Source organism: Alligator mississippiensis, chromosome 3 (genome assembly GCF_030867095.1).
Source record: "Alligator mississippiensis isolate rAllMis1 chromosome 3, rAllMis1, whole genome shotgun sequence".
In the NCBI taxonomy this organism is placed as follows: Eukaryota; Metazoa; Chordata; order Crocodylia; family Alligatoridae; genus Alligator; species Alligator mississippiensis.
The window spans coordinates 276,779,752-276,851,418 of NC_081826.1; the positions used below are offsets into that span (position 1 = coordinate 276,779,752).

The window sequence follows — 71,667 nt, forward strand, 5'->3', positions numbered from 1 at the left end:
AAGATCCTGTCAGACTGAGAAGCACCAAATGCAAGCATAAAATATTCAAATGCAAGCTTGTTCTCACTGGAGAATGACCAGAGCAGTGTTTGTGGTCATACAGGTGCCCACCCACACTGAACTCACAAACAAGCTGAGCTATGGGCAACTTCTTCCTAGCTCATACTGATGAGAACATGGTCTCATCTACAGAATACATGTGGCTGGTCTCTTCTGGATCCCCAGAAGTATCAAGATCCCTAGGGGTAGAAGAGAAGACTAAATAAAGATACAAAAGTTCTGAAAGCAAGGTAGAAACTAACTAGATACCCAAGAATATGGATAAAGCACGAATACAGCTTGACTCTTGGCTCTTTCCAGACCAAAAAGCCTGAGTTGAAGGAACCAAAGCTCTGCCATACGATCTGAAGGACCAATTGTTCCCTTATACCTGTGCACCACCCTTCCTTCCTTTATGATATGAGAAAAATAGAAAAATGACTAACTGAATACTTTAACACTTTTTTTTCATTTAGATGTAAAAGGCATAACAAGCTTCAGTTGATGCCTAGAAGTTCAACATCTAAAAAAATACTACTCTTCTAACATTTGAATTTGAATTAATCATGTAGCAAGCAAGGTGCAGGACTGAGCAAAGACTGGTAGCACTCTGTAATACTGGGGAAGTGTATAGGTGAAGTTGGCTGCTGCAGGCCACACTATAGAATAGTTAAGCATCTAGCTTAGGCTAGCAGTAGCAAATGCTGCTTGAATAGTGTCATTAAACATAGCAAACTTTTTGCTGCATTCATATGTGGGGCTTGGCTGGCAGTTGCTTTAAATTGCTGTACTGGTCTGAGACTTTGACTTGCTAGAAAAGTTCTAAAATAGTTTGGACCATGCATCTTAAACTCCTTTATCTTCCTTCAGGGTCAGAAAAAACTGATGAATTTCTCTTGGCCCGATTCAAAGGAGATGGTGTAAGATATAAAGCCAAGCTTATTGGTATTGATGATGTCTCAGAAGCAAGAGGAGACAAAATGAGCCAGGATTCAATGATGAAGCTAAAGGTAGAGGCCTGAACTGCTCTGATCTATTTCCATAACATGGGCTCTCAAAGCTAGAGGCAGGTCCAAAGGCACAAAATTAAAGACTAATGTATCTCATCCTGAACAAACAAGGCCTCAAAACTGGCCACTTATCTTTTTAACATAAATTGTCCTTGCTGTGGTCCACATGCACTTGGCTACTTCATCTTTGATTTGGATCCTCCAATACTACTTGTATTGGTAAATGGCAAACATTCTTTTGGGGCTTTTTTCTATAGAAGAGAAATCTAGAATATCTAGTCAAACTAGCTCAGTAAGCCAACTTGCTGATAAACCTGAAACTAACTTCTACTTGTAGCTAAAATCAACTTGTGCCTGACCCAGCACAAGAACAATGCTCTACAGGTTGGAGCAACGAATCCTAGGGAACATAGTCTTGGCTTCCATGCTTTGACTACTATGTGGCAACAGTACATATTTATGCATGCCAAGATGAGTAGAGAAGTAGTACAAATTTTAAGTACTCATGACTGCCTTTCCCTCTTTGGGGGAAGAAAGCATGTGCAGGAAAGTACACTCAAGCTTGTTTTAACTGCAGCTAGGTCTGAAGTGGATATAGATGTGGCTTAGTAAGGTTACTAGAGATGTTCTGGTTCTAATGTAGAAACCATTTACAAGCTCAGCTCTGCATCATGTTGAGACATGCAATACCTAGCACAAACTGCTATTTTGAAACTATTATGCTTTTGTGCAAAGCCAAGACTAAGTTGCAAGTCCATTAAAACAAACTCAAATACTTGAGCTTCAGCTTATGCAACACCTTTTTTTGTCATGCTATATTAATACACTAATACCAATGCCTCTGCCCTATTAGGGAATGGCAGTAGCAGCACGTTCCCAGGGACAACACAAACAGAGGATCTGGGTGAATATCTCCCTCTCTGGTATCAAGATAATTGATGAGAAAACTGGGGTAAGGCTTTAACAAACACTTACAATAATTTTTAATATGGTGGGTTGTAACCACTAGAACTAGCATACTTCTTCACTTTAACCTGATGGGTCTAGAGGTTTTTGGTTGGTGGTTTTTTTGTTTTTTTTTTTTTTTTTTTTCTATTTCTGTTCCTAGAATGGGGGAAGAATGGCACTCCAGTATCTGGAAGCCAGCTTACCTTCCTGTGTTACATCTTGCATAAAAACAATCTTTTGCTTTTGGGGGGGCGGGGGGAATAAAACATGGTGTTGGCCAGCCTGCCTCACCTTGTATGTCTGTCTTTTATCAGTGTTTGCTTTTGCTCCACAACTTGCTTTCAGCCTTATTTAACTACTTCTAAATGGCAGAGTACTTACTACTTTGCCCTCACCAACAGTTGTGTAGACTGAGCGCATCAAACCTGGTGTCTGAACAACACTTTCATGTTCCAGGTGATAGAACATGAGCATCCAGTCAACAAAATCTCTTTTATTGCTCGGGATGTGACTGACAATCGTGCATTTGGTTATATTTGTGGAGGAGAAGGCCAGCACCAATTCTTTGCCATAAAAACAGCACAACAGGTATGAATCCAGGTCTTAGGCACTAATACATTCTCACCACTTTGGTGAGAGATGCTTACAAGCACATGATCTTTGATACAATTCCATCAAAATGACAGCCTCATGTCAGACACAAAAGGCTATCATTTTTTTTTCCCTCTTTTGAATGGAATTGGTGACTCTAAGCTAAGCCTTTGTTTAGAGAAACATACTGTACTAACTCAATGCTCTGTAATGAAACATGTAAGTGTACTCCTCAATTTACTGCCTCCTAGGTTTTTTGCTTGTTTGGGGTTTGTTTTTTTTTTTTTTAACTTTGCAAACATCCAACATGTTCATCTAAGAACACAGATGCGTTCTAAGAAGCTTAGGTTGCCACTGACACTTCAGGGTCTGGAGGAAGTTTCCTTCTCGGAATGCAGCAGGCCTGGGGTGGTGAGGTGGATAGATCTGCCTGCAACATACCACTTTGGGATCCAACTCAACCTGCCCAAGCAAATCTTTTTTTCTTTCCTGCAACTGTAGAAAATAACAGTTCTAAAGAATAGAAATGATAGTAATGACTTCATGCCTGAGTGTTCCTATACTAGGCAAGCCTCACCCACCAGTTCTACTGTCTCAACCTTCCTTTTTCCTCACTAAAAACCATGTAGTAGAGGCACAGTAGATGTAAGAAGCACCATTCTCTACTCTGGGCACTTTAAAAGGCAGGACAAGCACCACTACATCAGAGTTGCCATAAATAGTTTTTCCTAGCAGATGGTGAAATAAGTCCTCAGTTTTAACCCTAACATGATTTCTGCTGCCACTTTGTTTTTTTTAATATATATTTTTCCTATAGTGGTCTTTTTTGTTTTCTTTTTTGTTTTTAAAGCCCTTACAGTAAACTCAAGTACTAGTTCAGTATGTCTGGCTCGAAGTGTTCAGAAAAAGTCTAACTACAGTCCCTATATAGCAAGTACAGGTCATGAACCTAAAGGCACCAGGAATCTTAATATTTTAATGCTTGCATTTATAGGAACTTATTATCTTTTCTAGGCTGAACCTCTAGTTGTGGATCTTAAGGACCTTTTCCAACTAATTTACAACATGAAGAAAAAGGAGGAGGAAGATAAGAAAAAGGCATGTAAAATATGCACTTTCAGACTAAGCTTTGGTTGTCAGATCACCTGGAAGGTGACCTAGAGTGCTTTGATCAGCTAGTACTTCTCACTCAGCAAAATTTAGCATCTAGAAACTGACACTGGATAACTACCTACCACATCAGTTGCTGTGGTGATGCCTGTGTATATCTTGATTCTAGATGCACATAACATCAGAAATACTGACATCTTGTAGCTATGACCTACAACTAGGTCCTTTTTTTCCTGTTTTTAAATGCAGGTAAAGATGAAGGCTGACACTGGCCCTAATTGGACTTCACAGCAAATAAATAGTTGCTTTCTAGTACATCACTTACTATCTCCTCAGTCTGGCTAAGGATGTTGAACAGCTGGCAGGGGGAAAACTTGAACAGTTCTCTATAAAAGGGCATATCCCTTCTAGATAACAGCTAATGCGCATATATATATTTTTTTTTTTTTCTTCAGACTGAAATCAGTAAAATACTTGAGGTAAAAGCTACTTTGCAACCAAGTAATGCATGCCCTTCCAAACAAGAAGTTAAAGTCCAGCTGTTTCTTTCCCCTATTTCACCCAGTGCTTATCTAGCAAGCATGTTCTAGAGGCTGTCTCCAAGCTTGCAACTGCTACTTTCAATCTTAATAAGGAATACTGGGGCAACGGTGGAAGGGTCTCCTACTTGTAGGAGTAAATAGTTTTCAGATAACCTGCTACTAGCTGACACAACACTGAAGAATAACTACTTTGATCTACTGACTTTTATTGTTGACCTCTGTGTATGCTTCACTTATCTAGAATGGAGATGCCTCATCTACTGATCAAGCTGATAAGAAACTGGTATGTTGCTACTCAGGCTTGTGCCCATGTTTGAGACTCAAGTATAGAAATTCAGTGTAATGTAGTAGTTACTTGATGTACATGGTCTCTACTAAACTGGGCTAGAAGTGCGGGGGGGGAATTTCTCTAACACTACTTAGCCTGGTGTTAAGCAGCAACTTTTAGTACCAAATCTAACCTCTAACACTGCGCTTTTTTTTTTTTTTTTTTTTTTTTTCTTTAAGGGTGTTGACCAGATGGACTTGTTTGGTGATATGTCTACACCTCCTGATGTGAGCAGTCCCACAGTAAGTCATATCTTGTGAGATGATGAAACAAACCAAGATAAGGCTTTTAGCTTGTGGAACTGAGACCTCCCCATTCTATATACTCAAATGGTTCATGGCAAGCAAGTGATTGCATGCTAGACTAGGCAAATACTACTTGATTGTGCCCAACTAACTTCTTGCAGAAGAACCAAAGGCTGATCCACTGTTTATGATGACTATAGAAACAAAGGTGATACTAATCATTAATTAATTCTGATGCACTTTAGCTGGGCAACTGGATGTGTTGGTACTGCCTAAATTGCCATGGGGTACTCCCTGCAGAAGTTGGGCAAAGATGTCATCTGAAAAAGAGTTAGCTTCTACTGTCAAATTTGATCCATTGAGCAAAACTTACTACCTGCTTAAAGTAACCTGATCTGCTCATTGACATATCAACTTGGAAGTGCTTCTTACTGTTCACTGCCCAACAAAATTCCATCAGCCTCTTAAGGGTTTAACTTTTAGTTTCTAAAGCAAGTGTCTTAAGACTGAAGCTTATGGCTAGTTGCACAAATATCTAAGATGAGTGGATGGTTAGAAATGTTACACTAGTAGTATAGCTTATTTGGGGTTCTCTTGGGGGGGGGCAGGGAGGGTTGTGCTTAAAAGGTCCTTGGCTACATGCCTGCCACAATATTTGAACCTGCTACTGCAACTTCAACATGCTAATATTGCAGATGTCAAAGATCAATGTGCATTTGGGAATATTAAATGCAGCAATAGCTGGCTGAACTGCAGCTGTATACCTAGGCTAGGGACAAAAAACTTGCAGACTAGCCACTTTCAAGATGTCCAGTTTGATCATATGCTAATGTGCTGGAAACTATTACAAATTTAAACCAAAGCCACTTTTTTTTTTTTTAAGATTAACCTGGATTGATGTAGTAGCAGACAACCAGTTCTAATCTAACCCAGTTCAATTGAGTTAACTGGGATCTGGGACAAATTCAATCTCCCAGGATGCTTTGCACCTCTTGCATACCCCCTCACCTCACCTCAGCAGAATAGCCTTGACCCAAGCTGCTCCAGCTGAGCTGAGAGGCATGCTTTTGCATGCCTAGCTTCTGGCCTGTCCCACTGCAGGCATGTTTCTGGCATCAGCAAGTAAATACACATCCACTCTTTACTGGTTCAACCTACAGCTTGGACTAACCTGCAAAGACTGAATCAATTTGGCTTTGGGCTTCTTGACTGCTTGGACAATAACAGCTGTTCATGAAGCTTTTCCACTCAATAGGAGGGCTCTAAACATGTAGGTCTTCCTTTGGGTGGGGTTTCTTTTGTCTTGTTAGTATTTCATTGGTGGGAATCTAATGGATTTTTATCACTCCTGCACAAGTTTTTAACCATCAACTTTCCAGGTATTTCTGAGCTTGCATCTTTCTACTGCTGCTGGAGAATGAGCTGTTTAAGAACTGTAGGCATATCTGCTGAATTTGATAATGGCACTCTAGAGGTGTGTGGGGGTAGGGATTCCACTTAAGTATCTTTAACAACTTCTCCATCTCCTTGGTCAAAATAAGGAGTTCTGATTGCTGATGTATACTAATGCTGTCCCTCAAGCCCACAATGGCTGCCTGCCTTCATACTAAAATATAAAACTAGTTTATATTGGCAGCATTCTTGGATGTTGCAGCACTAATGTCACATTCCAACAGTACTGTTGCAATGTAACTAAAAATTGGTGCCCTAGTCTCTCCTCTGGGAGAACTCAGTCCAAGAGACCTCCTACAGACTACTGCTGGAATGAGGCAATATAAAAACAGGGCAGTCTGTAGGCAGGTAGATAACTGCCTCTTCTGGGTGTAACATTGCTTTCATACAAATATATGAAACTTCAGAGCAATATAGTAGAAGTAGCATTGCACAGCTAAGGAACCAGGCTTTTTCTGGGGGTGTAATTAAGTGACCTAAGCTCTAAAATTGTATGTCCTGATGGCCTTGTACAAGACATGCAACAAATGAGGTATTCTATACTCCTGGAATAAGGGTTTCAAGCTTGATAACTGCTAGAAAATTTTAATAGGTTGGACAATTTAAACAGCACAAAATTAATATAAAACAGATTGCCTTGGTCTCTAGTTCACATTTTAACATCTAGATTGTTTTAATATCAGACTCCAAGCCAAATGTATTCATTGTTTATGATGCAGCAAGGGATATAAAACAATCTTGAACTAACTTTCCTCTTTCTTTCCAAACTAATAGGAAACTAAAGAGATCCTGTTAGTAGATCTTGAATCTGAAATTGAGAGCAGTAAAACTTGTATAAAAGAGGAGGATCTCTTCTTGAATGGCATCGCATCTCTTCCACGACCAAAGCCACAGCCATCTTTCTTGCCTGAAAGCTCTTTCTCTACCAATCTCAGCTTCTTTCCTACACCTACTCCAGATCCTTTTCGTGATGATCCATTTGCACAAACAGACAAATCTGCACAGCCTGCATTTGATTCTTCTCTAAAGCCTGCAGATCAGAAGAAGGAAAGTCTGAGTGGCTTGACTGTTCCAGTGGGGAATGGTGATATTGACTATTTTGGTAAACAGTTTGACCAGATTTCTAATAGACCTGGCAAACAGGAAATGCAGACAAGCCAGTGGCTTTTTGAGAGTAAGCAGCCTGCAGCAAGAACACCAAATGGGGTACCAGAGAGAGAACAGAATGGCTTTCTTGCCAAATCTCCAGTAACTCTGTTGGCAGAAAGCCATGTCAAGGGAGTATCCCTTCACAATGGAGTAAAGCTGGACTCTGAAAGCAACATCCAGCTTATGTCACATGACTCAATAACAATAAGCCCACCTCCACAAAGTACCAAGCCAGGAAGAGGGAGGAGGCCTGCCAAGGTGAACCATTTTCAAACTTCTAATAGTGAAGTGCATGCTGCTCTTGGAAAGTCTGGGTGAAGGAAGCTTTCCTCTTTCTTGATGTGTTCTGTTAACAGTAGCTAAAATGCCTCACAGCACAAATGGAAACCTTAATTCTATTCTACCTAGCTACCCATACTAACCCTTCTGCTGTCATGCTGCTTTCTGATATGTCTAATTACTAAACATACCCTGTCTTTCTCTTTTTAATGCTGCCATACTTCACTAATTGTGGTAAGTGGTGTATGTAAGCTCAACTGAAGTAAAAGCTACAAAAGTAATCTAGAACACTCCATCAAAAGTACTGCCAGATAATTATTCCTTGACAGCACCTGAAGCCCTCCTACCAAAAACCTTGCTTTCTCAACAAAATTACAGTATCTCCTAAGTCTCTCTTTCTTTTTTTTTATATATATATATTAGTACCTGTGTACTAAAATTTGAAGACGTTGCGTGCCTCCTATTCAAGCTAATTCAAAGCATGTACTCTGCCAACTTATGGTCTAAATTTATGACGGTGTCTTTGTTTCTAAAGTTATTTTGACTCGCTACATGCGTTTGTGCTTAGAAGTGTGCATTAAGTTGATAGAACTCCAAATACTGTGTTTTGGGGGGGTTTTTTGTTTTGTTTGGGGTTTTTTTAACTCGTCTCTACAGGGTGCCTGGGTGAATCTCTCCGTGTCCAGCATACCTACTTCATACACTGCCAGTGCCTGGGCTCTAAAGCAAACAAGGCCTAATCTTTCCTCTTTCCCTGACCCATAAGACTCCATTATCCTTGGTGAACAGACTGACATGCCACGCCCCCCCCCCCCCCCCCCCCAATTCCATGCAGGACAGATGGGGAGGCAGGCTGTAAGCCATGCCATCTTCTTGGCTGGGAAGATGTATGTTAAGTCTCTGAGCCTGGAATTCCTAGAGTTGGAGCCCACCAACCCATCGGCTTGGCTTTTGGGGGAGAGGGGGCAGGGCAGACTGTGTGGAATGTTTGCTACTAAAGGAAGCAGCAGTCACAAGTATTTCTGAGTTGGCATTTCTTTCTGATCAAAGAATGCGATTTCCTTCAACTGAAGGAACTGTTACCTACCACCACTTTTAAAATGGGAGTATAACTAACCTCTGTCTCACTTCTAGACTGCAGCAAGTGACTTGTTTGGCTCAGATCTCTTTGCCCCTACTGCTACAGAGAGCCTAGGCTTGACTTCAGCAGCACAACCTGCCCCTGTGCAAACCAGCCCACTGGACCTCTTCAAAGCTAGTCCTACCACAGCACCTCCCATGACTGGTCTAGGTAGGTTGGGGGGTTTTTTGTTTTTTTTTGTTTTTGTTTTTTTTTAAACCATTATGGCTTTTTGCCACCAGAATGCTTGAGTTCAGTCATTCTAGCTTCTGTTCTTGCAGCATTCATCTCTCTCACTCAACATGCATATTTTTTGGGGTAGGTTTTATTTTGTTTAAAGCTATAGTTTGGGAGATAAAAATCAGATGATCATCCACTACTTTTTTTTTTTTTTTTAGTTCTAGTTTGTCTTGCACATAGTGACCAACTGTCCTATAAGCCATACATGCTAAGATTGGGTGTAGCATTTGGCAATTATATTGATAATACCATCTTCAGGGAAGGAAATGCAAGAGTGAAGTGCTTGATGCAGTCAAAGTGGTCAGTTCAGCTATTGTAACTAACAACTCCTTTCTGCTATAAAGTAACGTTTTGGAGGCCTTGGCAGTATAGCTGCCAAATTCCACTAGCGACTGACCAAGGTGTAGAGATGGCTGCCACTGACTTCAGGCAGACCAATTTGCCAGCCCCAGGCTGGTGCTTTTAGGCACTCAAATGGTGTCTGCCCCAGCCAGCCCTTCCTAATATTGACTGCTGTGAAGATGTTCAGTGTCATACTGTTAATCTTCCATGTGCCAAGATGATGGAATTCCACTAGCTAGTTGCCAGTCAAAGTAACTTGCAAGCTCTAAGCAAAACCTTTTTGCCCACAGGAAGAACTTAGTTTGCAAGTTTGCTCACCATCTAGAATCCTTAAGGAATTGCTTCAGGGTTCTGCCACCCTAGTTCTCAAAAAATTCTAAGGAACTAGCTGCATAGCTTTCCTTTGTAAAATTAATATACACCATCTGTTGGCCCTAGCAATTGGGCTAGTGCCAAACTATTGTAATACTTTGGTACTGTAAAGAACTTGCAAAGCCAGTACATCAATATAGCTGGGCCCTCTAACTTTCATCCATTTAGATCATTAAATACCTTGGCCTGCTGCCTCTGTTCACCTCTGCATGAACAAGTACCAAACCTTTGGAAGACTTTGTTTACAGCAATAAATAAATAAATGAGAGCTCTAGGGTATAGCTCTTGTCCTTAGCTTGGCTGTGGATCTGGGACATGACTTCAATCCCTAGCTGAGCTATCACATCTTGCAGAGCTATATGGGATGGAAAGCTGAGACCTTGAGACTAATGTTGATTTTTGGGAGGGCCAAAAGCATAGTCTGTCTTTGCATACCACCCTAGAATGGAGTTGTCCTTAATGTATGTCACACTTCCTTCTCTTCCATACCCAAAAGTCTTCTGAAGCTGGGGAAAGGGTTGGGAGCCAGCTGTGTGTGGAGTAAAGCTTCTTGTTCACTTTTTTTGTGGGGGGTTTTAATACCTTTGTGCAAAAAAAAAAAAAAAAAAAGTCCACAGAGTCTTTGTAGCTAAGACTTAAGATTACTGAGATGCATTGAACTTGGCATTCATGCCCCAGGAGGAGAGATGGCTTGCACAACTAGGTCAGGGATGAGGAATGAGCCTAAAATGAAAAGGTCAGGTAAAACTTAGCTACCCAATGTAGTAAAGCTGTATGAATTGTGATGTGTAACTAAATAACCAGGTATTGAGACAATAGCCTTGAAGTAGATGGCATCCAAATATTGCATGCTATGCAAAACATATAAAGCTTATGAACTCTCTTCTAGTCTCCTGAGGGACAGAATCTAAGAAACAGGAGCTGAGCAAGTCTGTACTTGTTTTGAGCAGCTGGAGGGGGGGGTGGGAAACAGGGGACCCAATTTGAGTACTTCTTCAGCCAAAATAGACTTAATACAGGGCAACTTGAATTGGCAGGTGGCCAACCAGCCCAGCTGCTGTTTTTAAACCATATTTCTTCCATACTACACAAGTTCTTGGCTTGACTTCTCTTTTTTTCCTGCTGCCCCCCCCCCCCCCCCCGATGCTAGGGGGGGGAGCAGCTTCCTTCTAGTGAGGATGAGCACAATTACTAGTCTCAGCTGGGAGGGCCTTAAGTCTCTGAAGGCACTAATGGCCCACCTTAACAGAAAACACAGTTCTTGCGATTGAACCCTGGCAAACATTGATCCTTCTGGACCATGATGTATGCATGAAGTCCCCCAGACCCTCTTAATACATATGCTTAGGCAGGAGTATGGAGAAGTGAAGGCTACCCAGACCTTCCATTCCTTCCTTCAGGCTACTGAGCTGAGATCTAAAGGCCAAACTGAGTCCAGACATTTTTGTTCCTCTGTGGTTTACAGTTGTATAAGCATCTTGGGATCAAACCCAGGTCTCCTTTGTGGCAGATGAGGATTCTACCACTGAACCACAGGGGACTCTGCAAGGAACCTTTTTAAAATGTATTCATGACCAATGGCTTGAAGCATGTCCAAACCTGCTTTAAGCTGCTTAACTCCTCTTAAGCTGTACTCTGACTGTTCATATTTTAAAGGCAAACTTGTCCAGCATCTCTCAAGACAAGCCCTTAGTATTAAAAGTTCCATTTCTACATGATCAGGTGGAGACCACAGTACAGGAAGCATTAGGTAAGTCAAAGAATGCCTCTGTAACAAGCTCTTGCTTGAGCAGACACTTATGTAAAAGCACTACAGAACCAGGTTGGTCAAACACTAAAGTACATTCATTGTGTATATTGCCTAGTGACATGCATAGCAAGCCTGCACTTTTTTTTTTTTTTAATGCAGATCAAATTTTTCTCATTTAAGGATAAGGACTATTGGAGGGATGGAACTCTGAAATTTTCCTATATTAATGTCTATGTAGTAAAGGGGAAAAGTGATGGACAGTTTCTGTGTAACTGCTCCATTTCAGGTACCTTGCCAGTAACTTCAGTATCACCATGGAGTACTCAGTCATCTGTCTTCAGTCAGGCTGCATCAGTATTTCCTGCATCAGTAATGGGTGCCCAGCCTACAGGCTTTGCCCAGCCACTTAACTTTGGTACTCAGCCTGCATCCTTTCCAGCCCCAGCACCTGCTCAGTCGGCTGGTCTCTGGGGTCAGCCAGCACGCGTCTCTCCTACTGCTTGGGCACAACCATCCACCATTACCAATCCTTTCCAGAGCACCATATTCCCTCCTACCACACTACCTGCTCAGTCATCTATCCCAGCTACTAGCCCTCCACAGCCACCACCTAGAACTGCACCTCAAAAGGAGGCTTCCAAGAAGGAAAGTGATGCATTCACTGCATTGGACCCTCTTGGAGATAAAGAAATGAAGGATGTAAAAGAAATGTTCAAAGACTTCCAGCTGTCAAAACCACCTGCAGTACCAGCAAGGAGGGGAGAGCAGCAAAGTCTACCAGGTACTACTTGAAGTTTCTTGTGTGCTTTTTACTAGCAAATTTGGGCATTCCTAAAGACTACAGATTATGACCCTGAAGTTAACATATTTTATACTAAAGTGACTGACTAGTAAATTCCTTCTTAATGTACTACACCCCAAGTAACTAGGCTTTTTAGGGGGTGGGGAAGGGAACCACTAATAGGGTTAATAGATCCCCCTGTACAAAGATTGCTTGCTCTGCAGTGGATCCTGTATAAGATATTGACTTTTTATTATTGCTGCTGTCCCTCCCCACTTTCCCTCAAACTAAAGTATGATCTAGGTCAATGCTTCTCAAGCTATCTGTGGTGGACTAGCAATTTTTTTTCAGTGGGCCAGGGACTAGTGCCCAGTTCTGCCAGTGGCAGCAACTACATGTAACAGTGCTACACAAATGCACAACTGGCTGTTTGTTTTCTTTCCTCACCTTGCATGACATGACATCACCTGGAGTGTTGGAACATACGAACTGTGGCGCTATGACATACCAATGTTATGCTTCTTAAAATATATATTTTTTTCTTTCCTGGCAACTTGCTACAGACCAGCACAGGTCTGTGGACCACTGCTTTGCTTTGAGAAGTACTGATCTAGGCCATCCTATGCTAGCTTGGTAAGCGGCTAAATGCTGCCATCTAGCATCCAAGTGGAGTTGGTCCACTTGACTAGGGCTCAAACCCATGCTAAACTTGCTGTTTTTGTCCAACTATGAATAATTGGATTTAAGAGCCAAGAGTCCAACCAACATCAACTTTGGCTCTTTAATGGCCCACCCCCCCCAGGACATAGTTGTCTATGACTGCGTAGACTGAGCACAAGAGGCTCTATATGTACTTCTAACTTACTGGGTTTTCTTCTCCTGCAGAACCATCAAAACCTGCTCCTAGACAAAGCACTCTGCCAGATAATGGCCTGTTTGACAGCCCATTTAAAACTGATCCTTTCAGTGCCCCTTCAAAACCCTCTGTAAGTACTGGGGAGCAGTGTGCCTGCTTTAGACTCTCTTGAAGTCCACTGTATCTGGACTTCAGCTGCTGTTGCTCCATTTAGTTCTGCAATTTCCAAGAAGTTGTCATAATGGAGGGTCCAGAAACTCTGTTCTTCCAGGTCTAACTTAAGAACATGGTTACCTGAATTGGTTCATCTTGGCTTTAAGTCGTGCTTTCCCTCTTTCCCCTATCTGTACAGGGGCTGGCCAGCTAACTCCCTTTCTATTTGTTCACCTTTCCTCTTTGGGCTCTTCTCTTTTTTTTTTGGCAAAAAAAAAAAAAAAAAACTGCAAAAGCCTGAATCAATGCTTACAAACTGTTCAACCCCGGCTCTGCAGAAAGGTTAGAAAATCAGATGTGTAGCTCCTGTCCTTGACAAATGAGGCTCCAGCTCTAAATATCCTTAAGGAAAGGAAATAGCCTGACAACATGCCTCATCTAGAACATAAGACTTGAAACCCTGTATAGAAACTCTGGAACATCTCCAATTCCAGCTTAACTAGCTGAAGACTAAAGTTTCACTATTGTAAGTGCAATTTGGTTAAGTCCAAACTAACATGTATTAGACAAGCGACCTTCCCAATAAGAGATGATGCCCTCTCTCAGGTCTTGGTTTATCTTAGTCCTAATATAGCTTTCACTTTGCTAGTTTAAGTTGATTCTTGTCTAAACCTGACCATATGGTAAGTGCACAAAAAAGCTTAAGTTGCTTTGATTAGCACACATTCTAGACACTGCATATTTAGCTAGTAGTGTAAAGATGCAATCTGAAAATAGCTTTTCAACATGTGTAGCTTTATTGGGGGTATGTTTCTGTCTTTAGACGGCACCTGACCAACCATCAACTTCTGATCCATTTGGTGATCCTTTTGGAAATCCATTTGCATAAATTTTGGTAAGTGACCAAACTAATCAGTATGGTGGTTTTATGGAGAATAAAACAAACTTATTCTTCTTCCCATGACTGAAGAGAAATTTTGGAACAGCCCCAGGCTGTCTTGAGCCTATTGGTGGTTGACCCTTTGGGGGGGGGGGCAAGAGGGGGAAAGGAATTGGAAAGGAGGAACACTAGCATACTAACAAGGCTTTAAGGTACAAGAGCAGGGTAAGGTGTAGTTGGAGGTTTTTTCATTTTTTTGTTTGTTTGTTTGTTTTTGTTTTGGTTTTTTTATTTTTTGGTTGTTTTTTGGTGTGTGGTTTTTTTTGTTTGTTTAGAGGAGCTTTTGGGGCACTAGCTCTAATGGAGTAACTCTGCTTTTAAGTAGAAGATTCACCACTTCAGTAACTAATAATAGTAGAACTTCATTTAACATTCTGTACTAACTGTGGGAAGTAGTTATGGCATGTGGCAAGACCTTAATCCTCCCTTTTTAGAATAGGGAAATTTTTCACCTTAAGAATTGAGTGCTGGATGGTTAATTTTAAAACTTCTTCCTAGATGAGTTTCATTCCAATTGCTTTGGTTAGAACTTCTATTTAGAAGTCCATTGACAAGAAAAGAATTCAAATAGTAATGAGTTTTGCTGTACACTAATGAAGATTTAATTTAGTCAATAGTTTACTTGGCTATACTAAATGTGCTTGAATAATATTTGTTCAAATAAGCATTTATCTCAAGTGGTCCATCTCTAAGTAAACCTATTTACAGAATGCATAATATTGTTGAGTAGTGTCTTGAAGAAGGAACTTAATTCTAGAATCTCTACAACAAAGAGGAAGTGCCAGTACTGTAGCCAATTCATGTCTAAGAAGACATGTGCACTAACTCATATTGGACCATCTCCTGAAGTTCATAGTTTTTTTTGGGGTCTGTTTGTTGTGGAGGGGCTATGTTCTTGTTGTGTGGTTTGTTCGTTGTTGGGTGTTTTTGTTTGTTTTTACTTCGTGCCAAAGCTTGTTTAACTCAGGCCTGAGAAGCAGGTAAGACAACTGAGTTACTTATGGGAGTTCAGCCACATGCAAATGAGCCCAATTCATTTCTAACCTCCACATTCCGAAGTAGCTTGTCTACTGGTAAGGTAGTTACCAGAACTTAAAGTTTAACTTAAAAATAAAAAATTGGAGCTCCACTTCAAGAATATCTTAAACACACACAGGATCACTTGGCTATTGACTTCTTAGCAAGGTCAAGTGGCAACTTCCCAATAAGTAGAGTAGCAAGCTTACTTATTATAAGATGTCTAGAAAATGCAAAAACTTAACACTACTACATCTGCACTCTAACATGGGGCCAATTGCTTTCCTTCTAAGAAGGGAAGAAAAATAAAATTTAAGCATAACCTGTAATCTCTCTACAAAGCTACATGTTTTTTCTGGTTCTCGGTTTGTCTAGCAGTAGTTGAAGGCTGCTTTTTAAGCTGTTTAGATGATTCCTAACTTTTTTTTTCTTTTTCTTCACTTGACCAGAAACCCAGGCATAACCAACAAAGAACAAACAAATTGGATACCCTGACACTACTGTCTACTTGTTTCTTTTTTTTTTTTTTTTTTTTTGCATTGGCTGCCTAGATCAACTGATGTTCATCCAGTGTTGCATCTTTCTACTCGGCAAACTGAAATAACCTGCAGTTAACAGCATCCAATGTAAAGCGGAGAAATGTCCACATTTTTATGCTGGAGATGCAAATCTTAAGTTTCTGGATGCAAATTTTCTATAGCCTTTATAGTTCTTCCTTTTGGGAGAAACAGACAAGTCATGTGAACACATCTTGCTATTTCTAAATCTAGTCACTTACAAAGATGGTAGCACTGACTATAATGAACTGAACACAAAGTTGAAGATGAATTATTCTCTCCAGGCAGGGGAAGGGATTACTAGCTTAAGTTCTGCATCACTTGAGTCTTTCCTACTCTACCTGATGGGATCACTTGCTCCTCCTTTCTTTAAACCATTCACTTGCCTCTGTCTTGGAACTTATCCCTCACACTTTAAAATAGACATAATCCAGACAGAAGTACAACTAGTGGTGAAATGTGGCGCTCTCTCTTATGCTACTTTGGTGTGCATCTTTATTGTTTCAAGTAGGCAGTAAAAAATCCTGCCTGCCAATTTCTCCTGGCAACTCCACCATTCTGTGTTTCTCCTTTGTAATTTAAGGGACTAAATTCTACACAGCAGCAGAACTTTTGAAAAAAGCAATAATTGTAAAGGAGAAACTGAATACACAACTTAGCTTGTCACAACTCTAAGCAGCTAAGTCTGAAGAGAGGGCCATGGATTTAAATCCCAGGTTTAAATCTGGAATGTAACATGTACTTAAGACAACTTTGGTTCTAACACCTTGGTGCTACAAGGGTCTTTCAGGGAAACAAATCAATGAAGATGCTGGATTCTTCTTAATTGGCTGGCAGATAGATGGAGAATGGAACAAGCAGATAAGCTTTTGTTTGGGTTTTTTCCTCTTTGGTGAATGTACCTGATGGTTTGAACTTGAATCAAGTGCTTTGTCACACATTGACATGGCACAGCTCCTCCAGTATGTTGGAAGGCAAAATGACGACAATCTTACTGATTTTTATGACTTCCATGCCTTGGTTTAATGTAAATTTGAGGTACCACTTCCAGTGATTTATAGGAGATATGGTCATCCCTATTTAAACAAGGCAGTGCCTTTTTGTAAAAATCTGTACTAACAGATTTAATAGCTAAATTGGTCATGATAACCTTGGGTCTAATCCAGACAATAGTTATAACTGATCAATGTCTTGTTGGTTTTTCTATCTGAAATGGGGGCAGGGGGGACACAAACTTGAAATATTATTATGCTTCTGTAATTAATAATAAAAGCAGATAATTAATCATACTTAACTGGACAGAACTAGAAAATCAACTTGAAGGCTCTTTTTTAGTGACCAATTCAGCCAGTCATTCAACTTTTTTCTGTACATAAACTTTCCTTGTGCACTTTCTGCAATGAAGAAAAAAAAAAAAAAGCCTGTCTCAAACTGGAAATGTATGGATGTTACACTGTCTATATAAACTGTAGTTTCCCAAGAAATGTTACCTATTGACATTAAAAGATGCAGCTCTTGAAAGCAAGTGGAGAAAGTTGTTGTGTAGTATTTGTTTGTTCACTTGGTTGGGTTTTTAATTTTTTTCCAAGTCCTGAAATGTGCAAGCCACCTTCTTGCTACACAGCATGTTTGAAATGTATTGATCACAATTATATGTTAATGTAGTAGCTCTGACTTCCAAACTAGCCACTAGACTGAATCTCTTTAATGGTCTGTATATGACCTAAATCAGACTGACAGTCCAAACAAGCATGCACATGCAGTCTGCAGCAGCACCACACTCTGGTCTGCAGTACCACATGTGGATGTTTCCTTGTGCTGTTAACTTGCAGCATGGGGTGAGGGGTTGTTGTTTGTTTGTTTGGTTTTTTTTTGTTTGTTTGTTTGTTTGGTTTTTTTTTAAGAGGGGGTAGCTTTCTGTTCATGTGGTGGGGTCTGTGGGTCCTTGGTTCTGACACTGGGATCTCCCAGTGTTTTGGGGGGGGAACCCATGCTAGAAAAAAGTGGGGCAGGGTATGTGGTAGCAGCATGTACTGTCTGAAGCCAGAGACTAGCCAGCCAGTAGAACACTTTCTGCCTACTGGCCCAGCTCCCTGCTGCTGGATCACTGCTGCAGCCCCCAGGTAAGATGGTTGGGGTCAGCCCAGGAGCTGACCCCAGCCTGCCCTACCCCAGCTGGTTGCTCTGGCATCTAGCAAGGTGCCCATGTCCATGACAAATGCCTATGCACAAGTAGCAGGTGTCAAACTTAAGTGAAGGGAATCCATTTGTACCCCTCCTGCCTTGTAGCAGTCTACAGTTTAAGTAGGGTTTTTCTTCCTCAAATGAATTGAGGTGAATTGACCCACTTGAATGGAATAAACTGGGGGCATGTCTGTAGGAGGGGGTTTTTTGTATACTTGATTTAACTGTTTGTCTAGACATTTCTGTAGCAAAAAGATTGTAAAGCTTCATTAATAGCATAAATATAAGTCACTAACCTAGTTGCAAAAGAAATATTCAATATAAAAGTTGGAATAAGTGTCAAGTGGTAGGCTAACTAATGCCCTTCTGGAGGGTGAAGTCATTCCCATGATCGAGTTACGAAGTAATGCACATCATGCAGTAGTTTTAGACAATGACTGTTCTAGACATCTTTTTTTTTTTTTTCATATAAAGAAGCATCTTAACTTGGTGTTGTGACATTTGTTTGGTGTGTGTGTGGTTTTTTTTTTTGTTTTTTTTTTTTTTTTTAAACAAGATTCTGGATCAACTTATTGGGGGAAATGTAATATCTAAAGTGAGACTAGCTAAAGTGCACCCAAAGCTAGAAATGGCAAAAGTTAATTGTAGCTTTATAGGCAGACAAGGTTCCTTGGGTGAATCTGGTATCTTTTTATTAGACCAACCCAAATAGCTGGAGAATAACTTATTAAGCAAGCTTTCAGGCTCAAATAATTGGAAAATAATTATTTGGGTTGGTCTAATAAAAGATATCAGATTCACCCAAGGAACCTTGTCTGCTTATGTCCTTAGACCAACACAGCTACAACCTTGTAACTTTATATACACTCAGTACTATTAGGCCTATTACCATATTACTTGTTCTACAGCCAGGGCATTCTAGAACATGTTGCCCACCTACTTCCACATGGTGTAGAGCACTTCCCAGAGCATCTTTATCTGCCACTCAATTACTATAAGGATCTGGAGCAGTTGTACTTGATGTACATAAGTCAAGATCAGTACTACTGTGACTGTACAAAAACCTAAGAATTCTAATGTGTGGTGGTATGGGGGTTTTTTGTTTTGTTCTCTCACCTCCATTTTCTTCTGTTTCTTTCCCACCATAATCCCTATAACCTCACTCCCATGGCTTGGATTACTTTGAACCTACTATTAAAGTTCAAACTCTGCCCTTGTTACAGCTTGGGTACAAACCATCTTTTTCTATTAAGTACAGATGTTTAATAAACATCAGGGCTGGAAGGGTCCCTGCAAGATCATCAGGTCCAGCCCCAGCAAAACAAGTATTCAACTGTATCTTTAAAAGTACCACTTTTGAGGCAGTGGCGGGGGGGGGTCTATTCCAGACTTTGGAAACATGGACTGTAGAGAATCTTTTCCTTCATGTTCAGTCTAAAATGGTCTTCCAGCAGTTTAGGATGGTTAGACCCTGTCTTCCCTTGGGGTGCCCTAGTAAACAAATGTTCTCCCAGTTCCTGATGCACACCCCTTATACTTATAAGGTACCACCACATCATCCCTGAGTGTTTGTTGCTTCAGGCTGAAGTCCTATGCCTCTCAGCCTCTCCTCTTATTCTCTAATCATGTGCATAGCTCTCCTCTGGATTCTACCAATGAAGCTCAAGCAAGACCCAAGAAGTTATCCCCCTGTTTTACTCTGCCTTTATGCAGCCACAGCTAGAATACTACATCCAATTCTGGGCTCTGCACTTCTTGAGTCTTACTTGAGCTGTGAGCTGTATCAGTAGATGCAAGCCAGAGTTTTGTTTGCTTTGCTGGCTGCAGCATTGCAGCAGTGGCTCAAGTTCATCTTGGGGGGGGCATGATTGACCACAAATCTCTTTTGGTGGCAAAATGTTTGAAAAGCCTGAGCTTGAATCAATTTCCATTTTAGGCAGTTAGTCTAAATTGTGTAGATTGAACTGAGAAGCAAGTGAATAGACATTCACTTTTAATCCTGGAAATGCAGTCATGCTTAAAGAAGGCTGGAGGGAAGCTGAGCTGAGGGGTGGCTGGGCCCTGACAGGCTATTGAGCATGATAAACCCTCACCCTGGCCTGCAGGAATCCCAGCTGGGTTGTGCCAGAAGGGGGAAGCAGCCCTTGCCATGTTTGTCCTCGAGCAGCAGGGGCCCTAGCCCAGACCATGGCTCAGGCAAAATGGCAGAGGGAGGGGGATTAAAGCCCCCTCAATCACCAGCATGGGACCCCACACCCTCTGCTGCTCAAGTGATGAGCAGGGAAGAAAAGTTCGGCATCCCATGTTGGTGGGAGAGGGGAGGCAAGGGGCTTTTATTCCCACTTCCTCCTTTCCACATGAGGTGCTGTCCAGGCTGCTGGCTGGGCATGCCCCCCTGCCACTGAGTAAGCAGGGGGGGGAAGCCAGGCAGACCTCAGCTGGCATCCTGTGCTGATGGGAGAGGGGGAGCAGAGGGGTTTGATTTCCAACCCCCCCACCTGAACCTGCTGTCCCACACCCCACCCCCTCCACTCCAGCTGGGAAAAGTGGTGGGGCTGCTTCATCCCTGCTAGGCATCCCCACCCCCTTGTCAGCCAGCTGTCTCTGCTGTAGCAAGAGAGCAGAGGGCTAGGGCTGCTCCAGCAGAGAACACAGCCCAGCCCAGGGTTGCAAAGCATGCTGGGATGCTGGGGGACTCTGATTTCAGTTGAACCAGGAGGGGGTCTGGGACAGAAGTTCCATAAACTGGTTTGACCTACTTCAGTTCAGTCAGACTACATTTAACCAGGTTTGTCTTTAAACTAGTTTCAGCCATTTTTAAATTGGTTTATGTGCACTGAACATCTGTTCTGTTACAGGTTTAAACCAATTGCTGATTGCTTAAACTGTTTTGTGTGTAACTTCTGCCCCTAGCCCTGATGGGTAACTGAAGCTTGCATTGCAGTAGAAAAAAGATGAGGACACTTTCATGTAGCATGAGGGGGAGAGGGGATAAGGGGGGATTAACTTCTAAAAGATCACCTATGAGCCTATATACCTTTCTTCATTTAACTTGGCAAGAAGAAGCTTGCTGAAAGTTCAGCATTGTTCTTCTAATTCAAGAACATGAAGTAGATAGTGTTACTGCCCTATACATGTGATTATCAATTTGGATGCTCACACCAGCACTCAGGTATCTCTTGTAGTCCTAAATGGCCATAGGACCCAGCAGGCAAACAGTTATGTTCCATATTCTGGAATAGTCTGCTCAATTCCATACCTTTTCACCTAAAATAAAAATGCCCAGCTGGCCTAAGCCATCTTATTTTAGCATCTCATTTTTCAAGGCTTGAGGCTAGATTTACAAAACAACCGAAAGGCGATTTCAAATAGCCACTTGTGCACTTGGTGTCCTCACTCATATATGCAAACTGGTGTGGCTTCCTAGTAGGGCACAAGATGCTGTTCAGATGAACGGTTGACTTATTTGGGATTTTGCAATGAAAAGGAGTGAAGGACAGTTCAGTCCAACAAGAAAATGTAAAAACCCTTTTTGAGTTTGAAGGAAAAAAAAAAGAAAGGTCTCCTTACTTTCCACATCATCTGAGTGAAGATCCCTTAAGAGACAGGTCCCCGTTAACTTCTTTTAGTGCAACATAAACACGTTAAACTATTTGCATTTCTTTCATAGTATTCTCTGCAATGGCAGTTTTTATTGGGCACTCAAGTGTCTCAGTTTGAGAGAAACTCTGTTCCCTGCTTGGGCAAAAATGGGAGTAGGTATGGAGCAAAAGTCCTCAGTTAAAGGTACTTTCCCAGTCCTTATGGGAAATGCTGCAACACAAGTTTACTATTTTCCAGTTATCAGATTATCCCTCCAGTGGACTTTGGAGCTCTTCCAGTAAGCCTGCGTTGACATCTTTTTGTGGGTATTGCCTTTGATTTGTCCATCTGGAAATCAATAGCAAAAGGTACAAATAGATATTCCGAAATCGGGTCTAACCTGTACTTCTACCAAGATAACAAAGTTGGAAGCATGAATGTTATGCTGCAGCTCGTACCTTTGCTATGCGTTTTAGAATCAAATATCATGGTTTCTGGAGAGAGTAGAGGGTAAGTCCTCTTTACTTTCTTTTTAATAGAGCTGTAGAGTGTTATGTCTACATCTGTCCAGAGCAGCCAGTGAAATGCATGCATCTCTCTTGTGCTGGCTTACTTCTGTAACCAAGAAGAAAATTGTTTATCTTTTTTTTTTGAGTCTAATGATATTATGTTCAACATCCTTGACTTTTGAGTCAAAGTAAGATGAAGGTAGCCAAAGCCAACCATGATCAGAGCAAGCTTATAGCATGGGTGCTCACCTAATGAGCCAGTTCCTTTGCTTGCAAAGATGTTACCTTCATTCTGTTTTCTGTTCTGTACATACAGTACTAAAGTATAATTGGTCTGTTGTTCAGCCTTGCCTTGTCTTGCCTGGTACACTTCTGTTGGACAAAATGTTAACTTACTGATTGTTCAAATTGCTGGCATCGCAGTTCCTAGACCTTGTTGATACTGTCCCTAATTATCTTTAAAAATAGTTCTGTTACTTCTAGGTTATCTCTCTACAGAGAAGCAAGGGAGACATTTTACCTCTGGCAAGTGTCGTGCCCTACTTGGTGCTATTTATATAAGAGCATAGGGATTTCCATATGGGTTAAGATCTGAGTGCAGTCTAGTTCAGCATCTCATCTCTGACACATGCCATCGCTGCATGCTTCAAAGAAGGAGTAAAAATTCTGCAGTGGGAAAACATGGAATGAGGGATATTTTGGCTTGGAGCAAAAAGTTTAAAGGTCAGTCTCTTCTTCACCCTGGTCAAGCTTTCTCTCTGAATTTCTACTGCTTTGCAGTATCCTGTCAGTGACTAGTACTACAAAGTATTCTACATGAGAAGCCTCATACCCTATACTCAAATCATGTTGGAATGATTATGCAGCAATCAAAAATCTGACTTCAGCACAGGAAGATATAACCAAGCTACCTCTTTAATATAGCTTACTTAAGTAACCACAGCAGTAACACTGGATTCACCACGCAAACACATACCAGATGGCTCTGGAGCTTCTGTTACTTCAGCTATGTTGCTGTACATTAAAGAGAGCATGGTGACACCTGTATATGCTGCAGTTATTCCTATTGCAATAAAACTATCCTCTTAAAGCAAGCTTGTGGCATCAGTGCTCACCTAGTGCGCCAATTCCCTTGCTTGATTCAATCAGTTTTGTAGTTTAAGGTGAACCAAAGCAGTATAGGTTTATAAAGTTAATGGTCGGTAACAATTTGGACAAAACCAACAGAATAAATACATGTTCAGGCCATATTGTGCAATATGGGATGAAACACAAACTGTAATCTAATCTGTGTGTATTGGGAAATTTTCTTGGAAGTACTGTAATCACCCTTTCGTCTTCTGTTCCCCTCCACCTTTAAAGGGATCCAGGCTTTCTTATCAGCCATCCAAGTATGGCTCCATTCATTTCAGCAGCTCCTGAAGGCTCCAGGGAAGTTAAAGCCTTAATGTACTAGTTACCATGTAAACAGACTAAAGACACACTTTGCCTTATAGCAAGGGAGAATGCTGGGAAAGAGGTGAAGTGATGCACCAAAGCCTGCCTAGATGATCAGTGACAACTGGGAACAAAACTGGGTCTCCTAAATTGCTTTCTGTGTCTCTGTCTGTGTTAAACCACATCTCCTTTCCTACTTTAGATGCTGCAAGTCAGAGAGTACTATCACGTTCCAACACGTCTTAATTACCTAAGATGCTTTATAACTTGCTGCTTTAGTGAATTAAATTTGTCTGCTGGGGAAAGGCAAAGTGAGAGGAATAGGCTTAATGTTAGTCAAGGGCAAGGAGTGAGAGAAAATCAGTAAACCTTTCTCCTCTACGAGACATTGGGAAGGCAGTCTCTCTTGTGTACCATTGCACGCGCTCTGGTGTGACTAATGTTAGAATGAAGGCACACCAGCATTTCTCTAAAATAGTGTTTTGTTCAGGAATAAGCCTGTGTAAGCAAGATCCTTGGCTTATAGCATGCTGATCTCCAGAAGAAGATAGCTAGGGATGGGATCAGCAGCAGTGCTTTGATCTGGAATCCAGCCTGCCTTGGGGTGTTCCAGATTGCAGGGGTTCAGGCATATCCACATGAAACCCCTTTTGAAAACACAAAAATCATGTTGGACAATGAAATGGCCAGCTGGGAGCCTTCTTCTGCTCAGAAATTAGAGGGTATTTTGAGGTTAGCATTTGTCTTTGAAGTCCTTGCTCCCTGCTGCTACATTTTTGATGGCTGTGCTGCTTTCAGCTCCTCCTTTCTGTTCAAACTGGATGCATTAAAATCTCCTGATTCAGCTTTGTTTGTCAGTAAGTAGAGCAATTTCCCGCACTCCAATGCTGAGGTGACAGGCTTGTCAGTTTTCATAATCTCTTCATTTTTAAATGACTTTGTTAATTAAAATGCCCTTCCAGGAGCTGTCACTCAGGCCTTTGAGAGTGACATGGAATGTGGATCAAGTTCTGTGGTTTCAGAGGTCACAAAACTGTTGCAATAAGTTCCTGCTGATATTTAAGTTGGTTCAAACTTTGGAACATATGACCCATATCCCTAGCAAGCTAAGTGAACTTTGTGCAATGGAGCAATGTATTTAATTCAGAGTAAATATTCGTGTAGCAGTTGCTACAAACACATACAGCATAAAAGTTGCATGTGGCTTTCTGATTTGGAAAAAGATTAAAAAGACAGACCTTAGCAACAGCTTTTTAACCATAAATAACAATCTAGTACAACCTTTCCCTGTTTGGGGTTTTGTCATAAACTCAAAATGCAGCTTTGTTACATCCATCTTTAGGAACTGAACAAATCTAAGCAATTCGATCCTTTCCCTGCACTGCCCCTCTTCTTTCCTCTTTCTGCCTTCAGGGCAGGTGCCTAGAACCAAATTTCTAAAAAAAATGTGGCTGCCTGGAAGTATGAGTCCAGCTATTACAAACTCCAAAAGCACTTTACAAGTACTGAACCTGATCAAAAGTATTATAAATTAGGTGTCCACGTTCCTATTGAGTTTGAAAATCTGGCCTGTAAGTTCCCAGGTCTTGCCATCTATGAGGACAACTGGCCCACTTTCACTTCTTCTAGACTCCCTCTGCATTGTCCCTAGTGTCACAACTATCCTTACACCCAAAAGGATACAGATTTACATCTGAGAGTCTAGAAGAGAGGGTTAAGACAAGCTGTTCTTTTTGAGATTGAGGACACAGTAAGCAGGCCCACCTCCCAGCCCCAAAAGGGTGGATGTGGAGGAAGAAGTAAATATTCACGGTTATTGCCATGCTTACTGCAATAATATTTCAAAGCACTACCTGCTTATTATGATGCTGTAGTGTATTTAGTTGTTCCTGTACTATTTTTGAAGAGTTAATGGGATGGCAGCTGGACCAAAATCAAGTTCCAGCAGGTTTGGAGCCTACATAACAATCTCACAGGTTCTCTGGAAGGCTGCAATAGCCACATTGCATTTTATATGGAGAGCACCCACATCCTATGCCTGTACATGTGCCCATACTAATGCTGTACTAGTGTGCCCGTAGGCAGACAACCTTCCAGTAGCACACGAGGGAGCAGCTGTCACTCTAGAAACAGGTCATGCAGAACCAGAATGGAATAACCGGTTTTCAGATGGCCTCCACCTCAACTGTGTTGTGCATTGTCCACACGCTCTACTTGTACTTGTTGCCTTTAATTTACAAATTCTTCTGGAATCCCACCTGTTTAAAATATGGTTATCTTCAAGCAAGTATCTATTTACCCATAGGCTTAAGTGTAAGGTCCAAAGATTTAGGGGTTGAGCGAGGAGAACTGTTTTGAAGAAGGCAGGCAAGCAACACTGCCTGACTGGCATTGATTAAGCAGCTGAAGCTGTGTAGACTGATCCAAGATGTAGCAGGAAGCCTGTAGGGCCTGCCAGTGTGAGCTGCCTCTCCAAAGGAGTTTGCCGCAACCCTGTGATCTCTCAGCTGTTTAGGGTTAAATGCTTGAAGAGTGTCAGGTCAATTTAACCCTAAAATGGTCTTTAGATAATATTCACTTGCTGTACATGTTTTCCAAGTAGAGAAAACTGAACTGCCCTAGTATATTTTCCTTATCCCAAATGAATAAAATGTACAAAGTAAAACAATATAAGGGCATTATATTTTATTATTCCTTCAGCACTATGCTCCTCAGGAGCTGTTAGAAGCAAAGCTAGGAGGACATGAAAATATTGTTGTACACTTTCAGCAGTGACTAGAACTGTCAAGTCCCTCTATTCCAAAATGCCTCCAAGAAAATTGATTAATTTGGGAACTACGCACCAAGGCTAGGTCCCCAAAATCACAAGCTATTGTTGCAAACTTAGGCCTTTCATTCTTGTGTTTTCAAATTTCGGGGCCTACAGGTGCTCATTGGTTTGATCTGGAGGTCACTACTGTGTCACTACTTTTCCTGACTTCCAGGATATGATTTGTGTGAAAGGTAAATGCATACAAAGAGCCAAATGTAGGATGGGTCCAGGAAAAGAAGAGGGGAGAAAAAGCGATTCCTTACCTGGACTTTGACATATACTTTTTTTGTTTTAAACCCTTCTGTCCTCCACTCTCCCTAGTGAAGAGCTTGACTTCAGAAGGCTATTTGTACACCCCAAGGCCAACGGCTGCTGCAGAACTAGGATCCAGATATAGGAGGATGGTAAAACATTGGTTAAAGGTTTTAAAAACAAACTTATGCTAGAGTTTGGATAGTTGACTGATACTGTATTTGCATGTTTTGTTTGCTAGCTCTTCAGAGACAGCTTTGCACAGGGATACAAGACAACTTAATGCTCCCTCTCCAATTGACTGTAAGCTGAGCAGCTGGAGTGAATGGGGACCATGTGACCCATGCTTAAATCAAAGGGTAAGACTTAAGTTCTTGCTCAAATACGTGGGGTAAATGGGTGTTCTGCCTATTTACCTACAGTATCGAGAAGAATGCTACATTCGGTCTCTTCATATTCTGGTCCTGTGATACAAGGCATCCTTAACCAGTTGGTATCAGGAATCAGGATGTCATGGGAATGCTTAGAAATATTAATAATTGCTTTCGTCTTTTTTTTCCTTTTTTGTAAAATGGCTATTCCTTGAAGCAGCAGCACAATTTAATGAAATTGGGGGGAGGTTCCCCCCAGAAAAGTTAAAAAAACAAAAATACCTAGGAAGCTTTTAATAAAAACTTTGCAGGGTTGGTCATCAATTTTCTTGGGAATGAAAACAAAGAAAAAAACCCCAATAACTCAATCAATATACTTGCTTATATGTACATGATTAGTTTCTAGCAGTAAAGAATGCCACCTACTGGCACATAAAGTGTACTCTTGTTTGTAAGTGGTAGGTTCCATAAAGGTGTTTCTGTTTTACACCGCTCAGCTAAATACAGATATTCAAAAAGCCTGAGGCAGAACTGATCAATCTACGCGGCTTTCTCAAATCTACATAGAATGACTCACAAGATAATGGGATTCATGTTCACCCTTCAATGTGGAGAGGCAGGGAGATGCCTGCGGTAGCCAAGGCCAGAAGGCAGGGGCACTCCTGCATGCCTCCCAGCATCCTGGACATTGCTGAGGGCAGCTGAATGGGGCCATCCCTAATTGGATACCTGGCACATGCCCTCCGCTGCAGGGAGAGGGGGATCCAGCACAAAATCTGCCCCCAGGCCTGCCATGGTGTGGGTGGGGGGGAAGTGGAGGCCCCCACTGCATGGACCCATCCCCCCCAGACCCAGTTAGAACAGCTGAGAGGACCCACATGGAGGAAGCTCTTGTCCCTGTTGCTTCCCTGCCCACTTAAGCTGGCCAGCTGCACAGCCCTGGCCCCCCATGAGTTGCTGCCTCTGAGTAATGGGGGAGAAATAAGGCCCTGCACCCTCCCCCCCAAGCTGGGTCTGGCTTCCCCCCTGTGGGGGGAGGCCAGGCAGTGGGGGGAAAGCCCAACCATGCATTCCCCCCCAGCTGTGCACACACTTGGAGGGGGAGCCTCTGTTCCCCCCATCACCCACTCCCCCTTCCTCACCAGTGAGGCAGCCGCTCACAGGTTTGGGGGCTGTGGAGCAGAGGCTTTGCTGCCTCCTGTGTGAGATAGCCTAGTGGGGCCAGCTTGGCACTTGGCCAGAGCAGATGATTGCTACTCAAGGATAGTCCACGTACCCTGCAAGGTGGGGTTAGCAAGGGAGATGAAAAGTATCCTGGCATACTGGCATACTGCAGCCTAACTCAGGTCAGGAGGGCATCTGGCACAGAAGTTTGGTAGACTGGTCTAACTTAAACTGATTAAATCTGATACTACATCCATCCAGATCTATCTTAGACTGGGTTCTGCCATGTTTAAACAAGTCTATGTGCACTCAACTTCAGTTCTGTTACAGGTTAGACTGGTTTCTGATCACTTATACCAGTTTATGTGTAATTTCTGTACTTAGCCCAAGTAACTTCTTGTGTCCAGGACTTAACCTAGACATTAAATATGAGATTCTTTCCTAATGTATGTGTACCACCTCTAGAGGAGGTAGTACAGGAATTAATGGACAATTGCTAATTTTGCTAAAACTAGGTTTGTGTTGTGTACACAGATTCTCTTCTAAACAAAACTTGAGTTCCAGGTAAATAAAACACTGAGTAAAACACGCATTCAGTGTGAAGGTAGAATTGAAAAAAACACTATTATTAAATGCGTACATCTTCTGAAGAATGTGGTATTAATGAAGGATTTCTATGCCATTGTCTACAGTGTTAGCCAGATTCTTAACCACTGTAAATCAGCATAACTGAGGCTCTGAAGCTATTTGAAATGTTGTTTCTGAAGTAAATTTTTAGCACTTGAGTTGCTTTCATGTGCTCTATAAATATTCATGAGGGGAAAGATACTTTCATGAATAAACAGAAGACTGAGAGTCAGATGATCTCAGCAGTTGGTGTTTGTTCTTCAAAAAGTCATCTAACCTCTCTTTTCCTCAATGTTGACATCTGTGCTTGTAGAAAAGATGGAACGTTGCTACTTACCATGTTTCATCAGCGTGACATGACACTAAATTAAAAAAATGCTAAACACATGAAACTTATTATTGCTGCTCAAAAAAATTGAAATTCTAAATGTTGACCAAATTTACAATTTAAAAATTCTAAAAAAAAATGGAAGAAAAGGCTGAAGCTTTCATAAAATAAGTTCCTGTTTTTCAACCTCTTAGCTCACCAGTAGTGAAGTGAGGAGTGGGCAACATAGGCACACATTTAGAAGAGGCACAGGAATGGTACCCACCCCCACAGCCAGCCTGGTCCCTACTGCCACCCCTAACACCACTACCATCCAAGGTGCAATCCCTGGTTATTAATCCTCTACAGCTCACCATTTGTCTCATAATTCTCACAAAATTTCAAAGCTTGGATGGGATTTTTTTCTAATTTTGATAAAATTTGACAATTTGAGAAAATGTTCAGATTAAGTTGAATTTTTTTCCTCTCTTCCCCCTTTTCTCTCTCTCCCTCCCCCCCCAAGTAATTCTTATCATTATATATCTTTCAAGTTTCGCTCTAGAAGTATTGTGAGATTTGGACAATTTGGAGGAAGGAAATGCCTGGAATCTTTGGGAGATACTCAAAAGTGTAACAGCAACAGAGCTTGTCTTGAAATGGAAGCTGATTGTGGAGCTGACTTTACGTGCGACTCAGGTAGATACTACTTACTTTCACACCATTATAATTAAGAATGTTCTCAAATCAGCAAAGCACTTACTGGCATACTTAATTTTAATACCATAAATAAATCCCATTAAAGTCTTAATGGGAATAAACATAAATGATGACTTGAGACAAAACTTAAACATAAAAGCCCCTGCCAGACATGCAGGTAAAGGCATGATGAGATCTGATGTGTGATCCACATAATTGCGCTTCCTGCCATGCCACATATACAGGGCAGGAGACTTGATTGTGGGGTTGAGTACCATGCCTTCTTGCTCCTCCCTATCAGCTGCTGGGGCTCCCAGCTGCAGGGATGCACCTGGCCGCACATTCAATTACTAGCATCCTAGGAACAAACCACATTTTTTGTGGAATAACTTTGTGTCTTAGTCCTTGCTTTCTAATGCCATTAATTGCTTTAACATGTGACTGGGCTACAGTTTAAGAGGTGATTAACTGGTTAATCACATCTTAAGTATATGTGGCAGGGGCCAAAAAATTACACAAAGTTAAAAAATATGTTCATGTGCTTCGGTAAATGGGGATGGTTTGCTGTGCCAGTGCCCTTTTTACTTTAGGTTTAAATCTCTTTGTTTCATCGTTCTACCAGTTCTGTAAATTTCTTTCCTCCCATTGTACCCAATCTAGTTGGCATTCTCGGCAATCTCTTCTGTCACGCTTTCAAAAAATAATGGAAAAATAAGATTTGAAAGAATTTTTAATAAAATTAGTTCAGATAGCTGAAGTCATTCTGGTAGTTCAGTTGTATCTCCTATGATTGGGATTCAAATGTCCAGCGTAATTATATGAAATGGTATAGAGATTTTGATAAAACTCTCTCCCAAATATCTCTACAAATTACAATAAAATAGAAAAGGCATAAATTACTATGAACAGGAATGTTTCACTGGGCTGCAGTATTGCAGAGAAGGACATGGGAGTTACAGTAGATCGGGAGCTGAATATGAACCAACAGTGTGCTTCTGTTGCAGAAAAAAAGGCCAACAGCCTACTAGGTTGCATTAACAAGAGTTTCATTTGCAAAGCAAGAGAAATGATTCTTCCACTCTATTCAACACTGGTGAGGCCTAATTTGGAGTACTGTGTCAAGTTTTGGGCCTCGCACTTAAAGAATGTGAAGAGAGGATAAGAAAGAGTCCAGGGGAGAGCAACAAAAATTACTAGAGGCCTGGGAAGCAAGACCTATGAGGAAGGGCTGAAAGAGCTAGTCTGAGAAGACTGAGGGGGGATTTCTAACAGTCTTCAGACACTTGAAGGGTGATTATAGATGGGATGGAGAAGGGCTTCTCTCTGCCTATAGGGAACAGAACTAGGAGCAATGGCCACAAGCTGCACCAGAGGAAATTTAGGTGTGAGATGGGGAGGAACTTTGACTATGATGGTGGGCACACATTGGTACAGGCTAACTAGAGAAGATGGAATCTCAAGAGCAGGTTGAATAGACACTTGCCTGAGATGGTTTAATTGGAGATTATCCTGCCTTGAGCAGGGGGCTGAACTAGATGACCTTGTAAAGTCCCATCCAGCCCTATTTTCCTATGATTCTATGGGGTTAAATTCTGGCCCCAAGTCAAGGGTGACAGGATCATATCATTTTCTATTTCAGAACATATAGTCAACAGGTCAAAGCACAGTAAGAGAAATTAGAAAGCATTTAGTATCTAAATGTATAGGCTGGCTAATTGACATTGATAAATGTCATCTTATGTTAGTGGTAAATGTAAACTAAAGAAAAATAAAGAAATCTAAAAATAATCAAGTATTCCACCAAAGTAAGTTGATATTTTTTTTATGAATGAAAAATTAAATGACAAGATATTTTGAATGGGTTGGCAAAGAAAACTAATTGGTAAAATGAAGGGTATTTTTCTCATGCTAACAAGCAGGATTGTCAACTCTCTGTAAATTTATGGACAAACAATAAAAAGCCTAAATGCTTGTCTATAAAATCTGCTTAAAAAATGGAGCCATCCATAAAAATAATAAGCAACTGGGATTTGATTGAACTGGAGTTTGATTCTTCCATTTCTGAAGAAGGCTGGATACTGAAGGACAGACAGAGCAGAGCAGCATGACCTGGTCTCAGTAGGAACACAGCACCTTTGAAGGAAGCATTCTCTCAGGGGTTTGTAGCCTATAACCCCTCTCCCACTAGCCACTCGCTGCTGCTGCATTCCACCACTGTCTGTAGTACCTCCTCACAGGTAGGCAGATAGTAGTTCTTCTCTGGGGGTCTGTGCTGGGATGGGGGGAGTGGGGCTGGTAGAAGTAAGTCTCAGGAATTAGCTGGGAGAAGCAGCATGGTGTGAGCGTGGTTGGGTTGTGAGAACATGGGGATGAGTAGGAGCACCTGGAATGGGCGAAGCATGGTATAAAACCATTGCTGCAGTAAAGCAGGGTTGCAAAACCAGATTTTTTTTTACTGATAACCAAACATTTTTACAATGGTTGGTTTTAAACCCTAAATTTGAATCAGGCCCTTTTCCTGGGATGCTAGAAGGGTAATATTTACATTATGTAAAACATATGTCAGTAAAAAGATATATCAGTAAAAAAGGTTGGTTGTCAGTAAAATGTCTGCAGATTATGAGTAAAAAAATTGCCTTGGTTGGCATTCATGCTAAGAAGCTAGCAATTAAGATGTTCACTCTCTCTGTAACAAATTAAAATATACTTTCAGAGGTGAAGATCCCAGTGAAGACTATTTGGGGTTCTCATTTAAAGGCCATATTAAGTCTTTGTTTCTTTCTGTAGGTCGCTGTGTCAAGATGCGGCTTATGTGTAATGTAGACAATGACTGTGGAGACTACTCTGATGAAAATGACTGTGAAGCAGAGCCACGATCACCCTGTCGGAATCAGGATATCGATGTATCAGAAATTGGAAGGACTGCAGGCCATGGGTATGTGACAGAGAAACAAAGTTCAAGGGAACAAGCTGGTTCTCTCTGTGCAGCATCAGGCAAGGTTATGAGACTAAGGCAAGATCCAGTGTCTGAGGCCAATGAGAGAGGTTGCTTTCTGTTGACTTCAGGGAACTTTGAATCAGGGCTGTATTTACAATTCCCTGCTTCCCCGAACAATCCTGGGAAAAAAATGTTCACACTGTTGACTTTTATTCATCTGGGGATAATAATGCTTAACTATGACTAATGATCTAGTGGCAAACACTGAATTAGTGCCACATTATTGCTAATGCCTTAATTAACCCCCTCTTTAAACACTGTTGTTTCATGGAAAGCAGCTGAAAACATCTTAAACATATTTTCCCATAGGAGGCATAAATATAATTAATGTAAAAAAAAAATCCTCTCCCCCTTGTTCCCGCCCCCCCACCCCAACCCTGTTCCAGTAGAGGTCAACCATCTTTCAGCAGCTCCTTAACTTACTCCTGCTGCTGCATTTATCCTTTTCAAGCACAAATTCTGTGTGACACAGTGTGTGCCATTGTGTCCTGGGCCTGAAAGGCTTGGTCATGTGGATCTGACAGTGGTTGTGAGGGCAGCAGGGTCAGTAATAACATCTGAGAGAAAAATGCATGGAAGGTTGCAGGCAAGAGAAGGACACATTGCTTCTCTTCATCTAAAAATGAATGGGGTTTGGCAAGGGACACATGGCCAAAATTTTCAAGTCATGGGTTTGTTTTTTTCTAGCTTGTCATTGCACTTCGCTGGCGGTCCTCAACTGATCTTTCACAAGTTGCTAGATGTTCCCAGTCAGCACACAAACACAATATCTAAAAATATATCTCCGCTGATTTATACACAAGACCAAATTTCCTGGAATCATAATCTCAGTTACTACCGTTCTGCCTCAGAGATGGAGAAATGAGGAAATATATTTATAGCTTTTTTTCTTAAACTACTTAATTCCCAGCTTCGTTGGCTTATAGAAACATTTTTAATCAATGTCATTGTTTATTCACCTTTCTTTCCCAACCACAGGCTGATTTGATTGATTGATTGATTGATTGATTGATTGATTGATTGATTGATTTTGGAGAAGTAGGGAAAGATCTTAAGTGGGTCCAAAAATAGAATTGGAAGCCAGCCACAGAAACTGGAACAGATAACAATTGAAGCATATTGCAGCACCACCTGGTGTTTAACAGGAAATGGTGCATTTCCAGGTTAATCAGTGATGACCACTGGGAAATATATCAGAAAAGGTAAATGACTGTGGTTACACACAGAAAAAATATTTTTGAAGTACAAAGAAATGTACTAGAACCACATATTTCTAGTGGTAGATATTACTACCTTTGTTTTAAAATCCAGGCATATTAAGACCCATTATTTAGGACTCCTATGAGAAATTTTTGTTAAGGTCTATAATGGTAATGATTATAGCTCTGTTTAATGACAATAATTTGCTAAAGCCAAAAGTGTGCATGGAAGTGGTAGCTCTTTCTCTAGGGAGTTTGTAGTCTAACAGACAGTTATGGAAAGGCAAATTATACTACAGTATCCTGAAGGAAGAAATGATTGTATATGCACGGTGACACACTAGAGACTAACCTATTCAGAGGCATGAACTTTCATAGGCAACAACTTACTTTGTCAGATGTTATGAACGGACTGGAAGAAAAGTTTTTATATAGAAAGGAAAGGGACGGGGGGGGACACTGCTAAGAGATGTAATTAGTAGGTTCAGTAGAAAAAGCTGAACTAAACAAGGTGGATCACACCAAGTTGGATGGAGTTGCAGCCACTCTGAAGGGTAGTAGGATTCAGAATGACCTGGCTAAACTAGAGAAATGGTCTGAAATCAATCAAATGAAGTTCAACAAGGACAAGTGCAAAGTCCTGCACTTGGGAGAAAATAATTGCATGCACAAGTACAGATTACAGAATGACTGGCTAGCCTTGGCCTGCAGCACTGCAGAGAAGGATCTAGGGGTTACAATGGACCATAAGTTGATTATGAGCTAACTGTGTGCTTTTGTTACCAAACAAACAAACCAAAAAAAGCTAACATCATATTAGGTTGTAGGTATGGGAGTATCTTACAAATCAAGGGAAGTGAGTTTTACACTACTCAGCACTGGTGAGGCCTCACGTGCAGTACTATACAAAATATGGGAACCCACCCTTTAAGAAAGTTATGGACAAACTGAAAAGAGTCCAGTGGAGGGTGACAAAAGTAATTAGAGGCCTGGGAAACATGACTTATGAAAGAGGCTGAAAGAACTATGATTATTCAGTCCAGAGAAGAGGAATATGATAAAAGTTTTTAAATACTTGAATAGCCTAGTCATTATAAAGTGGACGCAGATAGCCTTTTTTCTGTGGCAGTGGGAGACAGCATTAGGACCAATGACTTCAAATTTCACAAGGAGAAATTTAGGTGTGAGATTAGGAGGAACTTTCTGACTCTGAAAGTGGTCAAACATTGGAACAGGCTACCTAGAGAAGCAGTGGAATCTCTATCCCTGGAAATGTTCAAGATCAAGTTAGACAAACACTTGGCTGGGATGGTTTTGTCAGGGATGATTCTGCCCTAAACAGGGGGCTGAACTAGTTCCTTCTAGTCCTATTGGCTGCCTATACACATGCTCAGGGATGGGGGAGGCACATTTTCATTACAGTGGTTCTCAGACAGCCACTGTAATTAAAATGGCTTACCGTCTCATGTATTAAGCCCCTGGGCATTTTAAAATGGCCATGAAGCACTTTATCTGAAGTTAATGTGATGAGTTTCAGATAAAGCACCCCCTCAGTCATCTTAAAACACATGGAGGCTTAATGCACGTGACAGTGAAGTAATGCTAGAGTGTTCTAATTAGAACAAAATTAATTGCGTCTGCTCCAACACATTCTAATTAGCACACAAATGAGCACATGTATAGACAGCCATTGTGTCCAAGTGCCCAAACAGAAGGATTCTGCCATGGAGTTGGTATTGCAGCAAGGGAGAGCTAGGTCTAAATCTGGCCCTGTTGATTTGTGCGGTTCTGGTTTATTCTACATGTAGAACACTTTGTTGTAAAGCCCCAAGGGTGTAGGACCCCATTAGAGATTGTAACAAATCTTGGCTGTAGATAACTGATCTAAGAGCGCACTTCAGATGAATGCTGATGGCCTAGAGGTAGCTGTAGCAGGCACTTTGTTTCCAATAAATGTTGTGGTGATATGGCCATTAGTTTCACAGTGCTAAGGAAATTAATTTGCTGGGTCAAGAAACAGTTTGGGTGGAGATTGTTAAAGTCCTGGTGGAATTTCTCTAGAGATGATATCCCGTGTAGCCACATGATTATTCATAGATTGTAGAGTTGGAAGGGACCCCAAAGGATCGATGTGTCTGACCCCCTGCCCCAGGCAGGAAAAGGACCAAGATCAGATGACCCCATCCAGGTGCCTATCTAGCCTCCTCTTAAAGACCTCCAAGTTAGGTGATAGTACCACCTTCGTGGCAGCCTGTTCCAGATTCTGGCCACCCTTACTGTGAAAAAATTCTTCCTAATGTCTAACCTGAATCTACTCTCCACTAGTTTGTACCCATTATTCCTAGTTACTCCTAGGGGGGCCCTGGTAAATAGTGCATCTCCAACTCTCTATTGTCTTCCCTTGATACACTTATAGGCTGCTACAGGGTCTCCCTCAGACATCTCTTGTGATGGCTGAAGAGATCTCGATCCCCCAGCCTCCCATCATAGGGTCTTTGATGGAGGCCACTAATCATGTGAGTGGCCCTCCTCTGGACCCTCTCCAGATTCTCCGCATCCCTCTTGAAGTGTGGTGCCCAGAACTGGACGCAGTACTTCAACTGCAGCCTGACCGGTGCCACATAGGGAGGGAGAATCACCTCCCTTGATCTGTTGGTCATGCAACTGCTAATGCACGATAAGGTGTGATTGGCTTTGTTGATGGCTTAGTTACACTGCTGGCTCATGTTCATCTTGGAGTCATCTATGAGCCCAAGATCCCTTTCAGCCACTGAGCTGCTGAGGAGGTCATCCCCCAACCTATAGGTGTGCTGGGGATTCCTCCTCCCTAGGTGGAATACCTTACATTTGTCTTTGTTGAACTGCTTCCTGTTTCGTTCTGCCCATTGATCCAACCTGTCCAGATCAGCCTGTATCTGCTCCCTGTCCTCCGGTGTGTTAACTTTGCCCCATAACTTGGTGTCATCTGCGAACTTGGACAGGGTGCTCTCCACACTCTCGTCCAAATCGCTGATGAAGATATTAAATAACACTGGTCCAAGAACCAACCCCTGCAGGATCCCACTTCCCACCTCTTTCAGGGTCAAAAATGACCCATCCACCACCACTCTCTGCCTTGAGCGGGTGAGTGTGGCCTCTGGGTGCGGTCCCTAAGCCAGTTTGCCACCCACCTGACTATGTAAGCGTCCACCCCGCAGCCTGCTAGCTTCCTTATGAGAATAGGATGCAAAACTGTATCAAAGGCCTTCTTAAAGTCCAAGTAGATGACATCTGCCTCAGGTCCAGTGTCAAGGCAGTGTGTTACCTGGTCATAAAAGGCTATAAGGTTTGTCAGGCAGGATCTACTTGTGATGAACCCATGCTGGTTTCCTTTCAGCATCATTTCCACTGCTGGGCCTTCACAAATGTGCTCTTTAATGATTTTTTCCAGTGTTTTCCCAAGGATAGTGGTAAGACTGGCTGGCCTAACATTACCCAGCTCATCCCTTCTCCCCTTCTTAAAAATGGGCACCACGCTGGCCCTTTTCCAGTCCTCAGGGACCTGGCCAGAGCACCATGAGTGCTCAAACAGCTGTGCCAACAGCTGAGCTATGACACTGGCCAATTCCTTCAGCACCCGATTAAGATGTCATCAAACCTGTTAGTCTCTAGGTGCCATTCTTTCCTACCTTCTGTCTGACTTCAAACTAACAGGCCTAACCACCTCTGGTTTTATGTATTTTTTTTCACATTCTTACTAGATCTATGAAGCTATAAAATTAATCTGCTAACTTTCCAGTGTTTAACATTCTCTCTTCTTCATGAGAGAATGCCTAAGCACCTAATTCTTTGGGAAGAGAAACCATGGGCTGTGTATTAGGGCTGTGTGAAGCTTTGGTCCCCGATTCAATTTGGTGGAGATTTGGCCCAATTTGGTGGCCAAATCTCCAAATCCAAATCAAATCAAAGGACCCTTTAATCTCTCTGAATCGAATTGGAACACTCCAAGTTGATTTGGAAAGATTTGGAGATTCGGACATAGAGAAAGGTTTAAATGTTTTTTCTATGTATCTCTAGGTAGCAGGAGCTCATGAACACTGTGATGCTGGGGCACATGGAGCGTCTCACAGAAGCATCCGGGGGGCTCCCCTGTGTAATTAGCAGCAGACCCAGAAGTGGACCAGAAGCACTTCTGGTCCACTTCCAAGTCTGCTGGATAACCTCCCTCCCCCCACCCTCCACGCCCACCCAGCTCAGTGACTGGTGCCTCCTGGGTCGGGGGGGGAGGGCACCCAGGGTCCCCTTGCAGCCAATTGCCGAGCCAGGGAGATGCAGTGGGACCCGCCAGTGCACTCCTTGGCAGACGCGGAAGTGGACCCAAAGTACTCCCAGTCCACTTCCAAGTTCTCTGTTGAGCATATGGAGGGCCCCCCAGCTCTCCTGTGGGACACTCCATGCACCCCAGCATTGCAGCAATCATGAGCCATGCTTGTACCTCAAGGTATGTAGAAAAAACTTTTAAAGCTGTGTCTGTCTCCAAATCGCTGAATGTCCAAATCAGCGTCAAACCTTCAGATTTGGATTTGGCTGAATCAAATCAGGTACAGTGATCCAAATCAATGAACTGAATCATTGTACCTGATTCAAGCTGAATCCAAATCCAAATCGGATAGGGCCTGCTTCACACACCTGTACTGTGTATCTGTGTTGAATGGGTCCTGTCCTATTCATGCGTGAAATGTTCTTAATTCCTATGATTTTGTTTCTTAATACACAAGAAGGATAGAAGCGCATTTTTTAAAATGTCTCCTTATTTTGAACCCATAAAAAGGGCTAGTTGTGAGAAGCAAGTGTTTATTTTGTGGCTGTTTTCAGTCCATAGGTCCTACCAGCTTTTACTTTCAATACCTCTCCCTTATTCATGCATACACTTTTTATCCATAGATTCTCCCCACCCCACCCCCACCATACATTAGCAGGGATGTGTCTTGGTCTCTGTTTCACAGATGGAAAAGGCAAGGCACAGAAAGGTGAGGCATTTTTCCCTTTTCAACCAGCCAGAGAGGTGGAAAAAAGTGGCTTTCTTGAGGCCAAACCAGTTGCCCTCAGCCATTTAACTATGTCACCTCATAATTATACTTTAGATTTATGCTATAAACAGAGTTTCCATTCCATATTTAGAGCAGCCTTGACATTCCTTACAAAATAAATATCATGTGAAACACACCATCCACCTGAAATCCAGCTGCTCTGAGGTGGACCATGACACTAAATTGGATACAGCAACAGAAACCACCCCTTAGCCCTTTCTAAAAAGAACCTTCGAGACAATGCAAATGAGACAGGTCCTCTGACTCCTGCATCTCAACTGATTTTAGTACTGTTTTCTTGTGCTACATATATTTTTAACATATTTGACTTCCGTGGTTCATAATAATAAAAAGCAACCATACATCATCTTCTAAAAAATAAAAATCAACATATTTGTATTTTCCCTTCAGAATCAATATTCTAGGGATGCAGCCAATGGCCAGCCCATTTGAAAACGAGTATTTTAATGGCCTTTGTGAAAGAGTGCGTGATGGAAATACAAAGACATATTACCGCAAGCCGTGGAATGTTGCTGTACTTAATTATGATGTAAGTCTTTCTGTAAAAATTAGGATGTGTTCAACTGAGTTTTGACAGCCCCTTGGGAAGGTGAACATTTCCTTTAAATTAAGCAGTAACAAGTCTTCTGTAGCAAGCTCAAGGCAGAATCCAGATGGGAGAAGGTTATATTATTGTTTGCATTAATAACAGTGCGTGGAGACCCCAGGTGAATTCCCATTGAGTTCAGTGCTATGTCTATGCATACTAAGTGACAGTATGTCACTTAGTTTCCTAATAGTATGTCCTAAGTTTCTTCCACAAATTTACAGTCTAAACAGATGAGACAGATAACAGATGGGAAGAAGGGTGTATGATTAACTCTATTTTATGGATGGGGAATTGAGGCACTGCAAGAGTAAATGACTTTCTCAGGGTCACACACACAAATCTCTAGCAAAATCAGGGACTGCATCCAAATTTTCTAAGTCCCCCTTAGGTTCCTTAACCACAGAATTATCTTTTCTGTCAATATAATTAGAAGAGTTAAAACTTCTAGAGAGTCAGGCTAGGATTCTCAAACTTATATGGAAGATTTGGATTTCAAAGTCCCATTAACTTCAGAGATTTTAGAAATCTTTGCCTCTGTGATTTAATGAGAATTACTATCTTTATTTAAAGTTTTCTGCACCTACGCAAGCGGAAGATCACTTAGAGGTAAACTTTGAACATTTCAATAAGGAAGTCTTGAAAATAATAAAAGTTGCCTGTTTTTCTAACTATTCCAAAAGAAACAGTTTAATAACTAAGTAGCTATAAGATATGAATCCATTTTCCCCTTGGTGTATCATATTGCTATTACCACTGAAAAAAATAAAGAGAAGACAAGTGCCTCTGCTCTCAAAGGCTTCAGATGTAAAGTCAGCCTTCTCTAAAGAGATCCAGAGCCACCAACACTTTTTCCTGCTTTATATTCTGTTGCAATATTGGTGTGGTTATTGTATAAATCAAATTCATATAATTTATGGTGCAGATTGTGTCCTGAGATTGAACTACTCAGTGGAAAGTTACCTCAGGTCCATTGTAAACTGTCATTGACTTCAGTGGAACTATGATAATTTTAAAACAGCAGAGAACTACCTCAAAATGAGTAAATCTGGCAAAGTATTACCAGGAGGGTAGGTATTTGTTCTAGCAGTTTGTTGCCAAAATTGTATAATTTGCTAAAACACTACCATGCTCTAAATATTTATTTAGTAATAAAAACATTTTTAAGAAGCTGTAAACCTATGATCAAAGAAAACAAAATAAGAATTCTGCTTCATTTCAGAGGTTAAAGACCCCTTAGCATCTCCTGTCTGCATTCTAGAAGGAAGTTGCTGTTAATTATCTCCTAAATATAATGGGACTGTTGACATATCCAAATTACTTTCCTGGTGCTACAGGCAGAGACTTTGCACCCACTAAAACAAAAAGAAAACAACAGTCATTGCAGGTTTATTTTTATTTTTTTAACAGGCTGATACACATATTAGTGTAAAACTCATAGTCCATAAATTATGCAAGGAAAGGATTTCTTGGGGTGTTATCTTTTATTAGACTGCTATGTAGTTGGGATAGAGTTAGACAAGCTTTCCAGTGCAAGGGGCCTGATGAAGATATGCCATGTCTAACTCTGTCCCAACTACATAGTTGGTACAATAAACAGTATCACCATAAGAAAAACTTTGCTGTTCGCATTAGAGCTATGTGAAAATGAATTAACTTACTAAACTAAAAATCTTTTAAATTGCCTACTTGAAATAAAGTAATCCACTTATTTTTTGCTGCTGACTAATGCTTATTTTATGAAATATGTATTAAAAGCCATTTCCAGAGACTGGGAAAAGAGAATTGAAAAGAGAAAAATCATAACAACTGCCAAATTTGTGACACAAGGGTAAATTCTTATGCAGTTGTGTGAAACTTGGTGCAATATTTTTCTAAATTTCATGAATCGTGTTCACCATAAGCATGATGTGTAATTCCACATTATGTTGTCAGAGTAAAATCCAAGCACTTCCTTCCACTTTGGAGAATTTTGGCCAAGTGTTTCAAGTGACTAGTGATATGGTGGATGTGTGAACAACTTGAAGCCACTTAAAAGAATCTACTTTTCATAGACTGTTTGGCATTTTCTTTAATACTAAATCCCCTTTAAAGCACGTATATTTGAACATAAACATTGAAGCACTCAAAAATCATGAACTACAGATAAAAATTATTCATCCTTTCATTTTGAGAAGCCCATGCTTCAGGGGTTTTTTCTTGTTTTGTAGAGGAGTCAAAACCAAGGTGCAATTGAAAAAACTGTCCAGGAAAATAAATGAATTCTGAATTTTTTTTTCCTACCAAAATCCTAAATATTTAAGTTAAAAAATGTTGCTTTGTACCCTCTGGCTGCCTCATGATTTGATTTTCCTTTATAGACTAGGCTTCCATTTGGAGCTATATCCCTGTGATGCTGTAAAGTCTCTCCTTATGGTGAGGGTAGGTGGTTTCACCATGGAAGTCCCTGGCCACAGTGAGCCATAATAGATATAATCAGGATAAGGAACACAGCCTAGAAAGAAGGCCTGGCACATGAGAGGATAAAAATATAACTCCTGCTGGGCACTGGAGCCAGAATAGGAATCAAACACTTTGGCTAAGTACAGACGTTCAAAAAGCCTGAGCCTAAACTGATTCAATCTTTGCAAGTTAGTCTAACCTGCATAGATTGAACTGGCAAGCACGTTAATGGACATTCATTATTGATTCTAAAAATGAGGCCACGTGTCTACAGTGGCTCAGGCTAGAATCCATGGGGTGCTAATGTGAGCCCTCCTTTCCCTTTGTCAGTGCTGAGCTGAGGGGGGGGCATGGCCAGGCCCTGGCAGGCCTGAGTATGACTAGGGAGGGGTTTAAACCCCCACCCTAGCCTGCAGGAACCTCAGCTGTGGTGTGCCTGGAGGGGAAGGAGAGAAGCAGCTCTTGCCAGGCTTTTCAGAGGGGGGAGAGCATGGCCAGACCCTGCCCCTTGCTCTGGCACCAAAGGGTTGATGCCCCCACCCTCACCCCGTGGCTGGGGAGGGGAGGAGGAGGAGAAAAGGGGAAAACCTTGCTCACCACGGGGGTTAGGTGACAGCCCTACCAGCCTAGGTGTGGGAAGCTGGGAGCAAACTGGACATACAGTTCTAGTGGTCCCAGCCCAAGCCACAGCCCACTGGGAAGGGCCCTGCCCCTGCAGCCTGTTCCAGCCAAGCCCCTCTACACCCACCCTCAGCAGTGCTATAAGCCCACCCAGCTAAGCCCTGCAGCCCCAGCCTCAGCCCCATGCTGAAGTGGCAAAGGGGTTGGGAGGGGGCTGTCAAGGTGTCCCAGGGAGCACAAATCTCTTCCTGGTGGGGGGGGTGCACTGTGGGTGGCAGCAGGGTGGGCAAAGCTGCCACGGCCTGTGCAGGGTGAGCAGTGGTGGCAGCAACACTGGGAGGGGTGACTATGGGGGCTAAAGTGAATTTAGGGGTGATCATAGCTCCCCAAGCCCACCTAGCACTGCTGTCACTTAGCCCCTGCCACCCCTGTAGCCACCTCTCCCAGCCCCACCACTGCTACCAATCACCCCATGCAGGCTGTGGCAGCTCTGCCTGCCCCACTTCTACCCTCAGAGAAGCTCCCCCACCAGGAAGAGGCTTGAGCTCCCCAGAACACCGTGATTGGGGCTGCTGCCTGTCAGGGTCCCCCTGCCCTTGCCACTCCAGAGGCAGGGTAGGGGGTGTGGCCAGGTGAAGGTGATGGGAAGGGGGTTTCTTCCCCCTCTCTCCCCTGTTCCACTGGGGACTCCAGCCAGGCACAGCAGCCCCTGTCAGGGAGCGCTCAGCCTGCATGGGGGTGAGCGGCAGAGGCGGTGGCCAAGGCTGGCAGACCCTGGCTGCAGTCCCCCGGTAGGAGAAATGAGGGAGCAGGGAATAAACCCCTTCCCTGGGAGCTATGCCTGGTCAGCATCTGGCCATGCCCCCACTCCTGGTGCTAGAGTGGCAAGACAAGAGGGGCCCTGAGGGGCTGCTCTGCCCCAGCCAGGCAGACCCTAGCTGGGGTCCTTCAGGGGGTGAGGGGAGAGGAGGGAGGGGAGAATATACTTGCTCCCTGCCCCCTTTGTCTTAGAGGGCCATGCCAGGCTGGCATCTAGCCATGGCACTGCCCCTGCCCTGGATAAAGAGCAGAGGGGTAGGGCCAGCCCTGCTCTTTGGAGCAGACAGCACAGCTCAGGTAAGAGCTGCAAAGCATGCTGGTATGCTGGGGGACTCTGATTTAACTTGAACCAGGAAGGGGTCTGGGACAGAAGTTTCATAAACTGGCTTGACTTCAGTTAAATCTGATACTACATTCAGCCAGGCTTATCTTAAACCAGTTTCTGCCATTTTGAAACTGGTTTATGTACACTGAACTTCTGTTCTGTTATAGGTTTAAACCAGTTTCCGATCACTTAAACTGTTTTGTGTGTAACTTCTGTCTGAGTTTCAGGCATTTATTTTTTCAATGAGAAACTGAAATATTCCAAGGAGAGCACAGCCTTCAGGAGAAACTTCATTATACTGAAAAAGATAATTGTCTATCTCAACAATTATAGATAGAACATTTTTATCAATCCTCATTAATATTTTGGGGGAATGATAATGCTGATCAATACACATGTTTTTTTCTGTTGCCTTTGGATTTAATGTTATTCTGTTTGCTAAAGGTTGGATCCAAATGACATACAAACCCATGAATTCCTGGATTTTCATCTTCTGTGTTCCCAGCAGCACCAGTTGTGTATAGAATATTTTTAATAATATTAGTAATAAGATTTAAATAAACAAATCATACAATATTAGTACCCAATGGTGACAAGTTTCAAATTTTTGTGTTTCTGTAAAAATAATTCTGTCTTTTTGTACTCTCTAAGACAAGAGCAGACAAGAGTTTCACAACTGAGTCCTACCATGATCGAGTAGAGGTGTTCAAAGAGGTTCTCAAAACAAAACAAGAATATTTTGAGTATGGAATGGTTTTGAAATTGAAACCTACAGAAAAAACAAAAGAAGCTTTGAATTTTTCTAGTGGCTACAAATATTCTGCGGAAGGAAGTTTTCATTCTATCCTGCATTATGACCAAGAAAGGGTAAGCTCAATAGAATCTAGCCCACAGAGCCAGGGATGATCTTCACCCTTGCCCTGGACAAGCAGTGTGATTGGGTAGGATTTTGTCTGTACTGCAGCAGATGGGGAGAAATAGGGGTAGGTCAGAATCATCAGCTCACCTCAGAACCGAACCAGGTTGATCTGGCCTGCCCCTGAAAAAGTTTGCCACCACTGGAACAAAGATTAATGTGCCACAGGAATATAGGAAGTCTTGTCTTCCATGCTGTTCAGAATGCTTACTGCTTTCCCAGCACATGAGAATGAAAATATGTTGGCAATTACAAGGATGACGGACCCTGGGAACAAGGATTAGCTGTTCTTTCACTCTGTTCCTGGTTGCTGGGAGCAGAGCAAAGGGAGCATCCAGGCAAATCCACTGACTTCTCAGACCAAGGACCCCATTTCAGGAAGTGGGTTAGAGGGCTTTGCCCTGCTGTGCCAGTCCCTTCCCAGACCTACCGGGCACTCCTTGTTCTGGGGAAGCACGGAGAGCATTGCCTTGCTGTTCACCTCCCCAGCCAGACAGGGAGGGGAGCATACCATGGTTCATTCTTGCAAGAAAGTTTCTCTTGCAAGGTAGATCTTCCAGGCTGACACCAGATGGAGCATGTTTCCCCCAAGAGAAATTGAATGGATATGTGTACACTTGTCATTTTTTCCAGGAGAGCACCAATCCTGGTAAAAATGTAACATCTGTATGTGGCTCTAAATGCCCCTATCTTTCAGTTTTGAGAGAGACAACACATAGATCTTTGCTTAGGTTGTGATATGAGTTTTCTCATTAGGGATAGCAGCAGCAGCATAAGTTATGATCATGGTAATAAATATATCTGATAGTAAAGCTAAAGTAGAATGTGCAATTCACATGATTTGCATTGTTTTCCATAGAGGGAATGTTGGCCTAATTTGTGCCCATTACATGATTTATGTTAAATTGAGCCACATGCTTCATTTAAGAACAGCAAGGAACTAGAAGCTCATATGAGGAAGGTTTTAATCCTGTTCCTTGTTGTACCTAGTGGCCAAAATCCAATTGACAATAGTGGTGAGAAAAACAGATCCCATTATCTGGTAAACTAGCTCGAACTATTTCTGTATGTTGCAAAATTAGGTCAGGAAAGGATTTTAGAGGGGCAGTATGGAAAGACAAGAAAAGAAAAAGCAGTTGGTATCAGGAAACAGAGGGACACAAAAGACCTAATTTGCTGAAATCAGGAAGTGGAGAGTTTTGCAAAAATGGAAAATAACTAAAGTTATCTTGTTACTACTTCCATTTAAATTTTAGGTGAAGTTTTAGGAGACTTCTTATTATGTCTAATCAAGGTTGTCCATCATGTCCTAAAATGCTATATTATTAAGACTAGTTCTGAATATCTTTTTAAATAAAATATATCTGATTGCATCTTTTATACTATACCCCCCGAATGGATAATTAATCTCTTGTTTTCTCATTGCTCATGAATTCAGAACCAAACCTTTCTGCTTGTAAAAGGAAAAGTACAACTAGGAAGATTTCAAATGCGTAGTCGTGATGTTCGTCTAACAGATGCTTTCCTTGATGATTTAAATTTTCTGCCAGTTGAATATGACAAAGGGGAATATTTTAGATTTCTAGAAAATTATGGAACTCACTACGCTGTCTCTGGGACTGTGGGAGGAAAATATGAACTCGTATATGTGTTGGATAATTATGCCATGAATTTAAAAGGTATGCATTTTATTGCTCTATCTGTAACACATTGATCAGGAATAGTTAGGCTTTCAGTCCTGTAAAGTAATGTGTGAAAGACAAACCCTTGTGTTTAGCTGGAGCCTGACTGAGGTCACGGAGCAGTGTATGAGCCAGGAATCTTCCTATATTGTGCATTTCATTGCAAGTGTAGTACTTTAGTCAATCGTTTTCAAAATAAAGCCCTGATCCCAAACTAATATCTGTTACACCACAATATTCACTGGTATCATGGAGTCACTCCAGAATGAAATGTCTTTCATTAAGATTTCGATCTGGCCTCATTAACTTTACAGCTATATTTTTAAGATGATCCAATGGAAATCAATAATCTGTGAAAATATTTTATTTTAAAACTATTTAAGGAACTAGTAGTAGATTGGAGGCCGTGTTGTCTGGCTCAGAAAGAATCCCACATTTTAATACTGGATGAGCCTTACTTGGGCAACTTGTCAATTGATTTCCTTGTGCCCATTACCCAGAATGGATGTAAGATGATATAAATGATATAGATGATGTAAGTGGGAAAATTAAGAGCCTGACTGAAACCATATACAACACTGAAGTATGGTGAACTATTTTCAGTACCTTTACATTAATGTTGGAGCCTTCCTTACAGGCTAAGTACAGACAGTCAAAAAGCCAGAGGCTGAATCAATTTAGTCTTTGTAGGTTAGTCTAAACTACAGAGATTAAACTGAGAAACAACTAGACACACATTTACTTGTGATTCAGGAGATGCAGCCACATGCCTGCAGTGGCTCAGGCCAGAATCCAGGGGCACTAGAGCACAGCTCCCTGGTACATAGCCCGCATGAGCTGTGTGTTCACTTCCTCTTCCTGGTGCCCCCAAAGTCTCTGGGATTTGCTGTCCAGACTCACAATAGCAGGACTCTTCCTGCTACCAGGCATAGGCAGGGCCTGCTTCCAGGTGCCTCTGGGACTTGTAGTCCACAGTCACAGCCAGCAGTCCCTGCCCCCCTACTCCTGCAACCCTCATCTGCTGGAGCAGACAGAACAGCCCAGCCCAGGGCTAGAATGTATGCTGGGATGCTGAGAGACAGATTTAACTTAAACCGGGGCAGACATTGCATAAACCAGTTCGACACAAATCAGTTAAGTATGATACTAAATTCAACCAGATTTATTTTAAACCAGTTTCAACCATTTTTAAACTAGTTTATGTGCACTGAACTTATGTTCTGTTACAGGTTTAAACCAATTTCTGGCCACTTAAAGCAGTTTATGTGTAACTTTTGTCTAGCCACAGGGTTTAAAATACAAACATAGTAACTTCATCTTTCCTCACATGCAGGTCTGAGATGTGTGTTTTTGTGATGAATAAAGGCAAAAATAATCCAAATGTTACTTATACTATGATGGGCTTTACACAGGAAAGAGATCTCAGAGTCAATGTGGACAATTTGCTAGAAACAACAGTGCAGTGCTCAGCAGCCATCAGCAAAGCAAACAAAACGTTAAGAATTATTAAGGGAATTGTGAACAAAATGGAAGTTGTCATTATACTCCTTTATAAATTCATGGTTTGTCCATACCTTGAATACTCTGTCCAAGTCCCCATATCTCAAAAATGATATAGAAGAACTAGAGAAGGTACATAGCAGGGCAAGGCTGATTAGTGGTATGGAGGGGCTTACATATGAAGAGAGACTGAAAAGACTAGGCCTGTTCATCTTAGAAAAGAGATATGTGAGGAAGATATGATAAGGGTTTACAAAATACTAAATGGTGAAGAAAAAGTAAATAGGAGTGTTATTTGCTATCTTTCACAATACAAGAACTAGGGGACAAAATGAAACTAGTAGCTCATTTGCTAAAATTAACAAATTGAAGTTCTTTCTCATACAGCTCATAATTAAAGTGTAGAATTCATCCCCACCAGAAGCTGCAGAAGTTGACAATTTAGCCAGATTCAAAATGAGACTGGACAAATTTTGGGAGGAAAGGTGAATCAGTAGCTACTGAGCATGGGAATTAAGAGTACAGGCTATGAATCAGAACTTTCTAGACCCTAAATGCTGGAGGCTACAAGTGAGAGAGGAACAATTGCAAAATCTCTAGTCATACCCAGGTCACTCTCCTTTTCAGCACCCACTCTCTGCCATTGTGTGATATGATACTGGGCCAAATGGACCCATGATCTGACTCAGTAAATGGCAGTTCTTATGTTCTTAACTGATTGTTCTGATATAAACTGGGGAAAAAAAAGTAATGCTCATGAAAATACTGAAGATCATGGGGAAAGAAAATTGAAGTGCCAATTTTAGTATAAGAAATAAGCAAAACGCAAGAATATTCTGATATTGTGTTTACTTTCTAGGTAAGTCTAGAGACTAAAAAGTATGAGGAAAATGCCCATTGACAGCTGTGCTGCAAGATCAGATCAATGATTTCAGATGAACTGAAAAGAATAGATGGAAATGATGGAATAAATCAAGGGTGCCAAACTCACCAGGCCCTCCAGGCTGATATGGGGTCAATTCACAGGCTGGGATCAGTGGCAAAGAACTGACCCCACATGCTGGATCCAGGGTGTGGGACTGGTCTGGTCTAGGCACATGTGGCATGCCTCCCTGACCAGTTTCGCACCACAGGTGCCCCCCCTGGACTGGCCCCATACACCACATGTGTCTCAAACCAGTCCTGTGCCCTGCCTGCATCATGTGCAAGGCCAATCCAATACGCACCATATGCAGAATATAGGCTTATGCCAAGATACAGCACCACAGACCAGATAATAGAGCTCTACAGACTGAATCTGGCCTGCAAGACAGATTTTTGACACTCGTGTAATAGATGAGTGGAATTACATGAACTTTATGGTATAAAAGAGGAGCCTTTTCCAGGAACAACTTGGTTAAGACTGGGTGATATGGGAAGGAACAGATTGAGAGGCTTGAGAGAGAGAATACATATAAAATAAGTACTGATAAACTGTAGTGAAAGAAGCAATTACCCAGAGCAAAGAAGGAAAAGATCATCCTTCCAAAAAGAAAAGTTATAGGTAGCAGGAAACACCAGTTGTTTAAGAAGCTGAAAGTAAAGAAAGGGAAATAGAAATCAGTCTACAGATAATTCCAATTTTCCTGATTGCCATACAGCAGCCTACTCCTATGTCACAGTGTAGCCACTCAAGGGACATGAAGTGCACTGAATACATGGTGAAGGTGAGGAAATAGGAGGGAAGGAGGAAGCAAAACTTTTCAACAGTGTTGAAATTTAGCCTCCAAGAGGAAAACACACATGAATTAGTTTTGCCTTTCAGTTACTAAAAAAAAGGTGACTTTTCCTTCAATGATCTCCTCATTAACTCCATTTGCAGGCATCCATGTAGAAGATGTAAAGAAATGTCTTGGCTATCATTTAGATACCAGTTTAGTATCAAAAGATTTGGATTACCAATTAAAAATTAAAGGTGGTAAATGTGAAAACATCACCATAACTTCAACATGTAAGTATATCTTTATTTTGTACCTGCCCCAAGCTGAAAAGTCTTTTCCTTAAAGGAAGATTATATTGACTTTTTCTCCTTTTTTAAAGCTGCCAGGGGCCTTGGACAGACATGAATACTTGTTCTGCTACAAACTTTGCAACACTATAACAACATAGCGTTATGAGCATTACAAAATGAAGCATTACAAAGCTGCCACAACGGTGTGCTTTCCAGCTAAGGGGGTTGCTCCTCTGCTCCCCGCCACACCTCTGCCCCTCATGGAAACCTGTCTATGAACCCAGTCACTGACAGCCTGTCCTCTCCATCGGGAAAGCTGCCAGCAATCAGTGGGCAGTGGTGAGTGGTTGCCAACCCATGGTTGGCGCTTGCCACCCCCCACTACCAGCAGTGTCGGCCGCATTTGTGGGAGCTACCCACTCACCACCGCCAGGCTGCTGCAGCTGGCGCAGCCATGCCCCCCTCCCCCCCCCCAGCCACCAGGGGCGCACACCATTCATATCTGTAGTGCCGTGGGGGTGCACATCTGTGCACCCACTTTCTGCAGCACTACAAGGGTATATGTAGCACTATAAATGTAATGTCTGTCCACAGTCTAGTGTCTCAGTTTAATATAGTATTCACAAAAAGCAGAGAAAGAAAGATTCACGCCCAAGCACAGGAGAAGCAGATATTGCAGGCTTTCCACAGTGCCCTGTTCCAGCACCTCAAACCTTAACTGCAAGATCCCTGCCAATCTAAGCGTTGTATTTCTCTCAACCACATCAGATAATAAACTGACTACTCAAATAACAAGTGCTCTGCCAATTGCTGTGGGATTTGGTATATACCCTCAGTTGTACCATATATTTCCCTTTCTTCTATTTTTTATTTTAAGCAGCTGCGACATTTACAAGATTACATTTTTTTCTCCAGTATTAGGGAATTATCAAAGAATTGAAATGATCACTAATATCTCTTAATACATTGATAGGGCCTTCCATCTTTTCATTTACAGGGAGATGGGCTAACAGGGCTAGGATGCAATCACCTGTGCATCAATGAACTTTAAACATCTAGTATTTTCTCTGTCATTTTGCAGTGGAGAAAAAACATGATGCAGTGATTGATGATGTCCTTTCTTTTGTTGATGGAGGGAAGATTGATTTTTCAGTTAAGATAAAAGAAATGCTACTGAGAGGAGCCCAAGTGGTTGATATACAGGATTACCTGCAGTGGGCCACCTCACTGGTGGATGCTCCAGTGGTGATACAACAGAGGGTAAGGAGATTTCTTCTAGGCTGAATACATTACAAAATCTTCATCTTAAACCACCTGTGGCAGATTTTAGCCCTTTTTTCAGGCAAGTGGTCTAAAATTTTGTAGGGAAAAAAGATTTGGATATAATTGTAGGAAAAAAATATTATGGGCTTTTTTTTCTCCACAGCCATCTCCAATCCATACGCTTGTTCCAGTTAAGATGAGAGATGCGCATACGAAGAAACAAAATTTGGAAAGAGCAATTGAGGACTATGTGACTGAACATAGTGTGTGCAAATGCGAGCCTTGCCAAAATGGTGGCACTTTGGTGGTGATAGACGGAGAGTGCATCTGTATGTGCTCCAGCTATTTTAAGGGAATTGCCTGCCAGATTGCCAAAGGAAAAGAAAGTGAAGGTTAGTAGATAGTGGAGCACCATGTTCTCAGCAGATATAAATTGGCATGCAATAGAGTGCTTTGAAAGTCTGGACTTTACCTAAATGAAATGGGACACTGCCCTTAAATCCTTTTTTAGATATCACAGAACATTCTTATACATGCTTCTGGCCTATTTCGCTGGGTATAAGACATAGAAGTTAATTTTAGCCAGTGAGTTTTTCATGATAAATTATAGATTCATAGATTCATAGATGTTAGGGTCGGAAGGGACCTTAATAGATCATCGAGTCCGACCCCCTGCATAAGCAGGAAAGAGTGCTGGGTCTAGATGACCCCAGCTAGATACTCATCTAACCTCCTCTTGAAGACCCCCAGGGTAGGGGAGAGCACCACCTCCCTTGGGAGCCCGTTCCAGACCTTGGCCACTCGAACTGTGAAGAAGTTCTTCCTAATGTCCAATCTAAATCTGCTCTCTACTAGCTTGTGGCCATTGTTTCTTGTAACCCCTGGGGGCGCCTTGGTGAATAAATCCTCACCTATTCCCTTCTGTGCCCCCGTGATGAACTTAAAGGCAGCCACAAGGTCGCCTCTCAACCTTCTCTTGCGGAGGCTGAAAAGGTCCAGTTTCTCTAGTCTCTCCTCGTAGGGCTTGGTCTGCAGGCCCTTGACTATACGAGTTGCCCTTCTCTGGACCCTCTCCAGGTTATCTGCATCCATTATGAAGGTATGAGATTCATTACAAGTCTTCGTTTCACCTACATCCACTAGCGCGCCTTGTAAAGGCATCCAAAAATTCACTTACACTGAAATAATTGAGGTGAATAACATTTTGGAGAAGCAATTCCATAGAACCAGGGCAGTGATCCAGGTTCTGGTAAGAGTTCCTTTTTCATGTTACTAACTGGGTTTACCTCTGTTCCTCTGCAAAAGCCTGGTGCTTGCATATGCTTAAGTTTTATGGGGCATATGTAGATGAAATGGGGGGCCCTAAATTGAAGCGGTGGGTTTTAAAAAACACTGCTTCAATTTAGGCCTAATTAAACCCCCATGTGATGCACACACCCCACTGACTTACCTACCTCTCTGGAGGGGAGGGCAAGCTACCAGCAGGCAGAGTGGTCCCTGGGCTGCAGGGGGGCTGGTGCTTCCATCCGCGGCAGCTGCAGGCCCCCCCCCCGCCAGGCAGCACCCAGCTTGGGCAGTCCTGGTGGGCACTGGAGCCGTGGAAGGAAGCTCCAGGCCCCCACGCAGCTCAGGCAGGCACGCAGTGCGTGGGTGGGGAGATCAGGTTTGCCACTTTTCTTGAGTGGAGCTGTTTTTTCCGGGCTGCTGCCAGGCTGCTTACAAGGCTTCCTGCAGAGCCCCTGAACCACACAGAGCCCCTGAGCCGCACTTAGCTGTAAGGTCATCAAACTAGAACCCAAGTCATTTAAGGTGCATTACGCTGCCAAATTTCCTACAGCAGCTGGAATTAATGTGCAATATGCCACCATGTGCAAACACCAACACCATTAAAGTGATACAAAACCATTTAGACCACTTTAAAGTGTCGTGTACACACGCCTCTTGTTTTATCTACACACGGCCATGATGACCAATTTATTGGATCTCTGTTTCATGGAGTCTCTACTCTGCCCCAGCCCAGCTGCCAGTTTTCTTGATCCCTATTCACACATGAGCAGCATTCCCTCTGAGCTGCATGGCATGCGCGGCCATGCAGGTATGCCTAGTGTATGAGGTACTCCGGTATGAGTGTGCCTGCACAGCCATGCAGCTTAGAGGGAACACTGCACATGAGAAAGCAGAGAAAAACAAACTTCCCCTGATGTTCTACCATACCTGTAACACGTTTGCCACACCATGTTTTTCTGTTCCATTTTGTCAAACACTCAAGAACTGGATAATTAAGCACATAGCCTCAGCATTTGCAATAAAGTAGCAATTGCAAGGACAAATACAAATCCAGAAGGAATCATATCTGTTTATATGAAGGCATTATTTACGCTGGGTTTTAGCTATTGGTATAGTTGCACCAGCATAGAGTCCCAACACAGACACAAGTTACATCAGTGCTGTATGGTTTCAACAGTACAGCTTACCCAGTTTTAAAGTATGCTACTCTGTGCCAGTGGGAATCAAGCTGCACTGGTATAAATGGGATCTATATTAGGGAGTTGTACTGGTGTCGCTACACTAGTGGCTAGGTGTTTTTAACTGGTGTATGCAATAGTAGCGCAAGATATCAATGGTGCTCTGCCAGTTTGCAATAGGGTAAGAGTGGCCAGTCTGTGGCACACTCCTACAAGTTGCATGGAGAACATCTCTATGTGAGATGCAAAAGATCGGGGAGAGGACAGGGGACAAAAAACAGAGTAGCAGATTGGGCAGAGGAAGAGGATCAGAGAGGCACTCAGGGAAGGCACAAGGTTTAATTTCTGGCATACCTGCCAAAGTTGCCCCCTCCCCCACTGCAATAGGGTGGACATGGAGTCCAATGGAGAAAAAGAACCTGAAGCAAAAATGATGATTTGCTAAATGTAGCTTTACCATGAAAAGTGACTGTGTAAAAACAGCACTTCCATATGCTGTGCTATGGTAGCCAGGTGTTTAATGAACAAGTGTCTCAAGTGGGGCTCAGACTGTAATGTTTAGGCATCTAAATAGAGAGCTATGCTTTTGGATCATTGGCCTCATGGGTGTTCAGAGTCAACTCAATGTGTGCATGTATGGGAGAAAGGAAGGCAGTGACAATCATTTGGTTCTGGAGAGTCACCAGAGCAGGAGATGAATTCTGCTCTATCTTATGCATCATTAACATAGTTTACTACTACATTCCAACTAGTTACACCTGTGCAGAACTAATTCAGGTTTGGTTTCCTATGACAGCTAAGCAAGTCACTAATGGAGGCTGGAGCTGCTGGACTGCCTGGTCCCCCTGCGTGCGAGGAGAACATACTCGAACGCGTCAATGTAATAATCCCGAACCGGGCCCTGGAGGCAAGCAATGCGAAGGTGAAAGTATCGAAACAAGCTTCTGTGCTGAAGAACTATAGTCGTACCAGTTTAAAAATGGGTTAGTAGGCTCTGTGTGATAGAACTATAATTGCTGGCTCTTAAGCCCCTTAACTAACATATGGAGCCTTGAAAGTTTGATTCTCTCAGGAGGAGTTATTGATGCTCTGAATGTATATTCTTCCATTCAAACAACAGGCAGTTTCCTTCTTTCTAGCTGGCTGGCTGACCCTAGGAAGCTGGTTTCCCTCCTCCATCTCAGTGCCATCCTCACAACTGCTGTGCTCCCTTTCTTCTTCCTTGCAATACTTTCTGCATTAAATGTACCACTTGTCCCAGCATCCTTCAGCTCCTGTGCTCATAATCAGGTCCATGGGAACCTCTCCACCAACATGGCTTAGCTTCTGATCAGCCTTGTCCACTATTGTTTTGGGCAGAGGCTTCCTATAGTTTCCAATCAGCACTGTATAGGGGGGCATTTAATTGTTCTTTCAACTTAAAGGAAGTAGAATCGCTGTGATGTATGCATTTGCCTATCAGGAAAAGAATCTTCAAAAACTACCAAAATTGTAAAAAAAAAATCTATGGTTCTCCAATCCATAATATAAACTGTGCAAATTGGCCCTAAATGAGCTGGTAACAGTCAGTGGAGAATAGATTTCATAGACATTGGGGCTGGAAGGGACCTCAGAAAATCGAGTTCAGCCCCCTGCCTCAGGAGCAGGAAGCCAGCTAGGGTCAAAGGATCCCAGCAAGATACACGTCCAAACGCTTCTTAAAGGAGTCCAGAGTAGGTGCTTGCACCACCTCTGGAGGGAGCCTATTCCAGGCCTTGGGGGCTTGGAAATTTTTCCTTATGTCCAGCCTAAAATGGTCTTGGAGGAGTTTGTGACAGTTGGTTCTTGTCATCCCATGGGGCGTTCTGGTGAACAGATGTTCCCCCAGATCCTGATGCACAACCCTGATGTACTTATAGGCTGCCACCAGGTGTTCCCTGAGCCTGTGCTTTTCCAGGCTGAAGAGTCCCATGGCTTTCAGCATCTCTTCATAAGGCCTATTCTCTTGCCTTCTGATCATGCACATGGCTCTCCTCTGGACTCTCTCAAGCTTCTCCACATCCTTCCTGAATTGTGGAGCTGAAAATTGGATGCAGTACTCCAGATGTGTCCTCACCAAGGCCAAGTACAGCAGGAGGATGACATCCTGAGATTTACTTAAGAAGCATCTATGGATGCAAGCCAGAGTTTGGTTTGCTTTACCAGCTGTGACATCACATTGGTGGCTCATGCTCATCTTGTGGTCAGTCATGACCTCCAAGCCCTTTCGTCCTTGGTGCTAGCGAGCATAGCACTGCTGAGCCTATAAGCATGCTGCAGGGTTTTTTTTTCCAAGGTGGAGTACCTTGCATTTGTCAGTATTGAAAGTCATCAGGTTTGTATCTGCCCACTTTTTCAGCCTATCCAAATCACCCTGCATCACCAGCCTATCCTCCAGAGTGGACGCTTTACCCCAAAGTTTGGTGTCATCGGCAGATTTGGCCAGTCCACTTCTGACACCTGTATCCACATCATTGATAAAGACGTTGAAGAGAACAGGTCCAAGGACGGAGCCTTGGGGGACACCACTGGTCACGGAGTGCCATGATGATTTGCTTCCATCGACCACCACTCTCTGCGTTCAGTCTCAGAGCCAATTCTCCAGCCGTTGGACTGTGATGTAGCTGACACCACAGTTGGCCAGTTTTTCCAAGAGGAGATCAGGGGACACCAGATCAAAGGCTTTTTTGAAGTCCAGATATATGATGTCAATCTCTTCTCCCTTGCCCAGGTGATATGTCCCCTGGTCATAGAAGGAGATGAGATTGGTCAGGCAAGACCTACCTACAACAAACCCATGCTGGCTGTCCCTCAGGATGCTGACATCAGCCAGCTTGTTAAGAATGGACTCTTTGATTTTTTCCAGAATCTTACCAGGGACTGAGGTCAAGCTGATTGGCCTGTAGTTCCCTGGATCTACTTTCCTCCCTTTCTTGAAGATGGGCACCACATTGGCCTTCTTCCAATCTTCAGGTACTTCACCTGAGCGCCAAGAGTTTTTGAAAATCTTGGCCAGTGGTTGGGCTATGACTCCTGCCAGCTCCTTAAGTACTCTGGGGTGCAATCTGTCAGGACCTGCTGATTTGAAGGTGTCCAGCCTCTTGAGGTGTTCCTTTACAAGGTCTACACCAGTGCTGGGTATAATTTCACCCTCACCCTGGCTGTCCCTCAGCTTGCTAGGCAAGGCGGACCCTTGAAGTTGATGAAAAACCAACACAAATTTACCCATTAAGCAGATTAGCTTTTTCCTGGGAGTTGGCTGTCTGTTGTCCCATTTGGTTTAGCAGGGGTCCAATGTTACCCTTGCTTTTCTTCCGACTCCTCACATATCTAAAAAAGGACTTTTTATTGTCCTTGATATGTGTAGTCAGGTGGGCTAGGAGAAGTGTCCATGGGCAAAGGCAGCCAAACTGTTTTCTGTGTTAAGACTGTTTCCACCACCTCCGAACTGCAATGTAAGGTGACTTCATAGACGTTAGGGCTGGAAGGGACCTCGAAAGATCATTGGGTCCAGCCCCTGCCCAAAGGGCAGGAAGTCAGTTGGGACCAATGACCCCAGCAAAGTGAGCATCCAAACATTTCTTGAACATATCCAGAGTAGGTGCTTGCACCACTTCTGCAGGGAGTCTATTCCAGGCTCTGGAGACTCGGACAATAAACAAGTATTTTCTTATGTCCAATCTAAAACAGTCTTCCAGCAGTTTGTGATTGTTTAACTTTGTTATGGAAGGGACATGTTAGTCTCAAGGTGTAAGCAGGCCTTGGAAAGAAACAGTCATGTCTAAAGGGAGCCCAGGGTGTGCCAGTCATCCACTAGTGCAAGGATTTATGCCAGTGGTGTAAATTAGTAGTTGCAAGGAGACACGCTGACCTGAACTGGGGAGCTACAATCTGCTTCATTCATCACCTTGTCTCCTCTCCGTCTAAGCAATCTTAAATGACTAGCATCACAAGATCTGCTTTATTTATTCCCTCGGTTCACCACTGGCCAGGGAAATAACAGCAATGAAGGGAAATGTTATGCACAATCTACCTATTCAGGGGTGGTTTCTACTGCATTTCTGTTTAATTAAAAGGTAAAATGTATTTAAGGCTGGAAATGTCAGAAGTGCTGAGCACCCATGATTTTAGCTGCAGTCACTGCAAGTACTAGGTGTCCAGATCTTCTAAAGCTCATTTCTTATTTCCATTATTCAATTAGAAACTTAGTTGAGGCACCTTTAGACCATGTTCCTGATAATTCAGGCCAATATTAACCCACTTGAAAGATAGAGCTATATAGGTATATTATCCATTTATATTATAAATGCTACATAAAGTTATGCTAATATTAGCATATTAATAGTCATTATCTACAAGAAATGACCTAATTTTCTTTTGAAAGGTGATTGCTATGAAAACAATACTCAGATGTGCACAAACTCAAAACTACAAATGTTGCATCCAGCTGGCAGAGAAGGCAGCAAAGGACTATCCAGATGTATGCTTCATGAGTGCCTGCAGCTTGAATGATTTGTAATCAAAACCAAATAAGATAAAATAAACATGTTTAAGGATATGAGCTGGTATAATCTGAGTTCAATGTTTTTTTACTTTTCTAAATATATTTTTCTCTAGCGTTAGAATAGATACTACCTGATTCTCCCAAAGCAGAGGCAGAGTGACTTCCATCCTTTACAGTCTTTTGTGTTTATATTGACCTACTGTTTCCTTAGGCCAAAGCTGTCCAACTTGCAGCCAGTGGGCCACGTGCAGCTCAAGAGGGTTTAATGTGTAGCTCTTACCTGCCTACAACATGCCCCATCATTCTGGCTGCTTCTGCAGCTGGGATCTCTAGGTTCTCCCTCCCTCCCTCATCTTTGCCTTCCTGCTCCTGCCCAGGGGCAAGGCAGCACAGTCCATGACACCAGGGGAGGCCATGACTTGGTGCAACAAGGGCACTGAGGAAGGGAGCCACCCAATCTGTGGTGCAGGAAATTGCTGCCTACCTGCACACTGGAACAGCTGCCTGTTTGCAGTGCCATGAGTTCGGGGGTGGTGCCTGCATGGTGCAGCCCAGAGACCCATGACTCACCAATGCAGCCCACATGGCATGTAGCCCTCACCACTTAGAAGTTGGACAGCCCTGCCTTAGACCAATGCTGCTCAGGGGCTGCAGGATCTCAGAAGCCTGGTTGGAGTTTTGATGGGTTAATCTCAGAAAGCTGAGGTGAGAAATGGTAACTTCCCACTAACTCTTTGTAACATTATGGGCAAACACCTCACTTTTGGCCTCTCTCTAGAATGCCTTTCCTATGCTCCCTTGCTTAATAGGCTGTTTGCTCTTGGACAAACCCCAGGTCACCCAACTCTACTGGCTTCAGTCAAATTGCTTCTCACTGACCAAAACCTAACCCGACTACTTTTTGTTTGTTTGCCTTTGGCTATATTCACAATGTTATATTTAGCGGTCCAGGCACATGACAACCAGGTTTGCACCCTGGACAGTTGAGCCAGCAGCAGCAACATCTGCAGTGCTCAGGCCAGAGTCTACTGTTCTTATGAGTCTACTCTTCTTAAGTGAGCATCTGGGACTGGTGCCCCTGTCACCCACTCCTAATTGTGCTAAAATTGTCTCCTGATTCATATTTCTAATGCCATTTTATATTACTCTGGCATAAAAAGTTTCTTAAAAGTGAATGTAAATGTAATTTATTCCTTCTCTAAAGGACTCTTTACACCACCAGAGCAAATTACAATGTGAATGTTGCTGATGTACTGAACCTATCACCTATAGACACTTTTACATGTGCTCCAGGATGCGGGGATGGGTGTTTTAATTAGAGCAGGTCTTGGGAACCTCTCTAATTAAAACATCCACAGCATCTCATGTATTTAGCATCCTAAATTTCAAAATGGTGGTGGGGGCACTTTAACTAAAGCCCATTCAATGAAATTTAGGTAAAGCTCCCCCGTTGCCATTTTGAAACACAGGAACATTGAATACATGAGACTGCAGCATACTGGAGTGTTTTGATTAGAAGACTCCAAAAGACTTGATTAATCTAATCAGAACATATCAGAGCCCATGTATAGATGCCCTATGATAGGGGTGCAAAATACAGGGTAGCTTGGTGCAGGGGGTGAGCCCCTCTGTAAGATTAGAAAAATCATAACCCCCAGGGGGTCTCTTATCAGATTTCTCCTTCCAATGAACCGGTATAATTATTTTTGCAGACACCGTCCCCCACCCCCGCAAGTCAAAGTGTAAATTGAACCCTGCCTCTGATGCTGATCAATGTTGTTTGGTATTTTCCTTGTCTTCCCTTTTCTAACTATCAGTCTGTGGTCTCTTGCCTGACATGAGCTCCTACAGTCCTTTTGTTCTATGTTTGTACAGCACCTAGCACCATGGGATTCTGGTCCATGAGTGGATCTTCTGGATGTGACAGTAATATGAAAAATGAAAGGCAGCACCCCAAATGGATCTCCGACCTCCTGAAAGCTCCCCATTCTAGGGTGACTGTTTGAGAAGGAATGTATAGCAGTTGCTATAGAGTGGGGGGAGAGGGGCTCATCGTAACTAGTGGACACAACACTGGATGGAAAAGAAGTAGCTTCCAGGCTGACTCTGCCACAGTGGCCTTGAAAATGTTGGTTTTGCCTCTTTGCTTCTGTTTCCCCCCTCTGTGAAATGGAAATCGTTTCATAGTTTCTAGAGTTGGAAGGGACCTGAACAGATCATTAAGTCCGACCCCCTGCCCTGGGTAGGAACGAGTGCTGGGATCATAATACCCCAAACAGATATCTATCCAACCTCCTCTTGAAGACCTCCAAGGTAGAGGAGAGCACCAGCTCCCTTGGGCTGGAGCACCCTTACCTTGGGAGCCCATTCCAGAGCCTGGCAACCCTAACTGTAAAGTAATGCCTCCTGATATCAAGTCTGAACCTGCTCTCAATCAAGTTGTGTCCGGTATTCCTTGTTATCCCAGGTGGTGCCTCGGAAAACAGAGCCTCACCTATTTTCCGCTGGTCCCTGCTGGTGAGTTTATAGATGGCCACCGGATCCCCTCTGTCTTCTCTTGTGGAGATTCAAGCCCTTTAGTCTATCTTCATAGGGCCTGGCTTGCTGCCCCCTGACCATGTGAGTGGGCCTCCTCTGGACCCTCTCAAGGTTAGCCACATCCCTCTTGCAGCACCCAGAACTGGATGCAGTACTCCAACCGCAGCCTGACCAGCGCTGCATAGAGGGGAAGGATCACCTCCCTGGACCAGCTTGTGATGCATCTGTAGATGCATGACAAGGTGCAGTAAGCCTTACTGACCGCTTCCTCGCATTGGCAGCTCATGTTCATCCTGGAGCCAACAATGACTCCAAGATCCCTTTCTGCCACCGTGTTGACAAGAAGGGTGTTCCCCAGCCTATAGGTGTGTTGCAGGTTCCTTCTCCCTAGATGCAGCACCTTGCACTTGTCTGCGCTGAATTCCATCCTATTCTCATCTGCCCACCTCTGTAACCTGTCTACATCTAGTTGGATTCTGTCCCTCCCCTCCAGAGTGCCCAATTCTCTCCGCATCTTTGTGTCATCAGCGAATTTGGACTGCGTGCTTTCCACGCCCACCTCCAAGTCACTGATAAAGATGTTGAATAGCACAGGCCCGAGGACCGGGCCTTGGGGGACTCCACTGCCCACATCCCTCCAAGCTGAAAACAACCCATCCACCTCCACTCTCTGGGTGGGACTATCGAGCCAATTTGCCACCCATCTGACTGTGTAGGCATCAATGCCACAGTTGCCTAGTTTTTTTTATGAGCGTGGGGTGAGAAACAATGTCAAAAGCCTTCTTGAAGTCCAGGTAGATGACATCCACCTCAACGTCTGCATCCAAGGACTTTGTGACCTGGTTGTAAAAGGAAACAAAGTTAGTCAGGCAGGATCTGCCTGCAACAAACCCGTGTTGGTTGCCACTGAGCATTACCTCTCATGCTAGGCCCCCGCAGATGTGCTTCTTGATGATTTTCTCAAAAGTCTTCCCAAGGATCGAGGTGAGACTAACTGGCCTATAGTTACCCGGGTCCTCCTTTTTTCTTGTAAATGGGGACCACATTGGCCCTTTTCCAGTCCTCTGGGACCTGGCCAGAACACAAGTGCTCATACAGCTGTGCCAGGGTCCCTGCTATGACCTCTGCCAATTCTCTCAGTACCCTTGGAAGAAGAGCATACGGACCTGTTGATTTAAACACATCCAGTCCCTCCAGAAGTTCCCTAACTAAATTGTCTCTGACCCTAAGCAGGGCATTGTATCCCCTGAGCCTGTCCGTAATCCTAGCGAGGGAGTTGTACAGGTCCCTGCTCAGAAATATGGAGGCAAAGAACTCATTGAAGAAATCAGCTTTTTCCTTTGCTGCAATCACCAGATTGACAAACCTGTCCTGTAGGGGCCCCATGTTACCTGGTGCCTTCTTCTTACTCCTTATGTATTTGAAAAAGGACTTTTTGTTATCCTTATTTCGGGTTGCCAGCCCTAGTTTCATTTGTGCCTTGGCCTTCCTAACCACCTCCCTGCAATCACGAGTAACAGAGGTATAATCTTCCTTGGTGATTGCCCCTTGCTTCCACTGATTGTATGCCACCTTTTTTGCTCTCAGGCTCTCCTGGATGCCTTTACTGAGCCAAGGGGGCTTTTTTAGCGCTCTTGCCCCCTTTGGTTTGCATTGGGACTGACTCCCTCTGAGCTTGGAGGATCATCTCCTTAAGGAACAACTACCCATCCTGGACTTCTGTCTCACTGAGGCTCTGAGTCCCCAATGTCTCTCTTATTAATTTCCTTAGCTCGTTGAAGTTGGCCCTCCTGAAGTCAAGGACTTTTGCCAAATAATGATCCCAACCTCCTTTGGTAATTGTTTTGTGATATAAAATTAGTGATTTCATAGATTTCTAGGGTCGGAAGGGACCTGGTAGATCATTGGGTCTGACCCCCTGCTCCAGGCAGGAAAGAGTGCTGGAGTTAAGTAACCCCAGCCAGGTGCTTGTACAATCGTTTTTTGAACACCTCCAAGGTAGAGGAAAGCACCACCTCCCTTGGAAGCTCATTCCATATTTTGGCAACGCTTACCATAAAGAATTTCTTCCCTATATCCAGTCTAAATCTATTATCCTTCACTTTGTGGCCATTATTTCTGGCAACCCTGAGGGGTGCCCTGGTAAACAGTGTCCCCTACTCCCTGCTGATCCCGCAATGAGTTTGTAGGCAGCCACAAGATCACCTCTCAGCCTTCTTTTGTGAAGGCTGAAGAGATTCAGGTCCCTCAGTCTGTCTTCACAGGGTCTTACCTGCAGGCCCTCAACCATATGAGTAGCCCTTCTCTGAACCCTCTCAAGGTTATCCACATTCCTCTTGGAAGTGCGGTGCCCAAAACTGGATGCAGTACTCCATCTGCAGCCTCACCAATGCCGCATAGAGGGGAATTATCACTTCCCTAGACCTGCTTGTGATGCATCTGCTGATACAAGAAAGAGTGCAGTTAGCCTTGCTTATTACCTCTTCACATCGGCGACTCATGTTCATTTTTGCGTCAACCAGGTCTCTGAGATCTCTTTCCACTGTTGTGGTACTCGGAATGGTCCCCCCAGTCTATAGATGTGTTGGAGATTCTTTCTCCCAAGGTGCAGCACCTTGCATTTATCCTTGTTAATTGCATCCTATTCTGATCTGCCCACTTCCCCAGTCAATCCAAATCTGCCTGAATTGGCTCCCTGCCCTCCAGTGTGCTTACTGTACCCCATAGTTTAGTGTCATCAGCGAATTTGGACAAGGTGCTCTCAACACCTTCATCCAAATCTCTGATGAAGATATTAAACAGTACTGGTCCCAGGACAGAGCCTTGGAGGACACCACTGCCCACATCCCTCCAGGGGGAAACCGATCCATCCACCACCACTCTGGGTGCATCCCATAAGCCAGTTTTTCAAGCACCTTACTATGAGAAAATCCACATCACAGCTACTCAGTTTGCTTGTAAGAACTGGGTGTGACCCTGTGTCAAAAGCCTTTTTAAAATCCAGGTAAATAATGTCTACCTCCACTCCTGCATCTAAGCACTTTGTGACCTGGTCATAAAAAGAGACCAAGTTAGTCAGGCAGGATCTGCCTGCTATAAACCCATGCTGGTTGCCCCTTACCATTGTGTTACCTGCTGGCCCCCTGCAAATGTGATCCTTTATAATTTTTTCTAAGGTTTTGCTGAGAATAGAGATGAGGCAAAGTGGCCTATAATTACCCGGGTCCTCCTTCTTCCCCTTTTTGAAAATAGGGACCACGTTGGCCCTCTTCCAGTCCTCTTGGACCTGTCCCAACTGCAATAAGCGCTCAGTTTTTGAACTCTCTCTAGTGCCTTTCTAAGCCTCAAGTCATGTTTTTCCATAGTCTTCCCAAACTAATACATCTTCAATATAAACCATAGTTCCATCAAAACCTTAAAAAAATGTTGCACCTTTCTGTGAAATCGTTCAGACTCAGAACACAGTCCAAAAGGAAGCCTAGGAAAGCAATACTCTTGAAAGGGCATACCGAAGGTACATAATCTAGTGCTGTTCTTTTCTAGGGGCACTTGCCAAAACCCAGAAGAGGCATCCAAAGTGGAGAAATGTTTAGCTTCTGCCACATTACCAAAATAATTAATTCTAATAAATAATTCTAAATAATTCTAAATATTTTTTCTGTTATGACCAGTGAATGAACCCAAGCAGTTGGTTGCTCTACTTTTTCTATTTTGCCATGTTAAATACTCTCATTTCTTTTTCAGTTTTTCCCTTAGTAAAATGGGAGCATTTCTGGAAGCATGTATGGTGGGAGTATTTGGCTCTCTTAATTCTTTCTTGTCCTCAGTTGAGAGTTTCCCTATGCCTTGAAACACATCATAAAATTCTTTGTCTATGTTCTTGCTTTGTAGTCCCTCAATGGCATCTATTCTCGTAATCAAACCTAAAGTTTTACATGTTTGCAACCCAATAATTGGCACTACATTTTCTAGGGCTTACAAACTGAATTTTTACTATATTATCCTTGTGTCTAACATGCAGTCCACAAACACTCATGGCTGCACTCATGTTCCCATTATATGTTTTAAGTTTCACTTTCTATTTTCTTAGTACCCAGGTTTCATTTTCATTTTCTGAATAATGTATTCTGGTATTACATTGACCTGTGCCCCTGTATCTAATTTAAAAGTTGCCATTAGTCCACTGGTGTTCAGGGGTCATTGTCTAGTCCTCAGAAGAATGAACTTACATTGTGCCAATGAAGAATTCTTCCTCTTCCTCATTGCGTAAAGCATGCAATTACTGTTTCTTGGGTCGTACATCTTGCTCCTTTCTGCAAACTTCTGCAAAGTGAATGAATTTTTTGTATTTGTTGCAGCGCTTACCAACTACAGAGCATTGTGGTATCCCCCACAGCCTCTGCAGCTAACCATTGTTTCTTCAAGCAATTCTTTTTGGCCTCTGCTTGCCTGCTTCATAGTGAGGTCCTTCTTTCTGTATTGTTTGTGTGTTGCCTTGGGTTTTTGCAGTCGTGTAATCCTGTCTAGTTCAGCTTGTTCTGGGGTTTTTTTGTCAAGCTTCTGCAGCCTGGCATTTATCTCAGCCTCTTGGCACATTCTAACTGCCTTTTTCAAATTAAGGTCAGGATCTTCTGGCAGTCTTTTCCTGAGGCTTGTATCTCTTATACCCAATACTATTTGGTCTCTAACCATGGGATCTCCAAAGTTAGGTCTCCAAAGTTGCATGTCTGGCTCAGCAGCCTGAGGTCTTTGTCAAACTCCTCTACTGTCTCTCATTCTTTCTGCAGCCTCATGTGGAAATTATACCAGTCAAAGGTTTCATTTTGTTTGGGTATACAATATTCCTCAAACTTTTTAATTACTGTGCTATAGCTTTTCTGTTCTGCTTCTGACAGCTGTAGGCTATTATAAAGAGACAGAACTTCTGGGCCTACTATATTTAAAAAACAGCTACCTTGAGTGGATCTTCCTTCTCTGTAGCTCCATTGACTGCTATATGTACAGTGAAGTTCTGCTTAAATTTCTTCCAGTTTTATGCTGCATTGCTGGACAGCTTTAACTCCTCTGGAATTCTGAGATGCTCCACTTTTTTCTTTCTTTGCACCCCAGTCCTGGTACCATGTGTTGTTCTCAAAAGACCAAGGAGTTAAGCTTATAGCACTATAAAGTTTGTTTATTCAGAGGACCATCTTAGCCTACTGCTCTGCTGTTCCCTTCAGTTCCCTCTGGAAATCCCAGGGCAAATGTAACAACTTATACAGGAAGAGTACACACCAACTGTTGAAGCTTCCTTAGCCTGACGAAGGGTTTTTGAACCGAAAGCTTGCTTAATAACTATTCTCCAACTATTTGAGTTGGTCTAATAAAAGATATCAAATTCACCCAAGGAACCTTGTCTGCCTATGTCCTTAGACCAACACGGCTACAACCCAAACCCCTACAACTTATACATTACACTCTTAAAGGTATCCACACAGTTATGTTTTTCCAGCAACTAAAATCTGAGATGCCCAGCCTTATGTGCATTCCTAGACATTCCTCTTTCACAATGCAGTTCCCCAACTATAACTCAGGCCCCCCAGAAATGCTCAGTGGGTACATGGACACCTGCACACACAACACAAAGTTGCAAATTGTGGCCAACTGCAAAAAGCCACAGTTTCTGGGCTGCATAGAAGCCACTTAGGCTCAAAAAGTGAAATGAAATTAGTCCTGAAGTTTGAGATGGATCAAACCCCATGTTTCCTCATGGACAATCCTGCCTTTGTGTTCAAGTCAAGAATTGAATTTTGAGAACCTGGACGAGGAGAAGTGTGTGGACAGAGTGTTGCTGTCATATGATTATAGGCCTTTTCAGGATTCAGATATCAAATAGGCTTCAAAGTGAGAGCACGCAGGAGGCAGATTCTGGGTATTGGTAGTTAAGACTGACCTGCTGACTTTTGTGGGATGAAAGGGTTTTAAACAGAATGGACTCAAAATAGAATTTTGAAACCTACTCAGTACTATTAAAACATGTTTATGCAATTTTTCTCATCATATCCTTAATCGCTTGGAGATCATAAAATGAATGTATTAATTCACTTTCATTTGGCTTTCCCAGCAGTACAGTGTATCCCAAACACACACGGTTAAAACTTCTGTTAGGGCTCTGATATTATGCAAAACAAGGATTTTGCTGATATGCTTTCCTGTGAAGGCTAGAGTGAGTGACCACATACACTTTCAAAAAAGGAAGTGCATACAGAAGGACAAAGAACAGTTTGACTCATTGTATTTCAATACATACATTTTAGCAGGCTTGTAGACACAGTTGCTGAAACTATGGTAAGTATACTACTCTATTTATTTACTTTTCATATATAGAGACAGATGATTTAGACCTGAAACTAGAGTGGATGTGACTGCAAAGTTTCTCTCTGTTTCAACTAATTTGTGGTTCAGTTCCCTGCAGCTGAACTTCCTGCTGTCTTAGAGTATGAAGCAATTTTTAACTGGCTTCGCTATGTGAAGAAATTTCTCTCCAAGTTGCATGTCTTAAAGATTCTAATGGTGCAAGAGGAGAAGCAACTGTAAGCAGGCAAATCATCTGGTGTATCTTGAGGAGCCTTGGAGTCAGGTGTCAGTATACGCATGCAACATCCACAAAGTGGGAATGAGTCAAATACTTTAATTAGATGTCCAGGAAGCCTTTCCAGTAACCTGTTCTGAGATATATGGGCTTCATAACTAAAAGGATTAACCCAGACTCTAGGTTTTTTGTGCATGTGCATTTACATCTTGATAAACTGTTGAATCTTAATCATCTTGAATATGTTTCTGTAAAAATACAACTGCAACAAAATTCAAGGCTTTTTTACATTTCTACAAGTTGTACATTCTTAAATATTCTATAGGAAAATCCAAATCAGTGACTTGAAAGCAAGTAATAATGAGAATAAGGGGGAAACAATATGAAATGTGAAAAAGTGTGGCCTTTAGCATATGCAGTCTTTTCCCATGGAGATAATATAGAAGTATTGAGTGTCAGTATGTTTTCATCACTGTACATGTGCAGAAATGAAACACTGTTTTACTTACGGTAATAGCCCTGTAGGACAGACAGTTAATATTTGAATGTTTTCATGTTACTGCAGTTGCAAGAAAGATGTATATACTGACATTTATAACAGAGATAGTTGGATCTAGACTCTGTAAACCCAGAGTTCTATAGAATTTGGATCTGGAGGATTTGGTTCATGAGAAGGACCTTATTAAATGTTAATCCAGACTTAGATCCTGCTCCACCACACACAGCTCAGGGTTATGGAGCAAGCCCCTCTCTACTTCATATCATGATGGAATCCTTGATGAATCTGAAAATCAATGAGAAAACTTCATCCAATGATTAAGTAATATTGGGGATATTAAAAATATGGAGCTGGCATATCATATACAGACCTTATCAATTTTCATTTTACATATTCATTTTACTGAGGATCTAAATACTCATAGGCAAAAGTCTCCTCAGTTACACCAGCATAACTCAGGTCACAGGAGATACTACAGATTTATACACATATAACTGGGAACATAATACAACTATAACTTTGTATAAAACAAGTGTTTTGTAATTTCCTATTTATTGAAGGATTTCCATCATTATCGATAGCGCTAGTCATTAAGGGGCTTCAATGTGTGGGTATCCTTTACCTTTGCAAAACCCTACATTTAAATATGTAAATCTGGCACACAAGTACTCTATTGGCACAATTCAAATGACTGGTTGCTTTCACAAAAGGAGTTGTTCTGGAAGCAGCAAATATGTATGCAAATATATGAAGCACACAACTTTGGGCTGTACTCTAAGAATGTTTGAAAATAACAAACACTGTTTGTTATTTTTCTTTAAAATAGAGTTAAATATTCAAATCCAGATATGATTGACAATTCAAAGTAATACAGAACAAGAATCTGCCTTTTTATGCTAAGTTTACCGTACCCTGACAATTTTATAGCATCATGTGGAAGATGGGCCTTTCTTTCCCTTCAGTTCAGCATCACAAGCATCCCAGAAAGCTTACAAAGGAAAATGAGTGATATTTTACAAAGCTACAGGGGATGGAAATTAACAGGGTTGACATCATAGTTTGTGACAAGTCAGAGGAAAAACACAACATGAGATCAAAACAAGATCTAAAACCAACTGAGCCAACTGGACTGAAATTAAATAGAGAGAATGTGAACATGCACAAATGAACTATACTTCCTATGACCTGTGGTTGATAAAAGGTGACAGGGCACACCCAAGAGAAAGATTTAGTGCCTCTAAACAAACTGTGATCACTTCCCAATGCTAGTATTATATAAAGTTCTAGAATATGCCTGTAGTTAAGGCCTGGAGGCCCGAGAACAGCGTTCCATGTGATTTTCTCCTATGTAGCCCTATATAAGGTGTACAAGGTAGAGGAATGCCAAATCTGAGAGATCTTGGTTTCATCTTTAACTGTCATAATGCACCTGGAAGTTTACCCAGGCTAAAACCAGGAGCCTCCATTTGTGATAAAGCTGTACAAAAATTACTGGGCAATAGCAGCTGCTGTTGTTGAACATATTTGAATTCCTTCTGTCTGCATGAATGAAAGTGATTAGGATACATGGCATAGGGGGGAGTATCTTTGAATTTTAAACTAATTTGAAACCCAGCTGAACTGCTCTGTAACTTAGGATACCTGTATACATTCATCACACCTAGTCTACAATCACACAGCTTATTTTAAGCTACCTAACTGTAGATTGGGGGCTGCACGCGCAGACATTTGTATGCCGACATTCACCATGTCAGAAGCCACGCTGGAAACCTGGTGTAAGTAACTGGGCCAAGCTCCAAACGTGTGCAGACATTCACTAGATCAGGTTAACCCATTCCTGATCTAAGTTATCTTACCTCCTCAAGGGAACTAATTTAGATGAAGCCCACCATTTTTGCCTGATTTAACCTCTCGGACTGTCTGCACAGATTAGCATTTAGATTGACCTAATCCTAGCTAGATCCATCTAAATGTAATATCTGCACATCTCCTTAGGAACAGCACTCACATTGGAGCCTTCCCACAGGGAGATGATCTTATTGTTTGGTCATGAGACTAGCGCACAAACACAATAATATTTGAGAGCGGCAAATCTTGGTGAATCATTTGTATTAGGGCCTTTTCAGATCCAGAAGATGACTAGATCTGGGTGAGTGATAACACTGGCAACTCAATTATACATTTAATATCAGTACGTGATGAAAACAGCATAGAAAATGGAAGTGAAGAATTGGCAATGTGGATCGTTTCCTTAAATCTGCATAGGGAGGGGGGCAGTGAAGATGGAAAATAGTAGGCAGTACCTGTACAGCAAAGCGCGCGCGCACACACACACACACAGAGATGGTTTTTAAGGTTATAACACTGTTTTCTTTCTTTCATTGAAGTTCCTTGTTCCATTTAACCAGAAAGTAATTTCGTTTGTGAGATTATACCCTTGCCTAAAATGAGTGGAAGCATAAGTACAGTTGTCATACTAAGTGTGATTGTACCTCATCCCCTTTTTTGGATGTGGGCCTTAGTAAAGTTTTTGAAAAATGATGTAGAGGAAGAGAAAACAGCATTGAAGTAATTTGGAAAAGAATTGATGGATTTATCTTAGCAGACTCTGGGACAAAGGCTAGGTGAGTGAGCTTCTAAAATAAGTCATTTTACAGTGCTCATCTGCATTACTTCTGCAAAGTACTGAATAGAACCCACCCACCACTCAAGTAATCTGTTTCCCGTAGGTGATGCAAGTATCCCTAGGCCACCCAGCTGATTCAACAAAAGCCTGACCTGTAAGCATGACTTCCTAGAGGGTGAAGGGATGATATTGGGGCATATTCTGAGCTGAGGGCTGTTCATTTCTCAAGCTCTCTCCAGATATTTTCTGCATCACTCCTTTAGCTCTCAGCATGTTTAATGTCTTCCTCGAACATAGATATACTGACCTTAAAGATGCCTATTTGCCTTTTTATGTACCAAAGTCCAGCATTTAGGTATTATAGACCTTGCCAAAGCTGCAACTCGAGTGCCATCTAAGCCTGTAGGTACCTATGTTTCTACCGACTGATATTTGCTAAGTGATCTAAGTGCTGATGTCACCACCCCAGAGGTAATGAGCTTCTCAGCCTATGCTCATGCACAAGTCCTGGAAGAACTCTCTCCAAAAGTGAGGTTCTCCAACCAGGTGGGGACCATCTTACCTCACCAGCACATCCCTATCTTGTCGGTATGATCACCCTTTTTTTACCCAAGATGAGGAATGGCACAGGAAAGCCACCAGTAGACACAGGGACAGCAAAACATCTACATAAAAGACAGCAGGGGACACAGGGAAATCTAGGAGGTGTGTGAGAGGAGTAGTGAGCATAAGCATGAGACACCAAGAACAGGAGAGTGTCAGCTCTTATTGTATGGACTACCTAAGCCAGAACAACCACTTCAGTGCTTAGCTCCAATAAAGGGTTTCTAGCTAAGGATCCTGAATGGAGAAAAGCAGCTATCACTGACCCATTAGCAAGGTACACCAGGAATGTCAGTGCCTATGCCTCAATCTCCTTCATATTTCACTTCAGGCTAGCTCAAGCAGCTTCCTACTCAGCTAGCCATGACTCCTGAAGATTGCTTTCTAAGCACCAATCTTTTTCCTAATGGATTGCATACAGAGCCTGGGCTGGAAGTTGTACTGAGTGGCAGGTCATGTATGGGTTAACCACTGTAACGTTGTGCACATAGCAGTGCTTAAGTACCTTTTAAAGAGCTGGTTCACTGTCTCCCCCAGGTCTTCAAATGATCCTATTTTGAGTTTTGAATTCTAGCAATTCATTTGTGGTTGGTTGCTTAGAAAATATCCCATTTTGATTGGAAAAACAATTACTACCCTACCCTCCTCCC

General features: G+C 42.4%; 2 protein-coding genes across 6 annotated transcripts in view; both read left to right on the forward strand.

Moving 5' to 3' along the window:
* Window positions 1–17,346, forward strand: part of DAB2 (DAB adaptor protein 2) — a 32,730-nt gene extending 15,384 nt beyond the window's left edge. The window contains exons 3-14 of one of the 4 annotated variants that reach the window (XM_019496084.2): window positions 910–1,049; window positions 1,903–2,001; window positions 2,454–2,585; window positions 3,603–3,686; window positions 4,482–4,523; window positions 4,748–4,810; window positions 7,040–7,672; window positions 8,828–8,984; window positions 11,804–12,298; window positions 13,184–13,284; window positions 14,131–14,202; window positions 15,714–17,346. In XM_019496084.2, coding sequence (XP_019351629.1) covers window positions 910–1,049; window positions 1,903–2,001; window positions 2,454–2,585; window positions 3,603–3,686; window positions 4,482–4,523; window positions 4,748–4,810; window positions 7,040–7,672; window positions 8,828–8,984; window positions 11,804–12,298; window positions 13,184–13,284; window positions 14,131–14,196 — 2,012 coding nt within the window. In that variant the 3' untranslated portion in view covers window positions 14,197–14,202; window positions 15,714–17,346. The remainder of the gene's footprint in view (window positions 1–909; window positions 1,050–1,902; window positions 2,002–2,453; window positions 2,586–3,602; window positions 3,687–4,481; window positions 4,524–4,747; window positions 4,811–7,039; window positions 7,673–8,827; window positions 8,985–11,803; window positions 12,299–13,183; window positions 13,285–14,130; window positions 14,203–15,713) is intronic. The other 3 variants (XR_009461154.1, XM_019496085.2, XM_019496086.2) reach the window with 3 other exon arrangements.
* Window positions 17,347–21,944: 4,598 nt separating this feature from the next.
* Window positions 21,945–58,234, forward strand: C9 (complement C9). 2 transcript variants are annotated; one of them, XM_014594005.3, is made up of 12 exons: window positions 21,949–22,097; window positions 26,839–26,956; window positions 29,618–29,762; window positions 32,550–32,697; window positions 39,440–39,578; window positions 44,494–44,709; window positions 46,197–46,437; window positions 49,802–49,930; window positions 51,012–51,190; window positions 51,357–51,585; window positions 54,455–54,641; window positions 58,061–58,234. In XM_014594005.3, exons 1-11 carry the CDS (start codon window positions 22,021–22,023, stop codon window positions 54,619–54,621), a joined length of 1,788 nt encoding a protein of 595 aa, XP_014449491.1. In that variant the 5' UTR covers window positions 21,949–22,020; the 3' UTR covers window positions 54,622–54,641; window positions 58,061–58,234. The 2 variants fall into 2 exon arrangements, with proteins under 2 accessions (XP_019351682.1, XP_014449491.1); XM_019496137.2 differs by lacking the exons at window positions 54,455–54,641; window positions 58,061–58,234 and having other exon boundaries at window positions 21,945–22,097; window positions 51,357–51,590.
* The last annotated feature ends 13,433 nt before the right edge of the window (window positions 58,235–71,667 follow it).

Coding starts and splice junctions, on each gene's coding strand:
- C9 (XM_014594005.3), top strand. CDS start 22,021: ATGAATGTTATGCTGCAGCTCGTACCTTTGCTATGCGTTTTAGAATCA. Junction 39,579..44,493: donor TTGCTGTACTTAATTATGAT/GTAAGTCTTTCT, acceptor GTACTCTCTAAG/ACAAGAGCAGACAAGAGTTT. Junction 51,586..54,454: donor CAAAGGAAAAGAAAGTGAAG/GTTAGTAGATAG, acceptor TTCCTATGACAG/CTAAGCAAGTCACTAATGGA.